Below are 72,089 nucleotides of genomic sequence, written 5' to 3' on the forward strand. Positions count from 1 at the left end.
GTTCACTAAGGATATGACTTTCCTCCTTTCTGTTCTGTTCTGTCTACTGATCCTCTGTGCTTCCCTCACTACCTTATGCCAGGCCAAAAATAGTAAGTGGTGCAGTATTACCCAATAATTATTTAGAATTTTGTAATTTGAAAGGAAATAAGTCTTAATTTTTTTTTTCTTTTTAAATAATGTGCTGTCCTCAGAGTGATTTTGTTTCACTCCTGTCTAAATATTCTAAGCCTCATGACCAGGTAGGTCTCTTAATTCCATAAGAACTATTAACTTAGCTTTGAAAACAGTCTGTGGATATCTGAGTGTTTATACTATCTCAGGTAGGAAATCCTAATGCATCCACAAGTATTTTATTGAACGTAACTGTCTATATCCATATACTTTGATTTTATATATTCTATAAACTTTTAATTAGGAACTTTGACTTCCTTAAATATGTGGAGAAATTCACTGATTATCTTGGAACATTAGGCTGGGTAGAAAACCTGGTGAAAATTTCTCTGGGCAGTGTCATTTTTTAAAATGTTTCCAAGGATATGGGAAGGGCTGGGGTTGTAATTTACCTGTTTATAGCCACCTGGAGTAAACTGATATGCAGTACTCATTCCACAGATATTCTCCTCTTCACCTTCAGCAAGATGGTAAGTGCTTTTAAATAGCTATTCTGTACTGTTTTATTGGTGTTAACAGAACTGTTATGGCTGTTACAGGCCATCTTTATAGACCTTTGCCGCTTCACTTCCACAGCATGCATGTCTGGCTACCAAAAATGTCATTGATCATAGTTTCAAGCATCTTCCTTAGATGATAAAATTGGTGATATCATTGAATGACAGATTCAAAAGTATCATAAAAAGTCTCTCAAACAGATGGCAAATATACCACTGTTTACATTTTTTAAATGAATGTTGCAGATGGTAAGAAATTATTCCACCATGTTTAATAGGAAAATTCCACAGCATTTCTACAATGCACTTTTCTTTTTACTGCAAGGAAATATATTCAGTAATTTAGCTACTGACCATTCTTTTTGACTTCCAAATTGTATATTGGAAGCATATGGGAAAGATGTCTAAAGAGCCAGTATTCATTTTTTCTTTATGTGTCCTTAAATTTACTGAGTAGTAAAAAAGAATTGGGAATGAGAAAGGTGTATGGATGTATTTGTTCTTTAGGAAAAAAATAGTAATTCTTAAAGGCATTTTTAGATAATTTACTCGTTCAATTACAACATGTTTCATGATTAAAATTTTTTGGCTATGAAGAAACATTTAACGTGACAGGAATAATTCAATAGATTAAATAAGCATTTGGAAACATGAAATTAAGTGTTCTGTTTGATTATAAATACAATTATAGTTATAGTGGCAGAGTAGCAGAGATTATTACACTTGACATAAACATTGTCCATACCTTAAAACATTTCATTCTGTTCTCCCAATAGTGTGCACATATTCCTTGGATATTAATGAGGAAATGAGCCCCTCCGTAATCAAACTTGCTTTATGCTGTATATTCTAAAAAGACTAAAATTTAATTCAAACACAAAGGTCGCTTTATAGAACTTCAGTGCATTCTCACCTTCTTTCTTTTGAACAATTACTGTAACTGTTTTCTTTTTCAAGTGTACATTTAACTTTAAAAAAATGTAAACTTGACCTATTTAAAAATATACACTATCAGATTTTACCCTTCAAATAGTCTTTTGAAATATCTCCCACTTGTGAGCATAAGGTTATCCCTTCCTGAAGGGCTGGTGGTAGAGGCGATCTCTGGTTGTATCACATATAAAAAATATCCTGTTGCTATTTATGTGTCATGAAATGAAGTACAGTTGTCCTTGCCTTCTGGCTGTTGTTTGCTCCCATCATTTCTTCTTCATGTAGACCTTTAATAAACAAAAAGCATTGTTAAAATTCAAAGTCTGTATTCTTCTTTTACCAAAACAGTATAAAAATGTAGAGGAATGACAGTTATGCTTAGAAAATAGTATTTTTAGGTCAGAATTTTAACACTACATGGCACAGTTTCTATGTTGTGGCAAGGTGGTGCACAGTGACCTTCTAGAGGCAGAACACAGGCATTGCCTCAGTGTACAAAAACCAAGGTCATATAAGATGTCACTTTTTGAAATTCTTTTATTCATTTCTTTATTGAAGTATAGTTGATATACAATATTATATGTTGGTTTCAGATATACAGCATAGTGATTCAACAATTATCTATATTACTAATTACTCACTATGATTAGTGCAGTGACCATCCGTCAACATATAAAGATAGTATTGTTGACTATATTCCCTATGCTATACTTCCATCCCCATGACTAATTTATTTCATAATTGGAATTTTGTACCTCTTTATCCTCTTCACCTGTTTACCCATCTCCCTCTACCTCTCTCTGGTGGCAATCACCTCTCTTCTCTTCTCTATGTCCATGAGTATATTTCTGTCTTGTTCATTTGTCTTGTTTTTTGGATTCCACATATGAGTGAAATCATACAGTATTCATCTTTCTCTGACTTATTTTATGTAGCATAATACTCTCTAGGTCCATTCATCTTGTCAGAAATAGTAAGATTTCATTCTTTTTTATGGCTGAGTAATATTCCATTGTGTATATGTACCACCTCATCTTTATCCATTCATCTATTTATGGACCTTTTGGCTGCTTCCGTATCTTGGCTATTGTAAATAACATAGCAATGAGCATAGGGATGCATATATCTTTTTTATTCAAATATTTTGTTTTCTTTGGGTAAATTCCTAGAAGTAGAATTACTGGCTTGTATGGTATTTCTATTTTTTGTGTTTTTTTAAGAACCTCCTTGCTACTTTCCGTAGTGGCTGCACCAGTTTACATCCCCATAAGCATATAGGAGGGCTTCCTATTCTCTACATCCTTTCCAACACTTGTTATTTTTTGTCTTTTTAATAGTAGCCTTTCTGACTAATGTGAGGTGATATCTCACTGTGGTTCTGATTTACATTTCCCTAATGATTAGTGATATTGAGCCTCTTTTCATGTGTCTGTTGGCCATCTCTGTGTCTTCTTTGGAAAAATATCTGTTCAGGTCCTCTGCCCATTTTTTAATTGGTTTATATGATTTTTTCTTTGGTTTTAGTTGTATGATGTTAAAAATTCTTTTAAGGTCTTGATCTCTATTCTCTAAATAGTGTTTTCTCAAACATTTCAGAGTCACTTGGAAAGCTTGGTAAAACAAAGATTTCTGTGTCCCAGAGCTAGAATTTTAGACAAGCAAGCTTGAGATAGAGCCCAAAATTTGCATTTTTAGCAAGTTCCTAATTGATTTTGATGTTACTGGTCTGGAGACCACACTTTGAGAACTATTATGTTAGCGTTTAGGCAAAAGGGAAGTGGAGTGAACTGAGATGTTCACTACTAAACAGAATGTTCATGTTCTAAACTCAGTTTTTCCATTAGCTGTGTGCTCTGTGAGCTGGCATTTACTATCTCAGGTTTACTGTTTCAGCTTTCTTTAAATGAAAGTGTTGGTCTAGGTGATCACTCATTTCCTTGTGTTTCACCCAAAAATCTATAAATATAAATCAAAAGCAACAAAAGAGCATATGGTCTCTTTAATTAGGGTGATTCAAAGGTCTTAACAGAAGACAGAGCTCTGATAACACTTTTTAAATTGTTAAATGCAGGAGCTCTAGTTTTAATACCCACTTCCTCTGAACTTGAGGGTAACTAGACTTATCATGGGGATTATTTCCTAATGTATAAAAATACCATATCACTATGATGTACCTGAAACTAACAGGATGTTGTAGTTCAATTATATTTCAATTAAAAGAAGTCTACTTTGAGCTATTCAAAAAAACAAACAGAACTAAAAATATTCTCTAAAGGGTATGTCATTCTACATTCAGTCTCGTCTTTCTCATATTATAAAATTATTGCAGGGAACCCCACAACAATGTTGTCAGGGATTTCTCTGCCTCAGGCTTCTCCTTGGGCACAATGCCATAGAAGCCAGTCTCTTAGTTCTCTATATTGATTTGAAATTCAAGGGTCCCTAGAGTCTTTTGCCCAGCCTCTATGTGGTAGGTTGTTCAATAAATACTATTTTCTGTTAATTGTGATGGTGGATCTTTCCATCCCTGTATTTCAGAAACTGAAAATTCTCTGAGTTAGAATTAAAAAGAATGGCCAGGGCTGGAAAAGCACGAATGTTCTTTCCATGGTTGATGTGACTGGGTTTTACTTTGTTAGGACTTAATGTAGGTCCACTTGACCTTTCATGAATTATATTATTCCATTTCAATAATAGCTGAAACCACTTCAGTCATTAATGAAAAAGATTGGAAAGATGATTAATTATTCAGAGTCAATAAGGAGCATTACAGATTTCATGTTTTGAGTGGGCTACCGAGTGTTAGGAAAATGTTTTTTTCTAATTTGTAGCCATAGCAGTCCCCAAAGTTTTATCAAAGGGGCTGTTAAAGTATTACAGTTTTAAAGAAATCCAACATCATATTCTTAAATTTTATTTGAAGGTTGTTATAAAATTGATCAGGCTGAAAAGTTATCTTCACTGCAGGTTCTTCTTTCCCATTTCCCCTTTAACACTGATCCTTTAGAAAGGCAGATGGCTAACACAAAACTTACATCAGTGCTTTGCCAGAATGACAGATAAAGGAGTGTTTCCACAACTGCTTCAAGCAGGTAATCCATAATCATCTCACAAATTTATTTTCAAGTGAATTTTGCTTTATATAAATAATACTGATTGGAATTTATAATATGTTTCTTTTTTGTTTTAAGTAAACTAATTACTAATAATAATTGTAATAAAGTTAATCTAAAAAATACATAGAGCCTATGACTATAGGAAATTCAATTTTAAAATTGAGTATCTGTAGAAGAGTATGAAAAGATGTTCAGTAGAAGACCTCCAAGTATAAAATAATATTACATTAGGATAAATTAAGGTTACAGAATTGGAGTGAGAATGAAAGTTCAAGGAGACAAAATTAATGGTATAAAATTTCCTATTAAATAATAACTTTTTGTGTGTTTTTAAATGAATGATGTTATCAACTTATTATGGTATTTATGTTCTGTTGGTGTCAATACTCAAATAATGTCATGATTTCAACTATCTATATTTTAGATAAAAAATTTAGATGTCACTTTAAAATTTATGAGTAGAATGATTTTTAACAATTCATTTTGGAGTAACAATAATACCCACACATCTGTGTTTCATTATTGAATAAAGTGTAACACTGGCAGCTCTAATAATAATAATAGTAATTCAAATAATGATAACAACCTAATTTAAAAAGCACTTCTGAAATACAATGAACTGAAATCTTCATATAATGAGGTGGGCATTGTTATATCCTATTTATAGGTGAGGAAATTGACAGCTGGGGTAACGTGGGCAAGTTGTTTGCTCAAAGTGAAAATAATGTGAAAAGCACAGCAAAATTTGATCCAGTGATTCCAGTGTTTGCTCTTTGTGCCTAACTTGTACTTAAATATAAAAGTGATTAAACATAAACATATTAATTTCATTTGTTCATTTATACATCATCACTGGATCTTAAAGAAAACTCTGTAGATCTTTGTGTTTGTGTCTCATCAAAATAGTACCAGTTTATAATTCTTTAACAATTAGTGTATTGTAATATTATGTGTTTCCTGCCTAGAACCCTTATATCTTTCTATTTGTAACTATTCTTCCTCTGTAATTAATTTAGGTCACCCTTCCAGCTTTTGCTACAATACTATTAGTGAGACCCCAGTGGATTCAATGTCATCAAATCCAATGGAGTTAAATTATCACTTGTGACTGTAATTCTCCCTAGCAAATTATCCCTGAATTCATCAGGGAGATTAACACTTATAATCACCTTTTTTTTTTTATAAGCCTAAATTAGTTCAACCAAGAAAAGTGATAAAGTACTTTTTATTTGATTAAAGTGTTGCTATTGGCTGTAATAAAAGAAAACAAGTGCCTGAACTGCCAGGAATACTTTGTTGCTGTCATCTTGCTCTCAAATTTCCTTCTCTTAAAAGGTGTTAGACCCAACTTTCATCTTGATAACTAAAAGCTCAAATCAACATTGGCAGCTAAAAATTTTGCCAATCAGCCTGACTTCAGAGGAAAATCTTGAGCATTGCAAGTACCAGCCACCATTCCACATTTTACCCTCAAGTATCTATTAGAGTATTAACAGTTGTTAATCTAGCATTGTTTGGGAAAGAGATATAACCTACCCTGAGCTCCATCACATCTAATGTAACTAGTGCATTCGTTTCACTGCTTCAAATATATGCCCCTTCTGAGTACCTAAAATTTTCTTTGGGTTACAAGATGGTTATAGTTTGGCTTGTAAGAGGGAAAATAGTTCTTCAATTCACTTCCAGTCATTTCTAATATTTATACATATGGCACACTATATAAACAACTTTTACAATTGGAAAATGTCTCAAGAAGCTTTATCTTGCCATACCAGAAAGGCATGCTTAGAACTTGCTATGTATCTACTGGTTAGAGAAGAAGATTTTTAAAATATCATTCATTAGTAATTTTCCCAATATTAAATAATAATATCTGTGATGAACATCCTTGACCCAACTCTGAAGAACAGCATCATAATGGGGCTTAAGTATAAATGACACATCATCTACATTTAACATCACAGCTGATTAGTGATGGACACTTGCATTTTTGCAGGACACATTCTTATTTGGATCCTTTTTAAAATACAGAATGCTATGTCGGTTATAGGAACTGACTGATATTTTTTTTAAGAAGTTGCACCTTTGTAAACTTATATGTTATCCCTAAAAGATTTGGACAATGTTAATGATAGCCCATGTTAGTGGAAAAAGAATTAGATAAGAATTGAAGAAAGAACACTTATATGAAAGCTTGCCCTTTCTAACTGAACCTGGTGACAGTCATGGATTATGAGATTGAGTTAAGAGAAAACTATTCTCCAGAATGGTTATAGGGCATTTTTTCTCTACTTATTAATCAGAGTAATGCTCATAACATTTCTAAGCTTTGGAAGAGTAGGAATTCATAATAGGTTCAGTCACACCTTTCAATAATTATGCAGTTAGAGGGTGCCAAAATGAAGACATTTTTAAAAATTCAGAATGGACAAAAATCTACTTTCTAAATACTGAATAACTCTTTGAATAGCAAAACAGCCATCTCTAACTTATCAAAATAAAAGCATTTCTACAACAAACTTTACTTGGTAAAACGTGTTTATAAGGACGTTTGTGTGTTTTCATACAAATACAATTCATCTAAAGCTCGTTGTGCTTCTGGTAAGGTTAATTACTTTTTTTCTTGGTCACATGTTATATGGCAGGACGTGTATTGCTGCAACATTTAGGTTTTATAAGCAGGACTGTTTTATAGGAAGCAGTGGTAGTATTTTTTAAAGAGAAGCTATATAATGCATTTTAGAGTCTCTGAGGTGAAGATTTATTGTATTCAGTGGTGCCAAGAAGAGATAGCATGGTCTAGCAATAAACAAACATGTCCCCAGTCATGATACAGTAGTCCAACATTGACATCCTAAATGTCTCTTATTTCAGCCCCTGACATCTCAATGGAGATTGGCAGCTCAATTTCATACTAACTTGTCCAAACATGAGGCAGAGGTCTAAAATATGAGCCCACATATACTAATAAAACTCTAAATATATTTACTAATATATAACTTTTTCCATAGGAATTGCCTAATATTTTGTTTCAGTATGTAAATAGAATTTATTCTCATCATGATTTTAATTTTCAGACTTTTATTGAGCCAGCTAGTTACCATATGCAAAATATTTACTCAAATAGTGTTTTATAATCATCTTGGAATTTCTTATCTACATTAATGTTGATCAGCCTGTTGAAGAACCTTAAGCTTTAATGAGTAATTCACCTCTATTGTCAGAAGTAATTTGGTGAAAGGGCAAAACATGGAAGTTTCCTGATAGAAATATTAATGTTTGCAATGACCATGCTTTTGAGAACCATGAAAAGTAATTTTAAGTATTTTCATAAGTAATTTGTTTGCCTCATTGTATTTTAGAATGACTTTAGAAGTAATCTGACAAATCACAACAGAGAAGGTTGACTATTTCTCACTGCCTTTGCTTAAACAAATGAATATAATTGTGCTTTTAATAAAATGTATAGTTTAGGAGAAAAGTATGTCATTTCCACCCCACTGTATTAAAATGTAATGAGCATGAAGATATTAAGTTATGCATTTGCACATAATTGAATGCTTGTTATAATATGATCCCGTTAAGCAAAGAAAATATGGTAAAAGTATAGAAGCAAGACTACCCCATGAGTCTTAAACAAAACTGAATAAGACACTGTGAAAACTGGAATGGAGATTCCAAGATGCCTTCCATTATTCTGCCTGAATGAGGTATGCTACTTTTATAGAAGGGATACAGACTGAATGAATGAGTGAAGTAAAAAAAACAAACTATCAAACACATAAATTTACAACTTGATTGTACTATTTTTTTAACTGCTGCTGCCATTACAGCTTTGATGTCTACTTTGCCCTTGGACACTTAGTGATTCCCAGTATAGATTCCAATTACCTCACCATTTTTGGTTCTCTACATAGGAAACACCTGTTACCCAATTTCATACAAAAGTTTGCCTCAACTCGAACTTTTGAATTAACGATGTGCTGACACATTAACTGCTGAGTTACGCATTTGAGGTTCTTTTTAATGCAACTTTTATTGATTAACCTATCATCATAATACCAGTTTATGTAGGTTTCAAAACTGAACTATATTGACTAAAAAACAATGAAAGGTAAAGTGATATATTAAGTTTTACTATTTCTGAGGAACAAAAAAGTGACTGTTATTAACCTGGGAAGTATGTCATTTTGAATTTCTAGTTTTTCTTCCCCAATCTATTGATGTTTATTTTAGCCTCTTACTAAATATCTAGCACAGACACAACATACTGGTTATAGTTACCTTCATTGGCAGTATTCTTTTTTCTCAAAAAGGAGCATATGTAATTCAGTATCACATTATTTCTGTTTACTCAGAATAGTGTTATATGTAGGGCATATGCCTGCCTAACAACATGTCAGATATATTTAATGTGATATGGTAAGTCTTTCAAAGTCTAACCAGTTCTGGAGACTGTTAAAAAAGTATAGCATTATTTCCATATGAACTATATGAAAAGAAATGGCACACTTTGGAAGGGAATTTTTTTAGTAAGATCATATCTATAAACTCTTTAATACTGTATCAAGAATGACAAAATAGTTAACAGATTCTAAATATTAAAATTTAATGTATATAGATGCCAAATTATTCTTATGTTTTCATATTAACCAAATTGAAACTGATAACTGAAGGAGATGAGGACTTCTTTAAAAGCTGAAATTTAAAATTTCAGAGCAAATGTAATGAGCAATATTTTATATATAAACTTCTAAATAATAAGAGATTCTAAGGAGAAAATATGGGAACAGAGATATTTGAAAAATATTTAGAGGCAATTAAGGAAGACATTTAGCATAGGAAATATAGTACAAAATTAGTGTTATGGGATCATATTAAAAACAAAAAGAGACAAATTTTTTGGAATTGAGAATCAATTTAGAGAAAAAAAAAAAGCCAGTAAAGGCATATGCAAGAGTCGGTAGAAGGCCCTTGTAGTGTATTGATGGCAAAAAGTGAAAGAAGAGGAAAATTTCAACTAGAACTAAATAAACAACATAGAATTTCAAAAGTGAAATACATTTATATATGTGTAAAATTGGTAATAGAAATTCAATGAATAGGTTTACTCAGCATACTAAACTCAAGTGAAGAAAGTATAAATTAACTCAATAGACATGAATAACTGATTCCGCATGAAGCCAGTCATGGAACACACGAAAATCATTAACACACGTAGAAAGAGAAGTTTCAACCTAGATGTGACTGGAGTTTCAGAAAGACAGGTTTATGTATTGGATTTCACATACTGCTGGTGAATGTGCAAATTGGTAACCATATTGGACACAATTTGGCATTCACTATGAATTTACATACATGTATCACTGGTTTTCAGCAATCCAACTCCTATAACCTAGAGGAATCATTTCACATGTATCAGGGGACCTACAGGAGCATATTCATTACAGAAACAATAACAAAATCAACCCAGATCCTCATCAGTATTATAAATAAAAGATGATGTACACAGCAATAGACTATTTTATAGTATTAGAAATGAATAACTACAAACAGCTACATGGTTTAAAAAGAATGAATTTCAAAAGCATATTAAGCAAAAAAGTAAAGTTTTAGAAAATTGCAGCATTATTCCATTTATGGAAAATAAGTATAGGCAACATTAAATAATGTGTCACTTATGTCCACAGATTTATGTAGCAGATCTATAAAAGGAAAATAAATTGTCATAACATTTGGGATGAGAGTCACCTTTTGGAAGAGAAGAGCCGTGAGGAGGTAGACGTGAATACAGCGGCTTAGATTTGGATGATGCCATATCTGAGGAACACGAAAGTTCTGTCCCTTCGTGGGCAGGGTACCAGCAGTATTCACATTAGTGTTTTTCTTTGAACACTACCTATAGTCTTCGTATACTTTTTCTGTGTGATATATTTCATTATTAAAAAGTTTGAAAATAAGTATCTGTTCAATCAGTATAAATTTTTTTTTGAAAATGTATTCTATTTGCTTGGTAATGCAAAAACTATATAACCACACAAAATATGGACCTGTATCTTAAAAGAAAGAAAAAACTGATCATAAAGTAAGATACAGGTCATGGACTGAATTGCGTTCTCTTCAAAACTGATAGATTGAAGTCCTAACCCCCAATATGGAGTCATTGGAAATGGGGCCTTACAGGAGGTAGTTCAGGTTAAATGAAGTTGTAAGAGTCCAGCGCTCATCTAACAGCACTCGTGTCCTTATTAGAAGAGGAAGAAACACCAGAGAGTTCTCTCCACATGTGAACAGAGAGAAGGCCATCTAAGTCCACCGAGAAGGTGGCAGACTGTAAGTCAGCAGGAGAGTCTCATCAGAAACTAGTTCTGCTGTCACCATGATCTTGGACACCATCTCCAGCACTGTGGGAAAATAAGTTACTGGAATCGCTAGTATTAGAAGCATTATTATTAATAGTCCTTAACTTGCCATTTGTTTTTCAGGAGCAAAATGCCAGTCACCTAGTGGACACTATCTCTGCTATTATTAATGCCAACTAAAATAGCTATTATCACCTAACAGTTTCATTAAAATACCTCCTTATACCTTTTAAGAAGAATACATCTGAGCTAGTCCATGGAAAAAGGAAAGCCAACACTTAGGGTGTGTTTAATTAGTCATGCCAAATAAAACATTATTGAATGATCTCAGTCATTTTTACTTCATTCTCGTTTATATTTATTCAAACTCCACCCTGTACACCTTCTCTCTTCTTATTTTTCCTACCCTAAACCTCTTTTAAATCTTACTTCTTCATAAAGCCCTATCTAGATCAAATAAATCTGTCATTTAAAAAATTACTCTGCAAGACTTCCACTTGCCATAAGGATTAACTGGAGCTGAACTAGCCTTCTCTCATAAAAAACAAGAAAACTGAACAAAATAAATGAAAAATAAACCCTGTTTTCAGGCACTGGACAGGAGGCAGCACAAGACTGTGAGCCCTGAGAGTAAGGAACAAGTGAAGTCAGCCTTGCAACTGTCTAACTTTTTGACTGGAGTAACTTACCACACACAGACAGGAAGGGGAACTCATGCAGAATGCAGTTGAAATAAATTGAGGAGAAGGAGATTAGAATTCAGGTAAACCAAAGGAACTGAATGCAGAACAAACCAGTTGTCAGGAGGAACACACAGAGAAAAGTCGCTGCTATATCTGCATGGACATTCCTTTGAGTAGTCACAGAATCCTGCCATGGGCCTGTGAAGGTTAGACTAAACATGGTCAGGGAAAGAAAACATGAAGACAGATAAAAGACATGACCAGTAATTTATGGATGGAACATTTTCTAGAGCTTGTATATTTAGAGTGTCGGGAGATGTTTAAGACCTAACAAAACAGAGTAGAGAGACCTTGTTAAACACCTGAGACATTTAGTGGAGAATCCCAAAAGGCCCTTTATCTTTTCTTAAAAACGTAGATTAAACTTCTTGGATAAAAGCTACTTTAAGGTAAAGTCATCACCATCATCATCGTCATCAAAATGGTACAGAAGTAATCACTGAAAAATAAGACTGATATGAAACTAAATTAATACCTGCCAGGAAAAGCATGCAAGCAAGCAAACATTCAACACTTTAAAGGCTAATAGAAGGAAGACACTAAACAATGTCCAGCATCCTATAAAAATGATCACACATGCAAGGAAACAGAAATCATGATCCATAATTAGAAGAAAAATCAATAAATAAAAAAGACAAGGACATGTCTGAAAAGAAAAATATTACTGGGCTTAGGACCAGATAGAAAGCTGAAAGTGAAAAGATCAATGAACTTGATGCCAGGTGAATAAAACTCCCAAACTGAAATAAAAAGACTTTTTTAAACCTGAAAACAATTACAGCTTTAGTGTCCTGTACAGTTACATCAGATAGTCTAATATACATGTGATTTGATTACCTAATACTGTGGGCATAACAAATGTATTTGAAGAAATGCCTTAAACCTTCCCAAATTTGTTAAAAACGATGAACTCAGAAATCCAAGCTCAGTGGACCCCAAACAAGAAAAATATTAGGATAATACTGAGGCACATCATAATCAAACTACTGAAGACCAATGATAAATACATAATCTTAAATATAGCCATATAAAAGACATAAAATGTATAGAGTAACAAAGAAAAGAGAACACTGTAGACTTTGCATCATAAATTGTATAAATAAAACAAATGACATTCTTAAAGTGCTGAATGGAAAAAAAAACCCTCAACCTAGAATTCCAAGTCACATATAATTTTTTTTTGAGAGGGTATCTCTCATATTTATTGATCAAGTGGTTGTTAACAACAATAAAATTCTGTATAGGGGACTCAATGCACAATCATTAATCAACCCCAAGCCTAACTCTCAACAGTCTCCAATCTTCTGAAGCATAACTACATGGTGAACAAGTTCTTACATAGTGAATAAGTTCTTACATGGTGAACAGTGCAAGGGCAGTCATATCACAGAAACTTTCGGTTTTGATCACACATCATGAACTATAAACAATCAAGTCAGATATGATTCTCTTGATTTTTATACTTGATTTATATGTGAATCCCACATTTCTCCCTTATTTTTTTTTAAATAAAATGCTGAAGTGGTTGGTAGATGCAAGATAAAGATAGAAAGCATAATTTAGTGCTGTAAGAGGGCAAGTGTAGATGATCAGGTCTGTGCTTATAGACTAAGTATTAATCGAAGCTAGACAAGGGCAACAAAACATCCACGGATGCAGAAGATTTCTCTCAAAACATGGTGAACAGTGCAAGGGCAGTCATATCACAGAAACTTTCAGTTCTAAGCCTCACCTCTGTTGATCCCCAAATTCTCACTTGATGGCCCTCCTGCGACTGTGCCTGTCTTGGGTTGTTCCTCCCTTGAGGAATCTTACCCGTCTCTGGCTAACCAGCCGTCTTCCAGGGCCATACAGGGAAATGTAAAGTTGGTAAGTGAGAGAGAAGCAATATTCTTTGAAAAGGTTAGCTTTTTACTTCTTTGCAGATTTATGCCCTGTGGCTTCTATGCCCAGTATTTGTCTTGAGGTATCTTTATCACTTGGAAGAATTATGATACTCGGTAAATTCGATTTGAGGCACGAATTCTATTTAAGGGTTGTAATTAGGAAGGAAGAAGAAAAGCTATAGAAGTAGCAGACGGAAGAAAACATGGGAAGATTGATTATTTCTTTGACATAACTTCTTGTAGAGTAACATAAGCATGTATAGGTTTTAACAAATTACTAATTAAATTGCGTACACACATTAACAGAATAGGAAAACAGATACGTAACAAAAGCAGACCTACAATTACCAGCCATATCCAGTGAAACCAAGAAAACCAGTTAGGTACCCTAGGCATTTGTGAAAACTTATCAGTGATATGATGGATATTGTCTAACTGAATTTGAATAGTTTGAGAAAAATCAGACAAATTAAAACAACACATTCCTGGGAACTGTTCACATCCCATATGTTCTTTTAACAGTAGATAGTCTATAGTAGCACGATTTTGGAGCACTGCAACTCGCACTTCTCCTAATTCTTGGTTGAGTTCCAACAATATAGAACCAATCAAATTTGTTGTTTTACTGTATGCACAGGCCAGCTTAGATATCTCCTTCTGCATTCCAACAGCAAGTCCAGGAACCGGCGGGATGAATGCAGCTACAACTGCAACAGTGCCAGGCTCTTTGTTGAAGTTTTTTGATGATCATCTTCTGGAATGACTCTTCCAGAGGATGTTGATGATGGAACTTCATCTTCATATCATATCTTAATTCATTTTCTGGGTAGCCAAATTAGGCTTTGATCCTCTGTATAAACACAAACAAACCCTTTACCCACACTTTGATATGACCTTATACCATTGTGTATTATATTGGAGACCACCACACAGGAACTGCTTTTTTTTAAGAGAAAGAAATATTATCAGAAAAATGTACTTCCATGGCTGATCGTCTGACACCCTTCAAAAGATCAAAATTAAGGATATGTAAAGCATGCATTAATCATTGATTTGAAGTTAATTTTCTCCTATCAGGTAGTAATCTGCCCCTTTTTTTGTTATCATTAATCTACAATTACATGAAGAATATTATGTTTACTAGGCTCTCCTCTACTCCAAGTCCCCCCCACAAACCCCATTACAGTCACTGTCAGTCAGCAGAGCAAGATATTGTAGAATCACTACTTGTCTTCTCTGTGTTGCACAGCCCTCCCCTTCCCCCCACCCCCCACATTATACATGCTAACCATAATACCCCCTTTCTTCTTCCCCACCTTTATCCCTCCCTACCCTTCCATTCTTCCCAGTCTCTTGCCTTTGGTAGCTGTTAGTCCATTCTTGGGTTCTGTGATTCTGCTGCTGTTTTGTTCCTTCAGTTTTTCCTTTGTTCTTATACTCCACAGATGAGTGAAATCATTTGGTATTTGCCTTTCTCTGCTTGGCTTATTTCACTGAGCATAATACCCTCTAGCTCCATCCATGTTGTTGCAAATGGTAGGATATGTTTTCTTCATATGGCTGAATAATATTCCATTGTATATATGTACCACATCTTCTTTATCCATTCATCTACTGATGGACACTTAGGTTGCTTCCATTTCTTAGCTACTGTAGATAGTACTGCAATAAACATAGGGGTGCATCTGTCTTTTTCAAACTGGAGTGCTGCATTCTTAGGGTAAATTCCTAGAAGTTGAATTCCTGGGTCAAATGCTAAGTCTATTTTGAGCATTTTGAGGAACCTCCATACTGCTTTCCACAAAGGTTGAACTAATTTACATTCCCACCAGCAGTGTAGGAGGGTTCCCCTTTCTCCAAAACCTTGCCAACATTTGTTGTTGTTTGTCTTTTGGATGGTAGCCATCCTTACTGGTGGGAGGTGATATCTCATTGTGGTTTTAATTTGCATTTCTCTGATGACAAGCGATGTGGAGCATCTTTTCATGTGTCTGTTGGCCATCTGAATTTCTTTTTTGGAGAACTGTGTTCAGTTCCTCTGCCCATTTTTTAATTGGCTTATTTGATTTTTGTTTGTTGAGGTGCATGAGCTCTTTATATATTTTGGATGCCAAGCCTTTATCGGATCTGTCATTTATGAATATATTCTCCCATACTGTAGGGTACCTTTTTGTTCTATTGATGGTGTCCTTTGCTGTACAGAAGCTTTTCAGCTTGATATAGTCCCAATTGTTCATTTTTGCTTTTGTTTTACTTGCCTGGGGAGATATGTTCATGAAGACGTCGCTAATGTTTATGTCCAAGAGATTTTTCCTATGTTTTTTTCTAAGAGTTTTATGGTTTCATGACTTACCTTCAGGTCTTTGATCCATTTTGAATTTACTTTTGTGTATGGGGTTAGACAGCAATCCAGTTTCATTCTCTTACATGTAGCTGTCCAGTTTTGCCAGCACCATCTGTTAAAGAGACTGTCATTTCCCCATTGTATGTCCATGGCTCCTTTATTGAATATTAATTATCCATATATGTTTGGTGTTAAAATCTGGAGTCTCTAATATGTTCCACTGGTCTGTGGCTCTGTTCTTGTGCCAGTACCAAATTGTCTTGATTACTATGGCTTTGTAGTAGAGCTTGAAGTTGGGGAGTGAGATCCCCACCACTTTATTCTTCTTTCTCAGGACTGCTTTGGCTATTCGGGGTCTTTGTTGTTTCCATATGGCTTTTTGAACTATTTGTTCCAGTTCGTTGAAGAATGTTGTTGGTAATTTGATAGGGATTGCATCGAATCTGTATATTGCTTTGGGCAGGATGGCCATTTTGACGATATTAATTCTTCCAAGCCAAGAATATGGGATGACTTTCCATTTGTTAGTGTCCTCTTTAATTTCTCTTAAGAGTGTCTTATAGTTTTCAGGGTATAGGTCTTTCACTTCTTTGGTTAGGTTTATTCCTAGGTATTTTATCCTTTTTGATGCAATTGTGAATGGAATTATTTTCCTGATTTCTCTTTCTATTGGTTCATTGTTAGTGTATAGGAAAGCCACAGATTTCTGTGTGTTACTTTCATATCCTGCAACTTTGCTGTATTCCGATATCAGTTCTAGTAGTTTTGGGGTTTAGTCCTTAGGGTTTTTTTATGTACAATATCTGTCATCTGCAAATAGTGACAGTTTAACTTCTTCTTTACCAATCTGGATTCCTTGTATTTCTTTGTTTTGTCTAATTGCCATTGCTAGGACCTCCAGTACTATGTTAAATAACAGTGGGGAGAGTGGGCATCCCTGTCTTGTTCCCGATCGCAGAGGAAAAGCTTTCAGCTTCTCACTGTTCAGTATGATGTTAGCTGTGGGTTTATCATATATGGCCTTTATTATGTTGAGGTACTTGCCCTCTATACCCATTTTGCTGGGAGTTTTTATCATGAATGGATGTTGAATTTTGTTGAATGCTTTTTCAGCATCTATGGAGATGATCATGTGGTTTTTATCCTTCTTTTTGTTTATGTGGTGAGTGATGTTGATGAATTTTCACATGTTGTACCATCCTTGCATCCCTGGGATGAATCCTTCTTGGTCGTGGTGCATGATCCTTTTGATATATTGTTTTGAGTTCAGTTTGCTAATATTTTATTGAGTATTTTTGCATCTACATTCTTCAGGGATATTGGTCTGTGATTTTCTTTTTTGGTGGGGTCTTTACCTGGTTTTGGTATTAGGGTGATGTTGGCTTCATAGAATGAGTTTGGGAGTATTCCCTCCTCTTCTATTTTGGAAAACTTTAAGGAGAATGGGGATTATGTCTTCTCTGTATGTCTGATAAAATTCTGAGGTAAATCCTTCTGGCCCAGCGGGTTTTATTCTTGGGTAGATTTTTTATTACCGCTTCAATTTCTTTGCTTGTAATTGGTTTGTTTAACTTTTGTGTTTCTTCCTTGGTCAGTCTTGGAAGGTTGTATTTTTCTAAGAAGTTGTCCATTTCTTCTAGGTTTTCCAGTTTGTTAGCATATAGGTTTTCATAGTAGTCTTCAATAATTCTTTGTATTTCTGTGGAGTCTGTCATGATTTTTCCATTCTCATTTCGGATTCTGCTGATGTGTGTTGATTCTCTTTTTCTCTTAATAAGTTTGGCTAGAGGCTTATCTATTTTGTTTATTTTCTCAAGGAACCAGCTCTTGGTTTCATTGATTTTTTCTTTTGTTTTATTCTTCTCAATTTTGTTTATTTCTTCTCTGATCTTTATTATGTCCCTCCTTCTGCTGACTTTAAGCCTCATTTGTTCTTCTTTTTCCAGTTTCGATAATTGTGACATTAGACTATTCATTTGGGATTGTTCTTCCTTCTTTAAATATGCCTGGATTGCTATTTACGTTCCCTTTAAGACTGTTTTCACTGCGTCCTATGGAAGTTGGGGCTTTGTGTTGTTGTTGTCATTTGTTTCCATATATTTCTTGATCTCTATTTTAATTTGTTCATTGATCCATTGATTATTTAGCTGCATGTTGTTAAGCCTCCATGTGTTTGTGAGCCTTTTAATTTTCTTCGTACAATTTATTTCTAGTTTTATATCTTTGTGGTCTGAAAAGTTGGTTGGTAGGATTTCAATCTTTTGGAATTTACTGAGGCTCTTTTTGTGGCCTAGTATGTGGTCTATTCTGGAGAATGTTCCATGTGCACTTGAGAAGAATGTGTATCCTGTTGCTTTTGGATGTAGAGTTCTATAGATGTCTATTAGGTCCATCTGTTCTAGTGTGTTTTTCAGTGCCTCTGTGTCCTTACTTATTTTCTGTCTGGTGGATCTATCCTTTTGGGTGTGTGGTGTGTTGAAGTCTCCTAATATAAATGCATTGCATTCTGTTTCCTCCTTTAGTTCTGTTAGTATTTGTTTCCCTTATGCTGGTGCTCCTGTGTTGGGTGCATATATATTTAGAATGGTTATATCCTCTTGTTGGACTGAGCCCTTTATTATTATGTAATGTCCTTCTTTATCTCTTGTTACTTTCTTTGTTTTGAAGTCTATTCTGTCTGATATTAATACTGCAACACCTGCTTTCTTCTCCGTGTTGTTTGCATAAAATATATTTTTCCATCCCTTGATTTTTAGTCTGTGCATGTCTTTGGGTTTGAGGTGAGTTTCGTGTAAGCAGCATATTGGTGGGTCCTGCGTTTCTATCCATTCTGTTACTCTGTGTCTTTTGATTGGTGCATTCAGTCCATTTACATTTAGGGTGACTATTTAAATATATGTACTTATTGCCATTGCAGGCTTTAGATTCGTGGTTACCAAAGGTTCAAGTTGAGCCTCTTTAGTATCTTACTGCCTAATTTAGCTCGCTTATTGAGCTGTTATAAACACTGTCTGGAGATTCTTTACTTCTTTCCCTTTTTATACCTCCTTCTCCATTCTTTATATGTTGATTGTTTTATTCTGTGCTCTCTTGCGTTTCCTTTAACTGCTTTTTTGTGGGTAGCTGATTTTATTTTTTGCCTTTAGTTAGTATTTGGTTGGTCTGCTTTCCTTGCTGTGATTTTATTTTCCCTGGTGACATCTGTTTAGTCTTAGGAGTGCTCCCATCTAGAACAGTCCCTCTAAAATACCCTGTAGAGGTGGTTTGTGGGAGGCAAATTCCCTCAACTTTTGCTTGTCTGGGAATTGTTTAATCCCTCCATATTTAAATGATAATCATGCTGGATATAGTATTCTTGGATCAAGGCCCTTCTGTTTCATTGCATTAAATATATCATGCAATTCTCTTCTGGCCTGTAAGGTTTCTGTTGAGAAGTCTGATGATTGCCTGATGGGTTTTCCTTTGTAGGTGACCTATTTCCTCTCTCTAGCTGCTTTTAAAACTTTGTCCTTGTCCTTGATCTTTGCCATTTTAATTATTATGTCTCTTTGGGTCCCTTCTGTTGGGAGTTCTGTGTATTTCCATGGTCTGATTGATTATTTCCTCCCCCAGTTTGGGGAAGCTTTCAGCAATTATTTCTTCAAATACACTTTCTATCCCTTCTTCTCTCTCTTCTCCTTCTGGTACCCCTATAATGTGGATATTGTTCCATTTGGATTCGTCACACAGTTCTTTTAATATTGTTTCATTCCTGGAGATCCTTTTATCTCTCTCTGTGTCAGCTTCTATGCATTCCTGTTCTCTGGTTTCTATTCCATCAATGGCCTCTTGCATCTTATCCATTCTGCTTATAAATACTTTCAGAGATTGTTTCACTTCTGTAATCTTCCTCTGGACGTCATCCCTTAGCTCTTTTATATTTCTCTGCAGCTCCATCAGCATGTTTATGATTTATATTTTGAATTCTTTTACAGGAAGATTGGTTAGGTGTATTTCCTTCTCAGGGATTGATTCTATGATCTTTGTCTGCCTCAAATTCTGCCTTTTCATGGTGATAGAGTTAGTTTGCAGAGCTGGCACAAGTGACAGCTAGGAGAACGTCCCTTCTTTTTGGTTTGTGGCCTTCCTCTCCTGGGAGAACAGTGACCTCTTGTGGCTTGTGCTGGGCAGCTGCGCACTGACGGGGCTTCTGATTCTTGCCAGGCCACTGTGCTGTGTAGCTCTGTGGATGTGGCCTGTCTCGGGATGCTTCTCTGATATGGCGGAGCTGCATTGGAGGGGAAATGGCTGGGAGGCTGTTTATCTCCATGAGGGGCCTTCGAGCTGCCCTGCTGCCCAGGGGGTTAGAGCCCCAGAGTTTCCCGGGATTCCCAGCTGCTGGGCTAAGTGTCCCAGGATGCTTCCATCCAGCCATGGGGTCCCTGTCCCTTTAAGACTTTCAAAAATCACTCACTTTTCTTTGTCCCAGGGGTGCCGGCTGTAGGGACCCACTTACAGGTCTTACTGTCCTATTTCCCTAGTTTCCAGCACCCCTTGCACATACTGTGTGCCTGTGCTCTGTTGTGGATGGCTAGGGCTGGGTGTTTAGCATTCCTGGGCTCCCTCTCCCTCCCCACTCCGACTCCTCTCCTCCCACCAGGAGCTGGGCAGTGGTGCGCTCGGGTCCCGCCGGGCTGTGGCTTGTATCTTACCCCCTTCGCGAGGCGCTGGGTTCTCGCAGTTGTGGATGTAGTCTGGCTCTTGTCCTGTGTCTTCTGGTCTCTTAGGAAGAGTTGTCTTTGTTGTATTTTCAAAAATATATGTGGTTTTGGGAGGAGATTTCAGCTGCTCTACTCACGCTGCCATCTTGGCTCCGCCCTCTAAAAATGAAGGTAAAATAATGACACTTTCAACAAAAGATGAAAGAATTTATTGCTATTGATGCTACATAACCTAACATGATGTAGGAAATTTTACAGTGGAAAGAATATCAAGGCAATGCAAGGAAATGAAGTGTCAGAAGATCAGGTTAAGTATAAAATTTAATTCGTATGTAATTTTTCATTTTAATACGTAATGTCTACTTAAAGCAGATATAATATCAGTGTATTCTGGAATTTGTAAAATATATAATGTAAATGTCCCAGAAAAATATCTAAAGTGATCAATTAAAAAGAGAAAAGAGTGTTAACATCTGGAATAAAAGAGTAGACATTATTACAAATACTATAGACATTACAAGGAAAATGAGAATATCACAAACAACTTCAGGACAACAAAGTCTACCTAAATAAAATGGAAACTTCATAAAGGCACATATTGTCTACTGAAACTAGAAAAAAATCCCAGAATATCCTTAGTCCTATCTATATAAATAAATATAATTAATAATTTTAAACATTCATATATCTATATATGAATGTTTTAAATTACTAATTCAATATACATATTGAATTATATATATGTTTTTTAACTCCAGACCCACAAGGTTTCACTAGTGAATTATATTAAATGTCTCATGAAGATAGAATATCAATCTTATGCAAACCATTTTAGGAAGTAACAAGGAGAGAATAAATTTCAACTAATTTTATGAGCCCTGTAATACCCTAATAATCATAATCACAAAAAACAAGCATTATAATAAAATTGCAAAAAATACATCTCATAAATGTAGACACAAAATCCTAATCAAAATATGAAGAAATGGGAACTGGGATCATGTTGAAAGATTCATGACCAAGTGGATTTTATACCAGGAATTCAAGGTTGATTTAACATCTGAAACTCAATTCAGCATAATTCACCACGTTAATAGGAAGGAGGGAATATCATATCATTTTAATATGTAGAGTAAGAACACTTGTAATAATACTCATTCATGACCAAAAAAATTTATCAATATTAAAGAGGAGAATTTTCTCAACCTGATGAAAAGAATTTATGAAAATTCTCAGGGAAATGATTTTCACTTAAAGGCAAGGATGTCTGCTCACACCACTTCTATTTACCTCCTACTGATTTTCTGCTAGTTCAGTAAGGCTTGATAAATAAATAAGGGGCATGCTGATTTAAGGGAATGAAATAAAGCTGCTATTATTAGTAAATGGCATGACTATGTATGTAAAAAATCCTCATTCTACAAAAACAGGTAGGTAATATGTGAAATTAGCAACTGCACAGTATATGAGGTAACTACTTTTTAAATTGCATTTCTACATGCTAGCAAAAACATTTGGAAAATGGATTTTTTAAAATGCCATTTACAAATAGCATCAGAGGACCTTAAATACTCAGGGATAAGTTTTTTATTAAGGTATCATTGATATACACTCTTATGAAGGTTTCCCATGAAAAACAATGTGGTTACTACATTCACCCATATTATCAAGTCACCCGCATACTGCATTGAAGTCACTGTCCATCAGTGCAGTAAGATGCCACAGAGTTACTACTTGTCTTCTCTGTGCTACAGTCTTCACCGTGACCCACCACACACCATGTGTACTAATCATAATACCCCTCAATACCCTTCACCCTCCCTCTCCACCCATCCTCTCCCACTCCTCCCCTCCCCTTTGGTAACCGCTAGTCCCTTCTTGGAGTCTATGAGTCTGCTGCTGTTTTGTTCCTTCAGTTTTGCTTTGTTGTTATACTCCACAAATGAGGGTTATCATGTAGTACTTGTCTTTCTCCACCTGGCTTACTTCACTGAGCATATTACCCTTTAGCTCCATCCATGTTGTTGCAAATGGTAGGATTTGTTTCTTTCTTATGGCTGAATAGTATTCCATTGTGCATATGCACCGCATCTTCTTTATCCATTCATCTACTGATGGACACTTAGGTTGCTTCCATATCTTGGCTATTGTAAATAGTTCTGCAATAAACATAGGGGTGCATATGTCTTTTTGAATCTGAGAACTTTTCTTTTGGTAAATTTCAGGGATAAATTTTTAAAAATATGTACAAGACAAATGAAAATTGCAATGTATTGTGAAAGATATTAAAAGAGTTACATAAATGGGAAAATACACCATGTTAATAAATTGGAAGTCTCAATATTGTTAAGCTGGCAATTCTCCTAAATTGCCCTATAGATTGAACACAATCCTTATGGAAGTTATAGCAGAATTTTTGTAGAAATTGATGCCTGATTCTAAAATATATGGAGAATTTCAAAGGGCCTAGAATAGCCAAAAGAGTCTTCAAAATAGAAGAACAAAGTTGAGAGACTTAAAATCCCATACTTCAAGACTTTTCTAGTTTAAGTAAAAGTTAATATTGAAGTAAAGCTAAAAGATCAGTGAAACAATAGAAATTATGGAAATGCCCCATGCATAAATAGTCAATTGATTTTCAACAAAAGTGTCAAGGTAACTTAATGGAGAAAATTTAGTCTTTTCTAGATTAACCCATACCTCATAATATTCCCTAAAATTATTTACAAAAAATTCTCATAAATCACAGAATTAAGCATAAAACATAAAACTTTAACACTTATTTGAAAATATAAAGGAGAGATTTCCTAACCATGATATAAAAAGCATTAATTATATAAGAATATAAAAATTAGACTGCACTAAAATTCTAAATCTCTGTTTTTCTCAAGAAATATCAATAAAACCATAAAGATACTGAATAGGAGAAAATATTAGCAACATTTGTAAGTGGACAAAGTACTTCTATGAAGATTATAAGAAGAGTGTTTAGTACTCACAGTCCAGTTTACTTGTCAACTAGGTACCCATATAAAAATCTATTTTTTAATTCTGCTACTCACCACATAAAGATACTAATGGTGTCATATTTCTGCCTATCACAGTATAACTATCTTGCATACAACTAAAAGCATGCTGATAGTTTCTCCAGAGTAGGATGTAAAAACCTCACATAATGTTGTCTTTTCCACTGGTATCTGGTAACTTCAGTCTTGTGATATAAAGTTAACTATTACTCATATAGCTTATGTTAAATAATAAAGGAATAAGACATGGAATAAAATATATATATACACACACATATAAACATATAACAAAATAAGGTAGAAATATTCATAATATTTTAGGATTCTCCAGAGAACAGAAAAAAAAGAGTGGAAGGAGAGGGAAAAAGAATGACTGATTGATTGATGGATTTTAAGGAATTTGCTTATGTGACTGTGGAGGCTTGGTAAGTCCCGAATTTGATGAAGTAGGCTGGCCAGCTGGAGATTCCGGTAAGTGTTGGAGTTTGAGGCCCAAAACAGTGTTCTAGATAGATGAATTACTTCTTGCTTGAAAAAGGTCAGTTTTTGTTTTATTAAGGCTTTCAACTGACTAGGTGAGGCCTATCCATATTTGGAGAGTTATCAGCTTTACTGAAAATTCACTAATTTAAATGTTAATCTCATTCAAAAATCACCTTCACTGAACAAAATAGCAGGAGACTCAGAGAAGGGGAGGGGTGTGGGAGGGCAGGTGGGGAGGGACGGAGAAGGGGATTGAGGGGTATTATGTTTAGTACACATGGTGTGGGGGATCACGGGGAGAACAGTACAGCACAGAGAAGGCACATAGTGGATCTGTGGTATCTTGCTGCACTGATGGACAGTCACTGCATTGGGGTATGGGTGGGGACTCGATAATATGAGTGAATGTAGTAACCACATTGTTTTTTCATGTGAAACCTTCATAAGAGTGTATATCAATAATACCTTAATAAAATAATTAAAAAAAACAAATTAACAAAAATCACCTTCACCAAAATATCTATTGTCATTTCTGACCAAATATCTGGGCCCTGTGGTCCAGCCAAGTTGTTATATAAAGTCATTGTATGTAACTATTACTCCTCAGCTTTGTAACTGGTCATGTGATCACACCTGCTATTTGTAACTATCTTCTACTACCCATTCTGTATTCCCTGTGTCTTCAGCAATCACCTCAGATGATTGTAGTTCTTGGTGAGTGACTCAAATCTTCATTTCTGAAGGTTCTGGGCCATTAAAAGCCTGCCTGAATTTAGTTGTTGTAGTTTTCCATTGACTTTACTCAGGACATGGTACTACTGAGAGTTACCTTATGTGACACCTTGTATTCCTGACCTCCTCTTCCTTACTTCCATTGCATGACAGCAACCCAGTTCCCCCTTGGCAGTTGGCACCAATCATCCCAGCCAGTTTAGTAACCCTCTTCTTTACCTATTCATTCAGAGGCATGAGAAGCCAAAGCTGCTAGATGGCAGTCTCAACTTCCAGTTCAGTGGTCATAGTTACGTTTCCTGGTAATAGCAATACTTCTTTGGAATGAGGACCTCTGGACTATCCAATCCAAAGCTGGTAGGACAAGACGCAAAAATTTTGGTAGATCACTAGGGCTAAAAGGGCATGAAGCCACTCCCATAACCACCCCTTGATTCCTGGACCCATGAATCCTAGTTATGGGAGAAATAGAGCACCATTGTGCTGGTTCAGAGCACATACAGTATCCTGGAGGACATTGCCCCAGCCCTGCAAATTATTGCCACCTAGGTGGTGCTGTAAAGGAGGCCATTTCATCAAACCAGCTGCTTCTCTGTAATAGGGAACATGGTAAATCAGTGAATTCCATGAACTTGGGTCCATTGTTACACTTCATTTGCTGTGAAGTGAGTTCTTTGATCAGAAACAATGTGTTGAATTACTGCTATGGTGAATAAGGCATTATGTAAGTCCATAGGTGTTGCTTTTAGCAGAAGCATTGCATGCAGGGAAAGCAGATTCCTATCCAGAGTAAATGTCTGTTCCAGTAACAGTAAAAACAGCATTGCCCTTCCCATGTTGGAAACAGCCCAGCATAATCAATCTGACATTAGCTAGCTGGTTGATCTTTTTGGGTAATGGTGCCGTATCAGGGACTTAGTGCTGGTCTCTCCTGCTGGTAGATTTGATATTCATCTGTGGCCATAAATAGGTGGGCTTTGGTGAATGAAGTCTATGCAACTGTTTCGAGAGAATAAATGTGAATATTACAAGCTTAAGGCTATCATTTTAAATAAATATCTAGATGGGAACTTAAAAGTTTGAATTGTAAAAAGTTACCAAGATTGGATTCAGTTTCATAAAAGGTTACCAAGGTCAGATGCAATTTCATAAGAGTTTGAAAATAAGCCAAAAACAAGGCAGAGGGATATATTTAATTCATTTCTACCCTTGCAAGTACCTATACACTTCTGATAATATGACATTTATCTGTAAAGATACGAATACATGTAACTTATTCTTAACACTGCTTGTTGGGCCAGGACACCAGAGATTCCTATTGTTTGTGAACTCTACTACATACCAACATGGTATAATTGTACATTTTGTTGTGGTTGTGGTAGCTGCTAATTGAATTGTGCAGTGTGAAACAAGGGAACATTTTATTCCTGTCAATTATGCAAGGACTGTATTAAATAGAAGGTATCATATACCTGCCACTCTTATTGGGGGTTAACATTTGTTTATGAAGTAATAGAGGATTTGGATGGCAGAAGGACATCTTTGCAAGTCCTACTTCTAACCATTAAGCTGGATGCCAGAGACCACAGTCCTAATTATTTCTCAGTTGTAACTGCTCTGGTTAGAGTTCTTCAGTATAATTGGCTCAGCTTTGACTTCTGAGGAAAGTTTACCTGCTCGCTACAAATAAGCCTCCATTAATAATGTTTGAATTTCCATCCAAACTGAGGCATATTTCTCAAGTTGTACAAAATAGATTTTTCTTTTCTGTTATATTATATGAATTAGATGCACTTTCTAAATGCCATCAAGCTTTTCTATAGACACACAAGTGCAAAAGAAGAGCAGAACAAATAAAACAAGGTTGTTTTATAGATAATTTGATAAAGGCTCCTATTTTGAAAGGATTTGGGAAAATAATTATTTACCTGGACGTTTAATCTTGAAAAGGAATGGTCCTATATATACAACATAAGTGATGCATGCAAGATCTTTTAAGACTAGAGCACACTTTAATATTAGATATAACCATATGATACTGACATTTTTCTTAAAGGTAAAAACCAGTCAGATACCAGCAATTTCATATAGTACAACCTAAACACTGTGTAGTTTTTATCTTTTTATCATTGTATAAGTTGATCACACTGTTTTGTTTATGACAGTTTCTTACTTAAAGGAGTGGGTTTTTTTTGCAGCCATAAGTATTATATTAAATTCTCATATTTTTTGTTTTAGGGAAGCATGTTACTGAAACATCATTTTTAATGACTGAAGTTTTTCTGTTGTTGGCTCTGATGACTTTCTTGCTGGTCAAAAATCCAAAAATCAGGATACAATACAGGAGTTTCAATTTGTTATAAAAAAGTTTTGGCTGACTAGAACTTGCTGGAACTCTACATTGTTCCTAAGGATATACATGGTGGATATCATGAGACAAGGATGAGACAGACATGCAAACAGTGTCACTTTTCAAGGAGTTTCCAGGAACACAATCTCAGCAGTTTCAAGTTCCATATAAATATTTCAGCTTTTTTCTCACATGAGCTAAGATTGCTATGGCTTTTATACTGCTTAACGAAGAGCTGACACTCAACTTGATATTCAGCTTTGTTTTCCTTTATCTCTTTGAAGATCAATGGATACCCAAGAGAGGGAAAGGAAATAAAACAGAACACATAACTAACAGACGACTCACAGGACAGACATATAAACACGCTCGTGTGACTTCATTTGAGGAGGCGCCCTGCCAAAACAATATACCTACAGTGATGCATTTGCTTTCACCAATGAGGAAGGAGTTTTCAAAGAGACCAAGTGGGAGGGTGGATATCAGTTTCACAAATGATTTTAAGAAAGTCTTACTTTTGTTTTCAACTCACCCTTTTTTTTGTTTTTTGGCTAGTATCAGTTTAAATTAATTACTTTTGCTCGTCCTTGATACTCTCCTATGAAAGTACATAGCGAATAACCTTAAAAAATAATTTATTGGAATGTCTGTTAATATCTGTCTTTACCTTTGTGTGGCAAGCCCTGTCAACATGACATGCAGCAGACATAGTGATGAGCCTGTGCTGAAGCAGCTCACGATGTAGGCTTATTTTGTCCTTTGATCTTTCTATCTGATAGGTCCCTGCTGAACCTGAGTGAGTGAACATGACAGAAGAGCAAGCCAGCACCTCGCATCTCAATGGTAGGTCGGTCGCATGGCACCTCAGTCAAGGAATCTGTGCTGGTGTGAATCTTGATGCAGTGCTGGCACAAGCCTACCACCACATGAGCCTGCCTTTCTTCAATATTGTTTTCAAATTCCTGATTTATCACTTTGACATTTGACAGAGCAAAGGAAAAAAGTAAAAAGCAAAATTCAGTGACAGCTAACAGCTTCTTCCCTCAGAGATTTTGTAAGTTTGCCTGAGGAAAGTTGAATCTCAACTATTTTAATTAGAACTGCTATATGAACACTAGAAAATCAAATCAAATACAGTCTGGTTTATGTCATCTTATGTCTGTGTTTGTAGGGCAAAATCATCAGTTTATCGCAATTAATGAATAAATGCCTCAAGGACTGTGGAAGTGATTCCCCTCAAAGAAGATTTCAAATGTATTCTAATTCCATTTTTTTATATCATACAATAGAATAGTAATATTAAACACATGTGCAGACATGTAAAACTCAGGCTGTCCTTAACAGCCTTCCTTAACTAAAATTGGTTTAGAGAGAATGCCATTTATACTGTAAGTCAAGTTTGGAAATTATAGTCAATATTTGGTTTGCTGACAATAGATAAATACTTGAGTTTGTTGGGTAAGTTAGTATGAGGAGCTTCCCACCCATTTTTGCCCTTTTGTTGAAGAACAGACCATTATGGAGATGGCATTAGCATCTCATTCACATTTTAAACACAGACAACCATCATCCGTAATGCCATGTGAAACCTCACTGGAGATGATTAAGTTATACGGGAAGATAGTTAAAAAGATGATGCATTGTACTACTAGAGACAGACCACACCCCTTATATTTTTCAATGAGAATTTCATCTTATCCAGTTCTTAGCTTAGGAGTTGTGGGTAAAATTGTAACATTTCCAGAATATCTCTCCTGGCTTTAGTATATCTGTATATCAATAGGCGTTCAGAGGTGGAAAGAAGTATGGCTTTAGTGCATTTGCATCTTTCCTCAGAGGTGGAGAAGTTTATCTCCATATCAGTGGGTGATTACCTGGGCAACAGAGGGCTTATCTGTATCTGAGAGGTGAGGTGGAGGGCTGGTGTTGTGGCTCCTGGGGCAGAGAAGAAAGGGCCTGAGACTGCAGTTTTTGAGAAATAAACGGATTTTAAACTTTATTTCTCCCTTTGACTGATTTTGTTTTTTAGAGGTATCTTGCCCGGGATTTCCTTTCCCCAGACCTACAGGAGTAGATGCATATAGTTTTCTTTGCTAATGGTTCATAAAACAGTAAATGTAATTAAAAAAACATCTTCCCTTTTGCCTTGGTTTATTGTTTTATTTTTTTTTAATTTCTCATTATTTCTTCATTTTACTACCTTAATTTCAAATATATGGTCAGGCATAAAGATGTTACCATTTCAGTCATTAATTTATTAGTGCTGATAACTTAGTGTTTGATCACTTAGTGAATAAGGAGGCATTGTGAGGTTCTGTTCTTTGATATGTATATTATTGTTGCTCTCTCTGACTTAGTTGTAAGTTACTTTGTAATTCATCAATATTTTAATTTAACATATATTGTGAATTTTTCTTCTATATGTTTTGTTTTGTTTTTTATTATCTTTATCCCTTTTTTCAGCTTCTTTAATAGTGATGGTCATGATTTAGTAAGACATTTTATTAAGTTCTCTGTACCCCAAGTTTCCTTTCATTCTTTGAATAGTCCTGGGAGGTAGATACCATTATTGTTTGTGTTTGATGGATTAGGCAGGGGGATGAGGCTAGGTCACCTGTACAAGATCACATAGCTAGCAAGTAATAAAACCAGAATTTTGAACCAAGGCCACCAGGTTCTTGACCAATTATACTGCTTTGTTTCCCAGAATATCCTGCCTTTCAGTGCTCTAGGCCTTACAAATTAGTATCCTAACTCAACAGGCTTTTTCTCCAAGAAGGATATGAGAGCTATGATCTGTTTTTCTTGCCTCTTTCTCTAAAAATATTGTCATATGCTACATTCCCTCAGGATCTTTTTTCAAAATTCACTATTAACTAACATAAAATTGTTCATCAAAGCTTACAAGCTAAAGAGGTATGACATTTGCACACACAAGAGCCTCTTGAAAATAATTACTTAGTCTAAATGGATGGCTCTAATGGAAGTAATTCAGGTGGGTCCTTGAAAATAAAGATACTGTTTATGGGAAGCCTTTGAGAAAATAACATATGATGCCAACTACTTAGTTTTATACTGAGAATATACAACATTCATCTCTCTCCATCCCTCTTTATTTAACAAAATATTAACAGAAAAGAATATTCTTCAAGTATTTAGTGACAAATAAAAATACTGATATTCAGAAGGCCAATTTATGCTTTACATAGGTTGTTTGTAGAAGTGAAATATATGTGTGCAAGATGAAGGGAAAAATATGCTAAATAAGGATTATATATTTTTCTGTCTTTTGTTCCCCTTACTCTTCTACCAATTAAATTATTTGTCACTCTGTAGGCTATAACTCTCATATCTGTAGTGTGATGCAGTGATTCCCCATATCAGTATCTCATGTTCTCTCTTGAGCTACGCATTCATTGCTATGGTCTCCAAATATATCAAAATAGATTCTCTCACCTTCCAGCCATTTCCTCTTTTATTCCATTCTCACCTTCTCCTCTGTCCTTGTCTATTGTCATATTTCACCTTAATTCTCCTTATTGACTTTCTGCTTGTAGCCACTCAGACCATTAATCGATTATTAGTCATACTAACTATAAATTACTTTCCAAACCCACAGATGTTATTATGTCACTCATCTTCTCAGAATCAATTTCAGACTCCTTAGAAATTACGCAGAAGTATGCTAGAGACTTGTGCCTGGGAATAACATTTTTATCCCTTAAAAGTCATATAGTGTGTGTGTGAGTGTACGTGTGTATGTGTGTGTGTGTATATATATATATATATTTCTCATGAAAAGTCTTCACAAATATTTGACTGGAAAATGACTGAAATAGCTTCCTTATTTACCATTTTCTTTGTGTGTGTGACATCATAGATTTTCATGAAAATCAGTTCTCTTTTGAAATATGAAACCTGTCACAAAAGAACTTAAAGTGCAAAGGAGGAGCACATATGCAAAATGAGAATGGAAAGAGACTGAGATTCAGGATATGTATTAGACTAGAGGACATATTTTATACATCAGATCTAAGGTCTTTCAAAAACAACTGCAAGTTCTAGTCAGAGTGGAAAGCTGAGCAAACATCTACATTTCTTCCTAAAAAACACATGAAAGATATAGTGTTTAATTTTTTTAAATCATATAAAAACTTCTTCAGTGCTCTTGCCTCCCCTAGCAGCAGAGTAAAAGGTACTGCTATTGTGGCTCCGGGAGTTACTCGAAAGAGCAAGCAGGTTCTGGATGTGGTGGAAGTGACATTTCTACCCATCAGTTCCCAGATGGTCCAAGAGGAGTGGTAAAGGTCTGAATCTGCTGTCAGTGGAAAATAATCATTTTATGATAATTAATTGTGCCTCCTTTTACTTATACATTTAGATTCTTGTATATGTGAGTGTGTGTAAACACACACATTATCTGTTTAATATTGGCTTTTAAAAGTTCCCTACACAAGCATTTATATTAATAAACTAAGCAACTCCCATTTAATGAAATCTGAACAAAGATCCTTTGAAGTTGGTTTTGTTAGTATCCAAATTAGTTATTATAATTAGAGATAAAGAAAACAAAGAGGCACATTAATGTAGTTGAAAGAGAATCTGGAAGGAGATAAAACTTACTGTGAAATTTGCTTACATTCAGTTTTTTAGGCTTTTCTGTTAAGATGAAATTATTAAATTTTCCACACTTCACCATAGCAAAAAGATGAAAATTGCTTCATGTTTCAAATTCAAACCTTTATTTCTTAACTTTTCATTGTCCATTATCTTTACGTATTGATAACAAGCACTTAACAGGATCTTGAGGCTTTGTGTCCTGCCTATTATATTGGTGTCTACATTGTGGGGAAATTGCACTGATACATGCTCAGGACTGAAACACCACAGTGGTAATTTTTTTTCAATACCACTATCTTGCCACTGATAAAGGTGACAGATTTATATTGTCCCCTTACATGTCCAGTCTGTTCTGGACATGCACTTCTTTTCTACACATAGTGAAATAATTGACTCCACAAGTGTATAGAGATACAAAAAAGGATCTAGGAAAACAAGAGTCATCACTATTTATTAAGAAATTTGATTTTAGATTTTAATTATATGTTAAGATAGTATGTTAAAATGATGGTTTTGTATTCAAGGAAAAGTTGGGATCATTTTAGCTGTATTATATATTCAAATTGATCTTTTGAATTTCCCCTGTCCATTTATTAATTGCCAACATTTAGAAATAGTTTACTATTTCATTTTAAGATATTATCTTTGCTTTTAATTGTTTTATATTTTAGCTTTTGAATCTTCTTTAGCCCTAAACTACCCCTCATTTAGTGAAACCATGTTAAGGCAGTCTTGTCAGTTCAGCGCTAGGATCAGTCTACACTTTTTGTACAGGTATTTATCTACCATTAAGCAATATAGATACATGAAACTCTCTATGTAATCAAAAGGTTATTTATCCTATTTACAGAATTCTTTTGCATTTTGGAAATTAATTTGCACAATTTTTTGTGTATTGTGCCATGCTATTGAGTTTAAGAGATTTTATTGCAAATCATTTTTTTCACACTTCCTCAGGAAATTATCCACACTAAATCCTGCAGTGGCTTCTCTAAATGTAGACATTCACTCATTTATTCACACATAATTGTTTTGATGAAGCTCTAAGAATATAATTTTACAAAGTTGATGGGTGCCCTGGTATTTACATTTAATTTGCTAAAGAAAGCTAAAATTTGATTCTGAACTCTTTTTGATCACATTGAAGTTACACATTACATCATATACAAGAACATAGTTGCTCTTAGCAGGTGTTCTAAAAATTATTTGTGACATGTTTTACAGTCAGAGCAGTGAGGAGAAAGCCATTTACCTCTCTCTCAGGCTTGTTTGTGGACTTGTTCTCTTCATTCATTCAACTAGCTTTTCTTTTTTCTTGTCAGGCTTTATATTATAATGTACAGTTATCAGCAATCAATTTAATATGTGTTTATTATATAACAACTATGTCATATGCATAACTAGGGATTTATAAAGATAAGTCTGAATTCAAGGAATTATATAACAGGGTAGATATGTAATTAAAGATCATTATAATACAGCATGATAAAAGCAATAATTACAATATGAATGGAAGGATATTGGAGTATAAAAGGGATTGAGTAATTACTCTGGCTAAAGTTGTTTCAGAAAGCTTTATGGAGAAGATGAACTAGTTCTTGGCATGTAAACAGATTGTTACTCCTGGTTTTTGTTTTTTCACAAAAAACTTTTTTTAGATTTTATTTATTTTAATTGAAATATAGTTGATATACAATATTATATTGATTTCAGGTGTACAACATAGTGATTCAACATCACTAAATACTCACTGTGGTACATGCAGTTGTCATCTGTCAACATACAAAGATACTACAATATTATTGACTATAAATATTTCCTAAGCTGTGACTAATTTCCATCTCTGTGACAAAGTTTATTCTATTCCATTCCATTCCATTCCCATCCCTGTGACTAATTTATTATAATTAGATATTTGTTTCTCTCTATGAATGTTTCTGTTAGGGTAAGATACACATAAAAATTTACCATCTTAACCATTTTTAAGGGTTTTGTTCAATGCTTTTAAATACATTCATAACATTGTGCAGCCATCACCAAGATACATCTCTATCACTCTTTTTCATCTTGTAAAACTGAAATTCTATACTCGTTAAACAATAACCACTTATTCTGCTCCCCACCTCAGCCGCTGGTGCCATCATTCTACTATCTGTCTCTATGATTTTTAACTACTCTAAGCACCTCATATCAGTGAAATCATATATTTATCTTTTTGTGACCGGCTCATTATACTTGGCATAATGTTCTCAAGATTCATCCATGTTATAGCATATGTTACAATCTTCTTCCTCTTTAAAGGCTTAATAATATCCCATTGTATGTGTATATTACATCTTGCCTATCCATCCATCCATCTAGGGACAGTTGGGTTGCGCCCACATTTTAGCTATTGTGAATAATACTACTACAGACTGGATATACGAAAATCTCTTGGAGGTCTTGTTTTCATTTCTTCGGGGTATACCCAAAAATGGAATTGCTGGGTCATATGGTAATTGTGTGTTTAATTTTTTGAGTAACTGCCATACTGTATTTGATAGTAGCTGTATGTTTTTCTATTCCTACTGACAGTGTGCATGTGTTCCAGTTTTTCCATATCCTTGCCAACATTTATTTTCTGTTATTTTTTTTAATAGTACCCATCCTAATAAGTATTAAGAGGCATCCTGCAGTTTTGATTTGTGTTTTTTTTCGTTTTTTATTTGTTTTGGAGTTTTTTCTGGTTAGTTTTCCTTAGACCAGTGGTTCTCAAAGTGTGTTCTAAGAATCACATGTCCAAAATCAACCAGAGTTTATTAACAATGTAATTTCTCATACCCCCAAAGTTTTATTCAGTAGTTGTGGTATTGTATGCAGAATATATAGTTCTAAAACTCCTCAGATGATTTTTTTGGACCAATACATTTTGCCATAGAAACGAGTGAAAATTATTTCCTCTTGCATCAGTTGCTATCATCCTCATGATCATTGTCTACTACAATTGTCTCCAAGTTGTATTAACAAGGATATATATTTATTCAGATTTCACTGAGGCATCACATGTGCAAAAAGGTCTAGTTTTCTTAGAGATAAATTAGAGTCAATGGACCAAGGATCCTTGGATTGGTGGGTACTTTATATACCTTATAGATCAAAGTAGCTTATGCCCCCATTTAATCCTCAGATCCTCTCTGTAACACTCTACGAAGTCACCTGGCCTGTGCCATGTCTTTGAACCTACCAGTCCTTCTACCTGGAGTCTTCACTCTCTGCAGGCTATTTGCTCATGTTTCACATCTAGCCCAGTTGCCTCTTCCATGAAGCCATTCATAAATGACTCCAGCCATGCAGAGCTGAGTTTCCTCCTGTTACACTAGCACCAGACATACCTTTGCTGCCGTGCTTACATTATACTGCAAACTTTGTTGACAAGACTTCTCTAAACTCCTTGAGGATAGAAACATTTAATTATTGGTTTTTGCCTAAGGCAGTGCCCTATACTTGTATTTAAAAATATGCTTTTAAATTTATTTTAGATGGAATTTAATAAATCTTAAAAACTATGTTGACTAAACAGTCATTGATAGATTGATACTGATGATAATTTTATTCACACAAAGGGCTAAAGATTAAAAGTTCCTTGGATTGTTTCAGGTTGAAAAATATTAGAACTTGAATTTTGTGAATAAAACAGAAAAAGTCTAGAGTGATACCGAAAAGATAATTTAACAAGGGTCTAAGAAAAAAAATATTTTTCTCAAAATTCTTTTCAGTGATAGGTAAATTATTTTAATAGGTGGAAAGTAAGACTGTAAAGATATATTTAACTTTTCCCTTTGACATATCATGCAGAATTTTAGTTTCCAAATCAAATAAGGATAATTAAGCATTGAAAAATATCCTGTATGTAAGATACTAACACAGCTGTCTTATAGTGTACAGTGTACAATATGAAGACAAATAATAAAATTATGTGGGTTTTGTTGTAGTGAAAGTTTTTCAGTTAGATAGTACTGATGGAGCTTGTGTGTGAGATGCCATTTGGGGACCATTTTCTAAGTAGTAAAATAGTAAAAATGATTATGGGATACAGTTTTCCCTACATCATCTCACTGATGGCTTTTTTCCTGAGAAAAATCCAATCCTGGAGCCACCAAGTCTCCCACAGGTGACACACACTAAATCCACAAACAACCTAGAACTGCTTTAACATTTATTCCCTCTTGGTCTCTCAGGTAGTTAGCTGTCAGTAAAATCAATAGTTGTTTTCCCAGGGTATGCCATTGCAGTGACAATAAAATAACCCATTTCATTATATTTACTGAAATATTTTCTAATTTGATGTGTTAGTGCAAGGACTAGATAGTCTGAAGGACATGAGTATGAAATAACATCTGCAACAAAAAACATAATCTGTAATGCTCATTAAAAAGTGAAAATTTCTTATACAACTACAGAGAATAAACGATATATTACTGAGCCAATATTAACATTCAGAATACCAGTTGTGTGTTCTAAAGATGTGTAACAATCTGGTGGCAGGCAAATGATTGCAATAAGATAACAATTGACCAGGTACTTCAAAATAGTGAGCCAAGCCTTTTCCTCAGAAGTCTAGGGAAAACAGAGGTCAAGTCTGCCCAGAGATACTGATAATGAGGAAGTGAAATGCCTGTGATGGCAGTAAACTAATCTTCATCTGGTACAAAAATCCCTGTGAGAAACCCCATTAAAAATCAATGCATACTGGCCTTTTACCCAAAAGCCTACCTCCTGAGAAATATCTGAGGGATTTAACATTTGAAATCCAAAAAAAGGAAAGGAAAGGAAAGGAAAAGAAAGCAATGTTCTTTAAAGTAAAAGAAAGTTCTCATAGGTGCTTTTATTTGAAGTTTTAGGACTGCTTTGGTCCATCCCAGAAATATATAATTTTTTGGCATTTTTTTTTTAATTTTTTTTTAATTTTTGAGAGGGCATCTCTCATATTTATTGATCATATGGTTGTTAACAACAATAAAATTCTGTATAGGGGACTCAATGCACAATCATTAATCCACCCCAAGCCTAATTCTCAACAGTCTCCAATCTTCTGAAGCATAACGAACAAGTTCTTACATGGTGAACAAGTTCTTACATGGTGAACAGTGCAAGGGCAGTCATCACAGAAACTTTCGGTTTTGATCATGCATCATGAACTATAAACAATCAGGTCAATTATGATTATTTGTTTGATTTTTATACTTGATTTATATGTGAATCCCACATTTCTCCCTTATTATTATTATTATTATTTTTTTTTTTAATAAAATGCTGAAGTGGTAGGTAGATGCAAAATAAAGGTAGAAAACATAGTTTAGTTCTGTAAGAGGGCAAATGTAGATGATCAGGTGTGTGCCTACAGACTAAGTATTAATCCAAGCCAGACAAGGGCAACAAAACATCCACGGATGCAGAAGATTTCTCTCAGAACAGGGGGGGTGAGGTTCTAAGCCTCACCTCTGTTGATCACCAATTTCTCACCTGATGGCCCCCTTGCGACTGCGCCTGTCTTAGGTTGTTCCTCCCTTGAGGAATCTTACCCGATCCCAGAAATATTTATATTAGTAGCATTCAGAATGTAAACTTTGCTCTTATGTGTACACTGACATTTATCCTATTGTCTTTCTCATCCTCATCATTCCTGAACCTCCACCTAGTACAAGGGGCTTCTGGGGATGCTCCCAGTTTTTTTCCTCTGAGAGCAAGTGAAACTCACAACCTTTATTTTTAAGAGTGATATATAGAAAAAGAAAATAAAATTACTCAACCTTTGCCAATGTATTGAAAAGTGATGGGATAAATTTATCTGTCAGACCATTTAGACGTCAGATGTCAAATTAGCAGGTTTGCGATTCTAAAGCTTCACTTTATTAACTATTTTTTCTGGAAAAGTGCCTGGAAGTTTTGTTCCCTGGGATTAATCCTCTGTCAGGAAGTACCCCCAAATCCCTTTAATCAGCCAAAGTTGTATTGAATGGCCTTCCTTCATAGCCAGCAAGTGAGTGGTGGGTAATTGTCAGTTTTGACCTCTTAAGCATTTTGGTTGTCCTCCCCTCAGTGACATCAGTTGTCTGGCCAAGATTGTGCAACCAAGTCACTCAGAAGTGACTTCTTTTGAGAGATGGACAGGCAGAAGCTGAAGGTAGCTTCTCATCCCCTGTGATTCTGTTGTGTGTTAGAATCAACCTGAAGAGTGTCAGTGGATGAAGGTGAATGCAGAGACATCACCTGCTAGTGTGTCCTTATATAACTCTGCTTTAGTTCGATTGTGTTCCATTTCACTTATTAGCATTAGTTGTTTTAAATTTTTACATGCTTTGACTAGAGTGTAGGAAGCAGCCCCATCTTTGGGGTCCTTCAGTCTTATAGGAACTGAGCACTATAAGACATGGAAAACCAGCCCCATAGGCATTCAGCAGACACCTGTAACTCTGTTTACACAGTGTTAGTGTCTGTCAGAGAATTTTTACTTACCTAAATTCCTTTACAAAAAGATCCACTGATTGATAACCAAGCATAACATGCTTAAATGAGGATAACATGGAGTTTTTTAATTATCATGAGTAATTTTAAGGAAAAGACTAAGTAGAATCTGCTGGTTCTAATTCTGTGTAAAGAAATCTGATGTTTGGAGTCACAGAGGCATAGTGCAAATGGGCTCTGCTCCCACATCTGTGCTTAGCCCCCTCTCACACAAGTTACTGCCCAGAAAGAACTCCATTATAAATTCAAGGCATCATGTAAATTTCTGTCATATTTTGAGGTCTGAAGAAAATACAGCTTTACCTACACAGCCTGGAAGTCACAAGGAGAACAGCAGTGGATGCATAGGGCTCCCCATCTCTCAGTGTCCCATGGGAAGGTGTGCTTGCACACAGAAGAGCTACAAGTACTGGGTTTCAGTACAGTTTTTCCAGGGTGTAGTAGTGAACACTGCTGGAACTCCATCCAAGTCTCCTTAAATATGCTTTACCATTTCAGTGCTCCATGTCCGTAGCTTCAGCGTGCTTTTGTTTCTAATAGCTTCATACAGCTCTCTGCATACTATTTTTCAATAAACACACAGAAGAAAGGGTACCTGAGAGGTTATACTCCCCTACTCCTTAACCCAGTGGCTCTAAGCCAATGACTAACAGCTGTGAGTGTGTGAAAACCTGAAGCTTTTGTCTTTGTGCAGGAAAAATCTAAGGAGTAATTTATACTCTCAAATTCTCCCATGGGACAAAACTAAAGCTCCTCTTCTGTAGAATTTTACTGAAATCACACCTTCCTTGGTTTGTCTTTTTCTCTGTCTTTCCCCCCTCCTTTACATGCTTCCTTAGTAAATCAGGAGGACTTCTTTAGTAAATCACTTACTTGCACAAGATATTCTTTAACCCAGGTCAAGATCTGGTTCCAGACAACTTGACTAAAAACATGGGTCAAATGAAAGCTGTCTTATGCAAAGAGATTTATTTGGTCACCAGGCCATCTGAACTTAGTATCAGCAGCACTCAGTTATGAAACAGGAGCTGTTGAGCACTTGGAAGACTTGGGGAACCCATGAAGGTTAGATAGATGTATTACTTATCTACTATTGGAAGAAATTACCCCAGTGTCTGTGTCCCAGGAATCCTGTCATAACTAAACTGGGTGCTCTTCCAGATCTCTCACAGGCTGTGATCAAAGTATCAGCCAGGTTAAAGTCATCTCGAGGTTTAACTAGGGTAGTGTCCACTTCCAAGAACACACAGTGGCTGTTGGAAGAATTCAGTCCATTGTGTGCTGTTGGATTTATTTCCTTGCACATGTTGGACAGAGGCCCCTTTCAGTTCTTTGCCATATGTGCCTCTCCAGCATGGTATCTTGCTTCAGCAAAGTGAAAAAAAAAAAAGACCAGAGGCAAGAGAAAGAGAGAGAGAGAGAGAGTTCCAGTGAAAGAGAGAGCTAGGAAGATGGGAGTTACAGTCTTTTGTAACCTAATTGTGGAAGTGGTAACTCATTACTTTTGCCATTATTCTCTTGGATACAAACAGGTCACAAGTGTGGCCCACAGTCAGGGAGGAGATTACACAAGGGTGTTCATGTGAACAAGTGGGATGTTGGACCTTCCTCTACAGCCTTCATCCTTCTAGGCAACCTGACAAAAGTATCTGGAGCCATTTTTGCAGATTCTTGCTTATACTCCAATTTCCTTTCATTAAAACTTTATACCTCCATCATACTCAGAAATAAATTCTGTGGAGTTGATTATTTTATATAAAGAAGTGAAGCACATATTTACACATAAATACCACTTAAATGTCAGCATTAGGGGGAAATAATTGTGATAGTTTCATTCTTACAATACCTTACAAAAAAATCAAATGACTAAAATTCCATCATGACACATAATGCAAATTAGAAACTAAAAAATTCTGCTCTAACTCGATTGGCATTTCTATTGACACTTTGTGAAATCAGGCACAGATCATTTGCTACTTTGTTCAATCAGGCTTGACAACTGGAAAGTATTTTATACTGGTCTTCTATGAAAACCCCTGTGTCCACTTCAGTGGCTACAAATGAATCAGCTCAACTCCCATGTATCAATGATTCATTGGATCTTATCTCCCTCATGCTGCCTGCCTTGACTCTCAATTTGCTAATATAATGATTTCTAAATACTAAGTCCAGATGTTCTCCTGGGATAGGCAGCACATGGAGAATACAGGTGTGTTAAAAGACAGAGTTTGTTTTATTATGAGTTTTTAATTTGTAATAATTCTAGTTTCAGCTTATAGTCAGACTGTTCAAACCTTTAATGCCGTGGTATGGACAGTCATTTCTATCTGCATGATTTTGTGTATATCTGTGTGTGTGTTTATTTGTGTGTATATATGCATTTGTGCCCCTGTGTTATATAGGTAATAAATAAGGTCTAGTCAGCAAAGCTGCCAAGACAGTCATTATTTTGAAGTTGACCTTACATCTGTCCAAAGTTTCGGGAAAGATTGAGAAGTCTCTGCCCCATCAGTTAATGAGAAAAACAAGTGGCATTAAATAAAAAGTAGTGATCCTATTCTAGATCAAGTGGCTTTTTATGTTCACTGACCATGGAGTGAACTGTAACTCCTGACAGGAACAGTGACCTTGTTTTAATATAAAGGATGCATGAAGGTTATCTCTTTGGTTTCCAGAAATTTTTATTCAGCACATAATTGATATAAGTTTTAAGAAATACCATTGTGGCAAATTATTGACTATATAAACATATGCATGTATGTATGTATATAGTTTAAATATTTATTTAAATATTAATTTAAGATATATTTGATAGATTTTCTTTTTTAAACTCTCATAGCTAAGAAAAAGGCTTGGTTTATGCCAGAATGTTTAAAAAGCACTAAAATCCCAGGCCAGAAGGCCACTCAGATAGCTGAACAAAATGACAGAGCCATACAATTCATGTAAACACAGACAGATGTGACACTGGAAATCCATTATTTTTCTTGCAGGATACTTTCTGTCTCAACAGTAATAAGATGTATACAATTGTTAAATCAAACAAATGTAGCTTACATTGTGTCTAAAGGCCACCAAATCTGGATTCTGGAAGAATTTGATAAGAAAGAATGCTCTCGTGTCAAAAATGTAAGCTCTGCCTTGGCTTCACAGCCCTTTATGCTACTATGACAGGATAAATAGACGGTGAAAGTCAGATCTTTATCTACAGTTTAAATTTTCCCAAATGAGATGGTGTGTTTGCCAAGCAAGAAGCATGTTAGGCCTCTTACCCCAGTTAAGATATTCTCAGGGCTGCTTGGAGAAGACAGAGATTTTGGTAGTTGGGACACTAAGATACCAAGTGAGCAGACCAAAGCCTTTCAGAAGACCTGGACTATTTTCTAAAATCTAACCAAATGTGCTGCAACAAAATATGTTGATCATGTTTTTAAAAAAATAGTATGAATTCAGAGTTGCGTTAAAAAAACCATAACCATCATTTCTTTTAACACAAATAAAAGCATATGTTTTCATCTATAAATATACATGTGTATATATGCATGTTTATATATACATACACATATATACACATGCTAATTCCTTTTGAAAAACAAAATCAGACTGTACATTTTGTTTGTAAATGGCTTTTTTGACTTTAAAATATATCATGAATACCTTGCAGATTATGGTAGAAATTACCTACAACCTTATCACCTAACATTCATTCCCTTTATTCCTGCTAAAAAGGTATTTATTGTGTGAAACAGCAGTGTATTTGTAAAACCCAAGAGGCTGAATGGGAAATGGTGCAAGCCACCCACAACAATCCTATTCCCTGATGTTACATCTTCCTTAGCACATAGGGGGAACACATGAGGCAGTTCAGACCAGTAAGCTTTAAGAGAAGCAAGATGGAAGGGTTCCAGGAAATTCTGATAATCTGATTAAATAAGATTGATGCAACTGGTTAGATTCTTTCTCCTCCTCTTCCTCTTCCTTTGTCTGACTTGCATGTATGTGTGAAGACTGATGCTATAATAGCCACCTTGGGAGCATGAGAGAAAGGCAAGAAGGATCACAGAGATAATATCCCTGGACATTGGTCAGCAATGCCTACCTCTTGGTTCCTTTGTTTTATGTTTATTAAGAGAAAAATCAACCTAAATTATTGAAGGCACTGTGATTGAGTTTTCTGTTACTTAGAGCCACAGATAGGTCTTTGTTTGTAACATAGCTTAATTCTTTCTTAAATATAGGCTACATCTCTCTGATGTTATGATTACAAAATCTAACTTCATGTGTTTAGGACAAGGTACTAAGTGATGTTAAATCTTATAACAAAACTGTATTCCACTTTCTGTTTTATTTCAGTAATTCTGATCATTCTGATAATATAAAGAAAAGGATGTTAATTAACTTAAATAATGATCTAATTTTTGCTAATCACCCTTTTATAAAATGCCTTAACAGGCTTAACTAGCTCAAAATTAATAATACTGTTTTGAATATTTTCTATCATTTTTTATCTATATTAAGCAATATTGGTTTCTATTTTTGATAAGATAGTGGACTTAAGGAAATATATTAAGACAATATTAATTTAGACAGCACATGTGTATGTCAAAAGTCTTGAATGTGCAATAGTAAATAGCTACAGTTGGGAAAGATCATTCTGCTGTGTCACTTTTAATGGCTGTGTGTTATGCTATCATAAGGTTATACTTAGGTGTAATATTTAGGACATTTAACAACTGGTATGTTGTGGGCAACAACCATCAACCAAAGACCATAAAGCAAATAACAGAAACAGAACCCACCACTAACAACTGGGGTTTGCTGGTGAGCACCAGCTGCTTGTCAGTCCTCATTGTATCAGCAGTGCATGTAATCAATTGACCTCTTAGCATATATTTAAGCTGTGACAAGCTAAAGCCTGGAGCTTTGATATATTTATCTGACAAATAGATGTTTGAATTATTTCCTCATGATAAATGACTGTAAGTTAAATTTTTGGAAACAAGCATATGTACTTTTTAAGCCTTTTCACATGTTTTTGCCTAATTATGCCTAGAATGCTTGTACCAGTTACATTCTCCCAAATATCATAGAAGGTTGGAATGTTTTTAATCATTTTTATACCACTCAAAAAACAGAGGAATGAAAGATAATAAAAATAAACTTAAGTTAATGCATACAATGCACACACACAAAAACGGGCCTGTTTGTTCGTAATAGTCATTTTGTTTTATTCATAAACTATTATGGTAATCTCCCAATTTAATAGAATTGATCAAGCCAATTATTTTTAACTTTCAGCCTATTCTAAATTATAAAACTCATATATGCACTTCCTAACCAGCTAAATTATGTTGAAATATAAAAATAAAACAGTAAGAATCTCATTCTTCCTTCCAAATATGGCTACCTTGAATTTATCTTTGTTACCATAGATGTCCCACACATTTCTTGATGTTTAAATACAAGTGTACTTGTATATGTAGGCATATGTAGGGACTACAATTACTGCTGTCTTAGAAAAATAGGATTTTGCAAATATACAGTGTACTATTTTTTCCTTTAGTATATCATTTATCTCCTTTCATATCAACAGTAAGAGATGTAACTCATTTTTATAGCTGGATGATACTTTATAATGTTAATACTTTGTAATTAATTCAGACATTATCCTATTGTCACACATGCACCTTGTTTCAAGATCTTTTACTATTTAAAAAAAAGTCCCTGTAGATACATGCTGTTCTACTTGCTTTTGTTTGGTTGGTTTTTCTCTATAATAGAGATTCCACTACCACCACCATTGCACACAAACATTCACCAAAATAGGATTTTTAAGTCAGAAGATACATATATTTTAACTCACAGCTATTATAAAATATTTGAAATCACATTTCCCCACAAAATATTTCAGTATGCATATTTCCCCATTAGATACTAGGTATTGTTCTTTTAAAACTTTGCTAATCTTATATAATTTTTCAAAATAGCATTTTACTGTGATTTCTCTACCATGAGGTTGAGAACTTCTTCTTTTTTTCTTTTTGTAACTTTCAGCTCTCTTGATTTTTTTCCTGCTTTATAATTTGTAGAACTTTTGCATGCATACATGTATATATATATGTCTGAGGGATATTAACTTTTGCTTTCAGTAGATGCTTCAAATTCTTTCCTAGACTATTTGTCTTTTAGCTTTCCTTAGTGTATATTTGCCTTTTTATTTACCAATTTTTTTCATGTAACAAAATATGGAATTTAAACAATAGAGTTTTTATTTTTGTGCAAAATGTGTTCGGCATTTAAGTATATTTTCTTTAAGTTGGATAGGTAATCATTCCAGCTCTATTTCTTAAGCAAATTACTGTTTTCCAACTGACTTCAAAGACACTTTTGCCAGTAGTATGCTATAAATGCCAGCTGTTTAAATTTCAGGACTTTTACAAACTGACCATCATTCATTAGTACTTGTGCTCAGAACTTAAATTCTATCATGGATCAACAAATTGGTCCCTCAAGGCCAAAACTGGGAGCTCTGTTGGTCTATAAATGCAGACTTTGCCAAGAGTACAGAGGGTCCCAATGTTCGCATGTGTTTTGCAGAATCTAAGGCACTCTTTTCTAAGCTGAGAGGTTGAACCAGGTAAGTATGGGGACTCCAGAGCCTAGCTGGCTGGGTTCAATTCAGATTCTCCACTATGTTCTCTGGCTTTCCACTCTGCTTCTCTGACATGATCTCTTACCTCTCTCTGGGGCTCCCTGCACTGCAGCCATGCTGGTGCTCTCTTGATACCTTTAATGTGCACCAATCTCGGCCAGACAAACTTCCAACCCAGGAACTTTGAACTTGTTATTTGTTTTTTTCTAGATTTTCTAGAATGTTCTTCCTTGAGATATTCTTAGGATTCACATTGTTCAGGTCTCTATCAGTGGCACCTTCTCTGTGAGGCTTTGAGCACCCTGGGTAAATAATACCCCATAATTTTCTATCCTTTTACCCTTTACCAGTTCTTGATACTTCATTAAAAAAAGAAAGAAAATAAAAATAAGGAAGAGAGTTATTTTCTTGCCTGGGCCTTACTATGTATTCAATAACTATTATTGTTTAATATATATCTGTTGAATGGATAAATAACTCTTAATACTCAATTCCTTCTTCCAATCTCCCCAATCTACAGTTTGAGATAGGGAAAATCAGGCTCAGAGAGTAGAGTCTGAGTTGCTAACTACACAGCACCATGGTTACTTTCTGTTGTTCGTTTATTTGTCCTGGTATCACTTTGCACTGTCGATAGTCTCCTCTTGGTTAAAAGTGTTTCCTCATTTGGCTCCTATGACACTATTTCTTTGAGGATGAATGTATGCCTGGTCTATTCTATCAGTTTATTTTTTTGCATCTGCCCTCTCAATGCTAGTATTCCACTGAACTTCATTTTTAGCAATGACTATCCTCATTCCACCCACTTTTCCTGGTACTCTCATGGTTTTATATATCACATTTGCTGATAATGCCTAACCTTGTCTCTAGTTTCAGAAATGCCACATAACTTTTCTAGACATCATTTCCTGAATATATATCTGAATATATCACAGGCAGCTCAAATTCACTTGGTTTTAACTGAGATAGTTATATTCCCTACTAGTCTTCTCTTCCTCAGGTGTTCTCTAACTCACTTGGTAATGAAAGCAAAATTCCATTCAGACACCCTAGCCAGAAACCTGAAAAACAGATTTTATCATTTCTTCTAAAAAAAAGCAAGGAAGGAAGGGACGGGCAGGGAAGGGGAGAGAGAGAGAGAAAGAGTAGGGAGAGAGGGAACAAAAGGCAGGAAGGTAAGAAGGAAGGGGAGGAGGGAAGGAAAGACACATATAAGCAAAGAACAGATACAGAGAGTTTTAAAAATAATAATGAAATGATCATCTGTGTACTCATAACCCAAGCAAAGATATAGGATATTAACCTTCTTCAGAAGCTTACTCAGAGGTAACCACCCTCCTGGATTCTGTGTGAATCATCTTTTTGCTTTTGGTTATAATCAGCACCTATGCACTTCTTCCAAAATGTAACATATTAGGTTTTGTTTCCACTAATGTATATAAATAAGGTTATATATTATATACTCTTCACTGGCTTTACATTTCCTTTCTATATTATATTTTTAGGACCCATTCATGTAAATGCATATAGCTGTGATTAATTCAGTTTCACTGCTGTATAATATACTGTAAGAATGAACCACAACTTATTTATCAACTATATTGTTAATTAATGTTTAAATTGTTCCCATTCTTTTGTGTGTTTGTTTAGTTTGCTGTTAAGTGAATGGAATAGTGTTGCTTACATTCTTATCTATTTCCCATGATACACATGTGCAAGAGTTTCTTTCCTATGTATATCGAGTAGTGGAGTTGCTGTCTCACAGAACTGGCACATTCGCAACTTTGCTAGGAATTGCCAAAACGATTTCTAAAACATTCTATCAATATACATTTGCATTAGCCAAAGAGGAAAGTTGCTGTTGTTTCAATTTCATGCCTGAAACTAATAAAATCTAACTTTTTGGTTATTGTAAATTTGTTGGATGTGCATTTGTTTCTCACTGTGGATTTAATTTGTCTTTGAGAATTAATTGGCTGGAATATATCTTTATATATGATAAATCTAAATTTGGCTTTCACTATCTTTGTATGTCTTTTTGATGGAGAAAAGTTCTTAATGCAAGCAAATTTATAATCCTTTTTCCTTAAGGTGGAGGATATTTGGGTTGTGTGCAGTTGTTAGTAATTACAAATAATGCCATTTTGTGGTACTTTTTGTGTAAGCACACATTTTCATTTCTGTGGGATGGATACTCAGCAGTGGTATTTCTGGGTCATATGGTAAATACATGTTTTATTTGATCAGAAACTGTTGATAAAATAAACATTTTCTAAAGTGGCTGCACCAGTTTGTTTTACAACCAGCAATGTAAATGAGGGCTCTGGTCCCTGCCTATCCTTTCCACCATTTGGAATTGTCTCTTTGCCTGTTGGTGTTTTATGGATGTGTGTTTAACCATTCTAATAAGTGAATGGTGACAGGTTTTGATTTTAATTTTAGTTCTCCTAATGATTGATGATGTTGAACATCTTTTTATGTGCTTATTTACTATCCCTGTGTGTGTGTGGTCTGTGCAAATTTGTCTCTATTTAACTCTATTCATGCTTCTATCTGGATGCCAGCAGTAGGAAATGAGTGTACGTGTCAAATTCCTACTGTCTCTACCTAGAGTTTTTATTCCTTCTCTCCTCTTCATGCTGTTTCAGTCTCCTTTAGAGCAGAAGCTGATTGGTACTTTCATGGTGGTCTAGCAGATGGTACCGTCCTTGGCTGGCAGATGTTTACACTGCCTTTTTCTCTTATGGAGCCCCTTTCTTGAATGCTTTGAAGACAACTCTTAACCCAGTTATTGTAAATGTCCAAATTTCTTTGATGTCTGTAAATACATCTTGTCCTCCTGATCCCTCTGCATCCCTAGGTATTCTTCTAAGTTGTTGTTTTCTGGCCTTTCCCCTCGAGGCAGTGCTCTTGGACAGGATCTAAAAGTTCCCATAACCAGACTTCACTTTCAGAGCAGCCAGGTAGTCACAGTCACTCATACTTTAGATTTTTCAGGCATGATTCAGACACAAGTTCATTACATATCCCAAGGCCAGGAAATCCAGAATACATTATCCAAGTGGTCTTACTGAGACTTCTTTCTCTAGACTTGAAGAGGGATAAAGTATCTAACTTTTCCCAAATAGGACATGGGAGGTAATGTAAATCCTTGGACCCCAGCATCTCTCTAGAATCATCTTTAAATAGCCACCTCTTCACTCTCACTCTGTAACCAATTGCTGGTCCTTTCTTAGTAGTACAAGTAATTGAAACTATTATCTTGAGAATTGTATCAAAACTGAGACAACCAAACTGCCATTTGGGCATCTTGTTATATTAGTCTTGCCAAGCTCAAGTTGGTCTCAGACTTTATTAGGGTATATATCTATATGTTCATGCATAGTGTTTGATAGTCTAAATAGTAATTCATTCGATCTTTGCCTTTGATGCATGCCAGCATCCACAAACACCTCATTACCAGTTTCCATTAACAGGAACTTTGAGATGCCTTAGCCTTGACAAGAAAAAATCCTTGATTATTTTCCCCTCATTCCTGCTTTGCTTCATTTCAGTGTTTGCTTCACTTCTGACCTCTAGTTCACACTTTATTTAGGGACACACCCTTATCCTTTGTCCTAAAAAGAGATGCTGCTTTTTTTCTTTTACCAGCTATGATGACTCTATTGGCTTTAGCTATCTTTGGGTAATTGCCCTACCCACCTGCATTTGCATGCTAGAACACTAACACTAATTTTGGCTCTGCTTTGGTATTCCCAGACATGCCATAGGCTCATGAAGAAGTACAGATAAAATTGAGTTAGTCGTTTAAAACTTGGCACAATCAAAGGGAGTTTGTTCACTGACCTGAAATGACTTTTATTGATCATTTATTTCAGTTCACAAAGAGGGATTCAGAGAAAAAGCTTTTGGTTAGGTTATAAATTTTGGCAGCGTAAGAATGAGAAAATATAGGGTGCTTTGGTGGAAGTAAATACTATAGAAATAATTGCAGAGATGATTTATCAGGGATAAACAAGGCAGCTTAAAAAATGACATATCTTTGTATCCATATTTCTGATAATGCGATCATATTTATTCTGAAAAGAGAGGCAACTTCTTAACATATGGCTAACCTTCAAGTGCTAATGAACCTACATCAGGCATTTAGTATATATTTACAAGTTGCATGAATTTCTATAATACATCAAAATTATACAAGTTTATCTGTACTATTGATTTCTCCCATCTGTTATCTAATTTTGTTTTAGTTACTGAATAACCAGATGGATCATCTATAAAAGTAAGGTATGATTACTGGGAAAATATTCATAGTACACTCATGGTCCATTAAGATGGTAAATATAAATTTTATAGGCTATGTCAAAGAAAACCAAAAGAGACTTGGAGCCTACAAAATTCTGTATGACTTGATTGGTTCCACTTTTTTGTCTTAGTTTGTCACATGTCATGTAACTAGATTTAGGATGCAGTTAGGTAAATTGTTAATCAAAGAGCATAGAAAACTTCATAAGTCACTTAAGTACTTTTTAGTTTGTAGTATCAAAAGTTTGCAAGCATCTCACTCCCTCAAATATTTAGCAGAATAAGAATTCATTTTATATTTCTTTTCACAAATTAATATTGGAATTTGCTGCAACAGTCCACTCTATTGTCATATGCTAGTCTTACAATTGGTTTGTTAAATGCCAGACAAACATCGTGTTCCTCTCCCTGCACTGGATAGTACTTAAGATTGCACCATAAACTAGTGACCTAATGATGATGTTTATATACACAATGCAGAGAAGCTGCAAAAATCACCTCACTTCTAGTTCATTTGTTTTTTAGAAACAAACCACAGCATGCAACACTTAACTCCAGAGAATTTTAGATTGTCAACTGTTCAGAATTCATCTTACCAACTCAATCACTCAAAATAGGAACCATAACCATTGCTAGCATGCCTAACATAATGATGATGATGAGAATTATTGATTTATATCTATTTATTTAATTGACATTACATTGTACATTGAGACGATGAGATCAGTGACTTGTCTCAAAATACAATCATTGGCCTGTTTTTTCTAGCATCTGTAACTTGCTCATTCAATTAAAATCATCTCATTATTTACATTATATATGTACTTGATTGAAGATAAAACTTAGAAACAAATTAGTCATGGTTTTTACTGAATATATAAGGTGATAATCAGCATAACCAATAGAACTATAGAAATACATTATGAATCACTTTGATTTAATAAGGTGATATAATTGGATTGTGGATACAATGTTGATTAATGTAGATTATTTCTGGTAAAATATTTATTAATTAGAAACAAACTAAACTGAACTCTTAAATAAAATATCTTAGGCCCTCATTATATCACGTTTGGAGAAAGGAACAGAAGGCAAAAATTCCTAAACAAACCAGAAGTGGAAATTTTGGGTTATAGATTGTTCCCAGAAACTAACAGCATTTTTGCTTACCCTGTGCTAAGTTTTACTATAGTTATTTCTAAAATGACAGGCCCTAGGACGAGAATGACAATATGCAAATAAAACTAATGTTTATTGAGTACTTACTATATTCTAGGCACTGTGCTTAACACTTTCAATGTATTATCTAGGGGGAAAAAGATGGCAGAGTAGGAAGGCAAAGAGAAAACCTCCAAAATACACATAAAAGAAGAGAGTCCAGCTAATACAGCTACATCTGAAAACTACAGAACAGACCACCTATACCCAGGGAAGAAGAGAAGACCACACAGAAAAGTATAAAGTGGCAAAGCCAAGATTGAGCGGCACCCAAGCCCTCCCTCAACCACAGCTCACAGGTGAGATAGAGGGGCACAGACAGGAAGGGTATAGGAACCCAGGAATGCTTCATGCCTGGCCCTGGAGATCTGCTCCGGAGAATAAGTCCATATTACATTGGGTTCTGGTGATTAGCAGGGCTGGAAACAGTGACAGGTGGAACATTCTGGGAGGCTGAGACTCCAGCTGCTTGTGGAGGACAGACATGCTCTGCCAGTCCTGAGACACAAAGCAGAGGTGGCACTTTGAAAGACTTGGGAGTCTTTCAAGTGGGTGGGGTATACCACACTGGTATGGCTTGGATGAAGAAAGCTGGTCCCACCCACTGCACGTCAACAGCTGGGGCTCTTGCAAAGTAGAACCAGGCAGTGGACAGTAAAGAGTCTTGAGCTTCTGGGCATCATAGGATGCCTCCTGCATAAAGCTATTACTCTATAGGCCAAGAAGCATAGCAGAGTTATCTAATAAAAAGGAAAAAATGAGGAGGCAGAGGAATATATTCCAAACAAAACTACAGGACAAGACACCAGAAAGAGGGCTAAATGAAATGAATATCACCAGTCTTCTTGATAAAGATTCAAAGTAAAAGTCACAAACGTGCTCACTGATTTACAGACAAGTACCCAAGATCTCAGTGAGGAATTCAACAAAGAGAAAGAAGAGCTGAAAAAGAGCCACTCAGAGCTGAAAAATGCAGTAACTAAAATGAAACATACAATGGAGGGATTAAAGAGATTACTACAAGTACAGGAGACAATGAATGAGATGGAAATTAGAGAACAGGAACACAAAGAAACTGAGGAACTCTAAGAATGAAAGAATAAGAGAGTTATGTGACCAATCCAAACAAAAAAGTATTTGCATAATAGGGGTACCAGAAGGAGAAGAGAGAGACAAAGGGATAGAAAGTCTCTTTGAGGAAGTAATTGTTGAAAACTTCCCCAATCTGGGGAAGGAAATAGACACATAGGTTATGGAAGCAAGAGAGTCCCTAACAAAAGGAACCCAAGGAAGACAACACCAAGACATCTAATAATTAAAATGACAAAGATCAAGAATAAGGAGAGAGTATTGAAAGCAGCCAGAAAAAAAGGTGACTTAAAGGGAAACCCCACTAGGCTATCAGCAGGCTTCTCAACAGAAATTTTACATGCCAGAAGGGAGTGATATGAAATAGTTAATATACTGAAACAGAGAGACCTTCAACCAAGAATCTTCTAATTGACAAGATTATAATTTAAATTTGAAGAAGGGGAGAGGGATTAAAGATGGCAGTGTGAGAAGTGAGACAGAAACCTTCTCCCAAAACCACAATAAAGTGTAACAAATACAACTAATCCTGAAAGAGTGACAGGAAAGAAGATTGCAACAGACTGCCTACATCTGGGGAGAAGAGAGGACCTCATGGAGAAGGGTAAAGTAGCAAAGACATGGTACAGCAGGACCCAAGCCCTCACCTGACCCCAGCTCACCAGCAGAATGAAGAGAAATGGAGTGGGGAAGGGGTGGAGGCCTAGGACTGCTGAACACCCAGCCCTGGGGATCTGCTCTGGGAGCACAAACCTACATTACATGGTGCTCTGGAGATTAGTGGGGTTGAAAAGCTAAGACAGGTGGAATACTCAGAGAGACTGGGTTTCCAACTGCTTGTGGAAAACAGGTACCCACAACTGGCCGCACAGGCAAAAAGAAAGGCAGGCACTTTTAAAGACTTAGAAACAGTGAGAGGGTTGCTAAAGGGGCAAGGATTACACAGAGCTTGCTGCTCAGGAGAAAGGACAGGTGGAAAAAAATCATCCCAGCACACTTAGCTGAGCAGGTTGGGAATTTTAAGGAGCTTCATGCGCTCTATCTCCTTGGCTTGGAATGCAGAACTGAGGCCCCCAGCATGATAGGCAGCCTGCCGCTCCTTCCTCTCAGATGGCACCAGCTCACAAACCTGCTGTGCAGCCCTGCCAATGGTAGCTACAGGGGCATAGTATAGAGGCTCCTCCCTGCATGCTAAGCCCACTGGCCCTGGAAGTGGAGTCAGGCACTGCAGCCAGGAAGCAGGAAAGAGCTCTTTCCTCCCAGCAGGCACCAGCTCTGCTCACATTCAATCCTCGCCATCACACCAGTTGCTGAGCAGCTCCAGGGAGCAGGGCTTCTGGGCACTCATGGGCACTGCCTACACAAAGTTATTATTCAATATTATTCATTACAAATATGAAACATCAAAAAAGAACCTGGTACAGACCAAAATCCCATAAACATCAGAAAGAGGGCCAAGTGAAACTGAAATCACCAATCTCCCTGATAAAGATTTCAAAATGAAAATCATAAAATGCTCATGGAGTTACAGAAAAGTATTTAAGACCTCAGGGAGGACTTCAAGAAACAGATAGGAACTTGGAAAATACAGTATCTGAAATGAAACATACAATGGAGGGATTTAAAAGCAGATTAGATAAGGTAGAGGAGATGGTAAATGGAATAGAGATTAGAGAACAGGAATACAAAGAAGCTGAGACACAGAGAGAAAAAAGGATCTCTAGGAATGAAAGAATCTTAAAAGAACTGTGTGACCAACCCAAATGGAACAATATTTTCACTATAGGGGTACCATAAGGGAAGAAAGAAAAAGGGATAGAAAGTGTCTTTGAAGAAATAATTGCTGAAAATTTTCCCATTCTGGGGAAGGAGATAGTCTCTCAGGCTGTGGAAGTACACAGATCTCCCAACACAAGGGACCCAAGGAAGACCACACCAAGATATATAATAATTAAAATGGCAAAGATGATGGACAAGAACAGAGTATTTAAAGCAGCCAGAGAGAAAAATAAGATCACATACAAAGGAAAACCCATCAGGCTATCATCAGACTTCTCAACAGAAACCTTACAGGCCAGAAGAGAATGGCATGATATATTTAATGCAATGAAACAGAAGGGCCTTGAACCAAGATACTCTACCCGGCCGCATTATCATTTAAATTTGAAGCAGATATTAAACAATTTCCAGATCAGCAGAAGTTGAGGGAATTTACCTCCCACAAACCGTTTCCACAGTGTATTTTAGAGGGACTGTACAGACAGAAGTGTTCCTAAAGCTAAATAGCTCTCATCAGAGAAAATAAAGTCACAGTAAAGGAAGTAGACCAATTAATTACTAAGCAAGTGCAAAACTAAATCAACTACTACCAAAGTTAGTCAAGGGATGCACAAAGAGTACAGAATATGACACCTAATATGTAAAGAATGGTGGAAGAAGAAAGAGAAGGGAGAAAAAAAAAAGAACCATTAGATGCTGCTAGAATTAGCATACTAAATGAGTTAAGTTAGACTGTTAAGTAATAAAGAAGCTACTCTTGAACCTTTGGTAGCCACGAATCCAAAGCCTGCAATGGCAATAAGTACATGTCTATGGATAATCACCTAAATGTAAATGGACTGAATGCACCAATCAAAAGACATAGAGTTACTGAATGGAAAATAAGAAACAAAACAAGACCTGTCTATATGCTACCAACAAGAGACTCACTTCAAACCCAAAGACATACACAGACTCAAAGTGAAGGGATGGAAAAAGATATTTCATGCAAATAGTAGGGAGAAAAAAGCAGGAGTTGCAGTACTTGTATCAGACAAAATTGACTTCAAAACAAAGTAAGTAACAAGAGACAAGGACTTTATGTAATGATAAGTGAGTAAGTCCAACAAGAGGATATAACCATTTTAAATATCTACGCACCCAAAACAGGAGCACCTACATATGTGAAACAAATACTAATGGAATTAAAGGGGAAATAGAATGCAGTGCATTCATTTTAGGAAACTTCAACACACCACTCACTCCAAAGGACAGATCCACCAGACAGAAAATATGTAAGGAGACAGAGGCACTAAACAACACATTAGAACAGATGGACCTAACAGACATCTACAGAACACTCCACCCAAATGTAGTAGGATACACATTCTTCTCAAGTCCACATGCAACATTTTCCAGAATAGATAACACACTAGGCCACAAAAAGAGCCTCAGTAAATTCAGAGGATTGAAATTGTACCAACCAGCTCCTCAGACCACAAAGGCATGAAACTAAAAATATGCAAAAAAAAAAAAAAAGACCACACACACAGGGAGGCTTAACAGCATGTTCCTAAATAATCAATGGATCAATAACCATATAAAAACAGAGATCAAGAACCAAATGGAGACAATTGAAAACAATACCTCAACACTGCAAAATCTGTGGGATGCAGTGAAGGCCATGATAAAAGACAAGTATATTGCAATATAGGTTTAGCCTAGAAAAGATCAATCCCAAATGAACAGTCTAAACTCACAATTAATGAAACTAGAAAAAGAAGAACACATGAGGCCCAAAGTCAGTAAAAGGAGTGACATAATAAAGATCAGAGCAGAAATAAATAAAATTGAGAAGAATAAAACAATAAAATCAATGGAAACAATGCAATGCTATCAAAATACAGCATTTTTCCATAAACTAAATCAATGAAAACAATGCAATGCTATCAAAATATAGCATTTTTTCAATAAACTAGAGCAAAATGCTCTAAAATTCATATGGAACCACAAAAGACCCCAAATAGCCAAAGTAATCCTGAAAAAGAAGAACAAATCTGTGGGGATTATACTACCTCACTTCAAGCTCTACTACAAAGCTACAGTAATCAAAACAGTTTGGTACTGGCACAAGAACAGACTCATAGCTCAAAATAACAGAACAGAGAGCCAAGATATAAACCCATGAATATATCAATTAATATATGATAAAGGAGCCATGAATATACAAAGAGGGAAAAGACAGCCTCTTCAACAACTAGTGTTGGGAAAATTGGACAGCTACATGTATAATAATGAAACTGGATTATTGTCTAACTCCATACACAAAAGTAATCTCAAAATAGATACAAGACCTGAATGTAAGACATGAAACTGTAAAACTCTTGGATGAAAACATAGGCAAAATCTCTTAAACATAAGTATGAGCATTTTTTTTCCTGGACACATCTTCTTGGGCAAGGGAAACAAAATAAAAAATGAACAAATGGGACTAAATCAAACTCAAAAGCTTCTGTACAACAAAGGACATCCTCAGCAGAACAAAAAGTCATCCTACAGTATGGGAGAATATGTTTGTATATGATTTATACAATAAGAGATTAATATCCAAAATATATAAAGAATCGATACATCTCAACATGCAAGAAACAATCTGATTAAAAAATGGGCAGAGGATTGGAACAGACATTTCTCCAAAGAAGAAATACAGATGGCAGGAACGTGAAAAAATGCTAATCATCAGGGAAATTCAAATCAAAACCACAATGAGATATCACCTCACCAGTTAGAATGGCCACTATCCAAAAGACAAGAAATAACAAATGTTGATGAGGATGCAGTGAAATGGGAACCTCTACACCATTGGTGGGAATGTAAATTGGTGTAACTGCTGTGGAAAGCATTATGGAGGGTCGTCAAACCACTAAAAATAGAAGTACCATTTGATCCAGTAATTCCATTTCTAGGAATTTACCTGAAGAAAACAAAATCCCTGATTCAAAAAGATATATGCACCCCTATGTTTATCAAAGCACTATTTACAATAGCCAAGATATGGAAGCAACCTAAGTGTCCATCAATAGATGAATGGACAAAGAAGAGGTGGTACATATACACAATGGAATATTTTTCAGCCATAAATAGAAAAGATATCCAGCATTTGCCACAACATGGATGGATCTAGAGGGTATTATGCTCAGTGAGATAAGCCAGGTGGAGAAAGACAAATTCCATATGATTTCAGTTATTTGTGAAATGTCAAAACAAAGCAAAACAGAAGGAACAAAACAGCAGCAGACTCACAGATACTGAAAAGTGACAAGGCACAGTAATTTGTAATCACAACATAATTTCTTTGTGGGGATGGCAGTACAGCACTGAGAATATAGTCAATGATTCTGTAACATCTTTCTACTTTGATAGATAGTAACTGTACTAGTGGGGCTGAGGATTTAATATGTGTCTATTGAACCACTGTGTTATACATTTGAAACCACTATGAGATTGTATATGAACCATACTTCAACAACAACAAAAATTATCTGGGAGAATACAGGAACAAAGGTAGAACACGTAGGGAAATAAGCAAATTTTCCAAGGGTGTCCATTGGTAAATTTTGGAGTGAATTAACACTACCTGATATTGAACCTGCATTCTGAATGACTTTGTAATACCACAGTTTTCAGGGAATATATAACCATTATAATCTTCACACTAAGACAAAAATAGATGTCTACTTTAGATATACATTTAACTAGGGATAATTATCATGCCAAGTAAGCAATTAGACAAGCTTCTCACCAAAATATGATGGCTAAATGTGTATTTTAAATTTACCATTATCTTTTATGTTAAAAAGCAAGTCTACTATGGTACTGGTAATTGTGGGTATGAACATTAATTAAACATTCCAGTTAATAGCAGTGTCTTCCTGGAATCCTCTCTTAGAGGTTTGTGTTCATAGTGACTATTTGCTGAACTTAGAAAGTGACTATGCAACAGTGAAAAGGAAGGAAGCAAAAACAATTGATAACAGGAAGCAAAATAAAGCCCTGGGTAAATGATATTTAATGCTGTGTCTAAGGCCCATTAAATGGGAAAAATAATTGGACTGGAAATGGTGTCAGAACAACCAAAGGAGAACTCTGAAATATGAGAAGTGAGTTGTTTTGGGACCCCAGTACTGGAACAGCAGAGCAGCAGGATGCCTTGTATATGACCACCCACCGTAGCAGGGCCATTCAGACCTGACATTTTCTAACTCTATCTGATCAACAGAAGATGGCTCAAGTAGGATCATTACTCCCATGGATCAAAAGGGTCCCTCTGATGATATCAGGAGAGCCAAGAACCACTATCAAGAGGGATCAGTTAAATGTGCCAGTGAAAATAAACATCCAAGTGTTTTCCATCCCTGCCAGACCTGAGACTTCACTGAGGGATACTGAGGCAGGCAGGCAGACCAACAAGAGGGACTCATTCATGGCAAGTGTCCCAGGCTGAATACTTTTCTCTCTAAGTCTGTCCTACTCTGCCACGGACAGTGGGGCAGGTATGGGATGGAATGGAACTGGCAGAAAAGACAGTGGATAAGCACTTGTGAACATACAGGCTGAAATCAGGATGATATGCCTAGAAGCCAAGGACTGCCAACATTAGGAAAAAGGCATGAAATAAATTCTCCCTCATGTCTGTCACAAAGAACCAACTCTGTGACACTTTGATATTGAACTTTTAGCCTCCAATATTCTGAAACAATAAATTTCTGTTGTTTAAGTCACCCAGTTCATGGTACCTTGTTACACCTACCTTAGCAAACTAATATACTGTCTGATACTCAAGACAATGATATTTAAACTGAAAATGTAAAAAGATTTAAGTGAAAGTGAGTTTTCCACACATCATTCAAAATTATTGACTATTATAATATCCCAAACAACCACTAAAAATACTGTACAAAGAGATACATACACTCAAACACACTATGTAAAGATCAATATGGAATCTTATGAAATATTTAGGTAGCCCCATGCTAAAAAAGGGAAAAGAAAAAAGAGAGACAAGAATCAAAGGGAAGCAAATTGAAAACAAATAATAAAATAGAAGACTTACTCACAAACATACCAATACTTTTCCTAAATATTAATGATCTAAATATAACAATTGAAAGACAAAAATAGTCAATTTAAGAAAAGACTCAGCTATATGCTGCTTACAAAAACCTCATTTCAAATTCAGTTATATAATAGAGTTGAAAATAAAGTATGACAGTTATGCCATGCAAATACCAATAGAAATAATAAAAATTGATTGACTACATTAATATTTGATAAAGTAAACTTCAGAGAAGAGAAAATTACTAGAGTCAAAAAGGACATTACATAATGATAAAAGAATCAGTCCATCGGGAAGATGTAATAAACCTAATGTGTATACAGCAATAACAAAGTCTCAGAGTCACATGTACTAAAACTGTTAGAGGCAAAATAAGAAATAGATAAACCCACACTTACAGTTACATACTTTATACCTCCCTCCATGAATTGTGGTAAATACTAATTTGTAGACCTTATTTAATAGGGATCTTTTAAAAATAGAAAATGCAAAAAATGAATTGCTTATGTACCATTAAAAACGAGGGCATTTTTTCACCATTCTGGGATAAAGTTGCTCAAAATCCAGGTATAAAAGACCTAAGTGCATGAGTGACTGTTTAAATATTTTTTTGTGTGTGAAGTTGAGACAATGAAATGACACTCAATGATCATATATTTCCCTCTGTAGAATATACATATGATAGGCCACATTCTAGACACTTATAAATTATGAAGACTTGCCAACAGGGCACTACTATCACACATGTTCATCACATCAACAGATGATTCTCAGTTAGACACCACCAGTTACTAACATGGGACAACATATTTTTCTGGCAATAACTTTTTTCAAATATAATTCAACCTTTTAATATAAATGCAGAGTGGTTTGAATATTTGACCATAAGTGGCAAAAAATATTTTAAGAAATCAACCAGTCATCTGACAAAATGATGTTGTTTATATTTATTCACTATTAAATATTAAATATTTACATTTACAAACTATTAAACAGAGATATAACCAGTCAATAAATACATGGATAGTATCACCCTCATCTAAATGTATAGATTGTTATTTCTCTAAGTATTTTCATGGAAGTAGTATAAAATAGTGTATATTTCTTTTGATATTTTTATTATTATTTATTAAACATAATGTATAGATTTAAGCAAATCAAAGAGGAGAGAATCACTTTGAAGTAAATAATAGTTTACTTGGACTTTTGTGATTTGTGCAGATACTAGCTTAGCAAATTATTGATGTTGGGTGTATAGATTGGTGCCATTCTTTATGGCTATGAAACTTTCTTAATGGCACTCCTGTATTTTAACAGACGCCTCCAGGCACTCAATAAATACTTATTGACTGGTGAAGTCACTGTTCCTCATTCAGTCTCCTATTGGAGTATATTTGGTTCTTTTTCCCATCTTACTGGGATCTTTTAATACAGTCATTCTGAGTGCCCCATTATTCTTCCTAAAACAATCGAATGTAGGCTTACCATACACAAATACAAATCCTTAAAAGGCTTACAGAAGACTAATAAAGAATGGTATTTTTGACTAAATTGTTGAAATAATTTCATTACCAAGATTCTGTCATTAATACACCAACAAAACAGATATAGAATTGGAACATTCTATTTAGATTCCATCTCTTTCTGATTTTTAATTTTTTCAATATACTTTATAGGTGGTGCTTTTTTTCCAAAAAAAGCTAGCATTATGTATATACTTTTTAAAAATGAACCTTCTCACCTTAGCAAAACAATGAAATTCAAAGGCCCACACTTGTCCTCTGCTTGCATAAAGGCTTTATGATACTTAATCAAGGATATAATATGATATTCAACATAACTATTTAGAAAACAAGTCCTTAGATATGCAGGAATTGATGATTCAGTGGACATAAGATATTACACTATTGGACTTCCCACTTCGGAGAAGGGGCAGAAGATGGCGGCGTGAGTAGAGCAGCGGAAATCTCCTCCCAAAACAACATATATCTATGAAAATATAACAAAGACAACCCTTCCTAGAATAAAGACCAGAGGACACAGGACAATATCCAGACCACATCCGCACCTGAGAGAACCCAGCGCCTCGCGAAGGGGGTAAGATACAAGCCCCGGCCCCGCGGGAGCCGAGCGCCCCTCCCCCCAGCTCCCGGCGGGAGAAGAGCAGGCAGAGCGGGAGGGAGACGGAGCCAAGGACTGCCGAACACCCAGCCCCCGCCATCCGGGCCAGAGTGCAGGGCGCTCGATACTAGGAAAACAGGGCAGCAAGAACAGTGAGCAGGCACTGGAGGCTGGGCGACAGAGGACATAAGAAAAGCGCGCGACCATTTTTTTTTTTGCTTTTTTGCTGTTTTGTTTTGGCGAGCGCTTTTTGGAAGTCTTAAAGGGATAGGGACCCCAATACTATGGAAACAGGGCAGAAAGACCGGTGAGCAGAGGCCTGAGGCTGGCACCACAGAATAAAGAAAAACGAACGACCACGTTTTTTTTTTTTTTTTTTAATTAAAAACTTTTTTTTTTTTTTAATTAAAAAAAATTTTTTTTTTTTTTTTTTGGTGGTCGTTGTTTTGTTTTGGCGGGTGCTTTTTGGAAGTCTTAAAGGGGCAGGGCGGGTCACCTAATCCAGAGGTAGGGAATCCGGGATCTCTGGGCACCCTAACCCCTGGGCTGCAGGGAACAGGGAGGCACCTTACGGAGATAAATAGCCTCCCAGCCGCTCCTGCTCCAACGCGACTCCACCATTTTGGAGTAGCTGCCCGAGCCAGGCCATGCCCACAGCAACAGCGGAGATTAACTCCATAGCAGCCAGGCAGGAAGCAGAAACCCTGTCTGTGCGCAGCTGCGCAGCACAAGCCACTAGAGGCCGCTGTTCTCCCAGGAGAGGAGGGCCACAAACCAACAAGAAAGGAAGTCCTTCCAGCCGTCACTCGTCCCAGTTCTGCAGACTATTCCTATCACCATGAAAAGGCAAAGCTACAGGCAGACAAAGATCACAGAGACAACACCAGAGAAGGAGACAGACCTAACCAGTCTCCCTGAAAAAGAATTCAAAATAAGAATCATAAACATGCTGACAGAGATACAGAGAAATATGCAAGAGAAATGGGATGAAGTCCGGAGGGAGATCACAGATGCCAGAAAGGAGATCGCAGAAATGAAACAAACTCTGGAAGGGTTTATAAGCAGAATGGATAGAATGCAAGAGGCCATTGATGGAATTGAAATCAGAGAACAGGAACGCATAGAAGCTAACATAGAGAGAGACAAAAGGATCTCCAGGAATGAAACAATATTAAGAGAACTGTGTGACCAATCCAAAAGGAGCAATATCCGCATTATAGGGGTCCCAGAAGAAGAAGAGAGAGGAAAAGAGATGGAAAGTATCTTAGAAGAAATAATTGCTGAAAACTTCCCCACACTGGGGGAGGAAGTAATCGAACAGACCACGGATATACACAGAACCCCCAACAGAAAGGATCCAAGAAGGGCAACACCAAGACACATAATAATTAAAATGGCAAAGATCAAGGACAAGGAAAGAGTGTTAAAGGCAGCTAGAGAGAAAAAGGTCACCTATAAAGGGAAACCCATCAGGCTAACGTCAGATTTCTCAACAGAAACCCTACAGGCCAGAAGAGAATGGCATGATATATTTAATACAATGAAACAGAAGGGCCTTGAACCAAGGATACTGTATCCAGCACGACTATCATTCAAATATGACGGTGGGATTAAACAATTCCCAGACAAACAAAAGCTGAGGGAATTTGCTTTCCACAAACCACCTCTACAGAACATCTTACAGGGACTGCTCTAGATGGGAGCACTCCTAGAAAGAGCACAGCACAAAACACCCAACATATGAAGAATCGAGGAGGAGGAACAAGAAGGGAGAGAAGAGAAGAATCTCCAGATAGTGTATATAACAGCTCAATAAGCGAGCTAAGTTAGGCAGTAAGATACTAAAGAGGCTAACCTTGAACCTTTGGTAACCACGAATTTAAAGCCTGCAATGGCAATAAGTACATATCTTTCAATAGTCACCCTAAATGTTAATGGGTTGAATGCACCAATCAAAAGACACAGAGTAACAGAATGGATAAAAAAGCAAGACCCATCTATATGCTGCTTACAAGAATCTCACCTCAAACCCAAAGACATGTACAGACTAAAAGTCAAGGGATGGAAAAACATATTTCAAGCAAACAACAGTGAGAAGAAAGCAGGGGTTGCAGTACTAATATCAGACAAAATAGACTTCAAAACAAAGAAAGTAACAAGAGATAAAGAAGGACACTACATAATGATAAAGGGCTTAGTCAAACAAGAGGACATAACCATTCTAAATATATATGCACCCAACACAGGAGCACCAGCATATGTGAAACAAATACTAACAGAACTAAAGGGGGAAATAGACTGCAATGCATTCATTTTAGGAGACTTCAACACGCCACTCACCCCAAAGGATAGATCCACTGGGCAGAAAATAAGTAAGGACATGGAGGCACTGAACAACACAGTAGAGCAGATGGACCTAATATACATCTATAGAACTCTACATCCAAAAGCAACAGGATATACATTCTTCTCAAGTGCACATGGAACATTCTCCAGAATAGACCACATACTAGCCCACAAAAAGAGCCTCAGTAATTTCCAAAATATTGAAATTCTACCAACCAACTTTTCAGACCACAAAGGTACAAAACTAGAAATAAATGGTACAAAGAAAGCAAAAAGGCTAACAAACACATGGAGGTTTAACAACATGCTCCTAAATAATCAATGGATCAACGACCAAATTAAAATAGAGATCAAGGAATTTTTGGAAACAAATGACAACAACAACAGAAAGCCCCAACTTCTGTGGGACGCAGCAAAAGCAGTCTTAAGAGGAAAGTATATAGTGATCCAGGCACTCTTGAAGAAGGAAGAACAATCCCAAATGAATAGTCTAACATCACAATTATCGAAACTGGAAAAAGAAGAACAAATGAGGCTTAAAGTCAGCAGAAGGAGGGACATAATAAGGATCAGAGAAGAAATAAACAAATTTGAGAAGAATAAAACAATAGCAAAAATCAATGAAACCAAGAGCTGGTTCTTTGAGAAAATAAACAAAATAGATAAGCCTCTAGCCAGACTTATTAAGAAGAAAAGAGAGTCAACACAAATCAACAGTATCAGAAACGAGAAAGGAAAAATCACGATGGACCCCACGGAAATGCAAAGAATTATTGGAGAATACTATGAAAACCTATATGCTAACAAGCTGGGAAACCTAGAAGAAATGGACAACTTCCTAGAAAAATATAACCTTCCAAGATTGACCCAGGAAGAAACAGAAAATCTAAACAGACCAATTACCAGCAACGAAATTGAAGCGGTAATCAAAAAACTACCAAAGAACAAAACCCCCGGGCCAGATGGATTTACCTCGGAATTTTATCAGACATACAGGGAAGACATAATACCCATTCTCCTTAAAGTTTTCCAAACAATAGAGGAGGAGGGGATACTCCCAAACTCATTCTATGAAGCTAACATCACCCTAATACCAAAACCAGGCAAAGACCCCACCAAAAAAGAAAACTACAGACCAATATCACTGATGAACGTAGATGCAAAAATACTCAAAAAATATTAGCAAACCGAATTCAAAAATACATCAAAAGGATCATACACCATGACCAAGTGGGATTCATCCCAGGGATGCAAGGATGGTACAACATTCGAAAGTCCATCAACATCATCCAAAACATCAACAAAAAGAAAGACAAAAACCACATGATCATCTCCATAGATGCTGGAAAAGCATTTGACAAAGTTCAACATCCATTCATGTTAAAAACTCTCAGCAAAATGGGAATAGAGGGCAAGTACCTCAACATAATAAAGGCCATCTATGATAAACCCACAGCCAACATTATATTGAACAGCGAGAAGCTGAAAGCATTTCCTCTGAGATCGGGAACTAGACAGGGATGCCCACTCTCTCCACTGTTATTTAACATAGTACTGGAGGTCCTAGCCACGGCAATCAGACAAAATAAAGAAATACAAGGAATCCAGATTGGTAAAGAAGAAGTTAAACTGTCACTATTTGCAGATGACATGATACTGTACATAAAAAACCCTAAAGACTCCACCCCAAAACTACTAGAACTGATATCGGAATACAGCAAAGTTGCAGGATACAAAATCAACACACAGAAATCTGTGGCTTTCCTGTATACTAACAATGAACCAACAGAAAGAGAAATCAGGAAAACAACTCCATTCACAATTACATCAAAAAAAATAAAATACCTAGGAATAAACCTAACCAAAGAAGTGAAAGACTTATACTCTGAAAACTACAAGTCACTCTTAAGAGAAATTAAAGGGGACACTAACAGATGGAAACTCATCCCATGCTCGTGGCTAGGAAGAATTAATATGGTCAAAATGGCCATCCTGCCCAAAGCAATATACAGATTTGATGCAATCCCTATGAAACTACCAGCAACATTCTTCAATGAACTGGAACAAATAATTCAAAAATTCATATGGAAACACAAAAGACCCCGAATAGCCAAAGCAATCCTGAGAAAGAAGAATAAAGTAGGGGGGATCTCACTCCCCAACTTCAAGCTCTACTATAAAGCCATAGTAATCAAGACAATTTGGTACTGGCACAAGAGCAGAGCCACAGACCAATGGAACAGACTAGAGAATCCAGACATTAACCCAGACATATATGGTCAATTAATATTTGATAAAGGAGCCATGGACATACAATGGCGAAATGACAGTCTCTTCAACAGATGGTGCTGGCAAAACTGGACAGCTACATGTAGGAGAATGAAACTGGACCATTGTCTAACCCCATATACAAAAGTAAACTCAAAATGGATCAAAGACCTGAATGTAAGCCATGAAACCATTAAACTCTTGGAAGAAAACATAGGCGAAAACCTCTTAGACATAAACATGAGTGACCTCTTCTTGAACATATCTCCCCGGGCAAGGAAAACAACAGCAAAAATGAGTAAGTGGGACTATATTAAGCTGAAAAGCTTCTGTACAGCAAAAGACACCATCAATAGAACAAGAAGGATCCCTACAGTATGGGAGAATATATTTGAAAATGACACATCCGATAAAGGCTTGACGTCCAGAATATATAAGGAGCTCACATGCCTCAACAAACAAAAAACAAATAACCCAATTAAAAAATGGGCAGAGGAACTGAACAGACAGTTCTCCAAAAAAGAAATACAGATGGCCAACAGACACATGAAAAGATGCTCCACATCGCTAATTATCAGAGAAATGCAAATTAAAAGTACAATGAGGTATCACCTCACACCAGTAAGGATGGCTGCCATCCAAAAGACAAACAACAACAAATGTTGGCGAGGCTGTGGAGAAAGAGGAACCCTCCTACACTGCTGGTGGGAATGTAAAATAGTTCAACCATTGTGGAAAGCAGTATGGAGGTATATCAAAATGCTCAAAACAGACTTACCATTTGACCCAGGAATTGCACTCCTAGGAATTTACCCTAAGAACGCAGCAATCAAGTTTGAGAAAGACAGATGCACCCCTATGTTTATTGCAGCACTATTTACAATAGCCAAGAATTGGAAGCAACCTCAATGTCCATCAATAGATGAATGGATAAAGAAGATGTGGTACATATACACAATGGAATACTACTCAGCCATAAGAAAAGGGCAAATCCAATCATTTGCAGCAACATGGATGGAGCTGGAGGGTATTATGCTCAGTGAAACAAGCCAAGCGGAGAAAGAGAAATACCAAATGATTTCACTCATCTGTGGAATATAAGAACAAAGGAAAAACTGAAGGAACAAAACAGCAGCAGAATCACAGAACTAATGAATGGACTAACAGGTACCAAAGGGGAAGGGACTGGGGAGGATGGGTGGGTAGGGAGGGATAAGGGGGGGAGAAGTAGGGGGGTATTAAGATTAACATACATGGGGGGGTAGGAGAAAAGGGAGGGCTGTACAACACAGAGAAGGCAAGTAGTGATTCTACAACATTTTGCTATGCTGATGGACAGTGACTGTAAAGGGGTTTATAGGGGAGACCTGGTATAGGGGAGAGCCTAGTAAACATAATATTCGTCATGTAAGTGTAGATTAGTGATACCAAAAACAAAGCAAAAAAAAAAAAAAAAAGGGCAGTTCCTGTGTGGTAACCTCCAACGAGTTCTACACAAGGGTATAAAGGGCATATAAAAGTGTAGGCAAAGGGTCTGTTTGTGTTTATACAGAGGATCAAAGCCTAATTGGGCTACGCCGAAAATGAACTAAGATACGATATGAAAAAGAACTTCCAACATCAGCACTCTCTGGAAGACTCATGCCAGAAGATGATCATCAAAAAACCCCAACAAAGATCCACGCACTGCTACAGCTGTAGATGCACTCATCCCACCAGTTCCTGGACTTGCCATGGGAATGAGGAAGGAGATATCTAAACTGGCCTCTGCATACAGTAAAACAACAAATTTGACTGGATCTATACTGTTGGAACTCAACCAAGAATTTGGAGAAGTGCAAATTGTAGCGCTCCAAACTCTTACAACTACAGACTATTTACTGTTAAAAGAACATATGGCATGTGAACAGTCCCCAGGAATGGGTTGTTTTAATTTGTCTGATTTCTCTCAGACTGTTCAAGTTCAGTTGGACAATATCCACCATATCATAGATAAGTTTTCACAAATGCCTAAGGTGCCTTAATGGTTTTCTTGGTTTCACTGGAGATGGCTGGTAATTACAGGTATGCTTTGGTTATGTAACTATACTCCTATTATGTTAATGTGTGTGCGCAATTTAAGTAGTAGCTTAAAACCTATATATGCTGAAGTTACTCTACAAGAAGATATGTCAAAGAAATAATCAATCTTCCCATGTTTTCTTCCGTCTGCAACTTCTATAGCTTTTCTTCTTCCTTCCTAATTACAACCCTTAAATAGAATTCGTGCCTCATATCAAATTTACCGAGTATCATAACTCCTCCAAGTGGTAAAGATACCTCAAGACAAATGCTGGGCATAGAAGCCACAGGGCATAAATATGCAAAGAAGTAAAAAGCTAACCTTTTCAAACAATAAGGCTTTCCTCTCACTTACCAACTTCACATTTCCCTGTATGGCCCCGGAAGATGACTGGTTAGCCAGAGACGGTAAGATTCCTCAAGGGAGGAACAACCTAAGACAGGCACAGTCGCAGGGGGGCCATCAGGTGAGAAATTGGGGATCAACAGAGGTGAGGCTTAGAACCTCACCCCCCCCTATTCTGAGAGAAATCTTCTGCATACGTGGATGTTTTATTGCCCTTGTCTAGCTTGGATTAACACATAGTCTACAGGCACACACCTGATCATCTACATTTGCTCTCTTACAACACTAAACTATGTTTTCTACCTTTATCTTGTATCTACCTACCACTTCAGCATTTTATTAAAAATAATAATAAAGAGAGAAATGTGGTATCCACATATAAATCAAGTATAAAAACCAAATGAGTATTCATATTTGAACTGACTGTTTAGAGTTCATAATGCATGAGCAAAACCGAAAGTTTCTGTGATGACTGCCCTTGTACTGTTCACTATGTAACTTATTCATTTTGTAAGAATTTGTTCTACATGTAAGAACTTGTTTGTTATGCCTCAGAAGAGTGGAGACTGACGAAAATTAGGCTTGGGGTGGATTAATGTTTGTGCATTGAGCATTGACTCCCCTATACAGAATTTTATTGTCGTTAACAACCATTTGATCAATAAATATGAGAGATGCCCTCACAAAAAAAAAAAAAAAAGAAGGACAGACTTCCAATGGTAAAATAAATAAGTAACCGGGATGTAATGTATAGCATAAGGAATATAGTCAAGATATTGTAACAGCTTGGTAGGGTGATAGCTGGAACCTAGAATTATGTATATAAATGTTCTACCACTGTGTTGTACACTTGAAACTAATGTAATGTAATACTGTGCGTCAACTACCCTTCAATAAAAAATAATTATTTAAAAAAAAAAAAAAAGATATTACACTATTGGTCTCATAGAGTTTTATTTACTTACCAACTCAGTGTGAAGTTTTCCTGTCTTAATATAAAGTCACTTCAATAATTATCAGTGTTTTTTAACCAATTTTGAGGTACATAAACTAGTTTTCAGAGAAGAGCAACCCAAAAGCACAAAATCTAGTCTTCTTGGGCCAAAAAAGGATTGTTTTTTGATTCTAGGTATTTAACAGATTTATAAGTCATATGAAGACCATCAGTCTTTCTCTCCTTTGGTAGAAATTCCTTGGGCCTAAATAGAGAGACTGAGTGTGTTATCTAAGAAGAAGACTAGAAAGTGAGGAACAGAGTAGTTTCTGGACAAGATTATCAGTTTGCATAGACTGCTGTGAGGCCTTTCTCAAAGTTGTAGAATTGGGAGACATTGCAAAATTCCACCCATCTCTTTAGATTTCCAGTAAGCTACAGATCACTCTGACATCATTCATGATAAGAAGTAATATCTAAAATGCCCATGGACATGAAGGTAGCATTGAAGATACAGATTCTGCTAGCGAATGCTTTCTCCTGAAGAACACTGAATTTTGTTTTCAGCCAACAATTTTATAGACTTAACTCTAAACTCCCTGTCACTGTCAACAGCCAAAACCTCTCTTCTTTCAAATATCTACCTGTTGCTTTTCCCTGGATACCTTGGATTCTTCCTTGCACATGCACAGTTCTGTAATCACCCAAAGATGAGGAAAGAATTGATACATAGATTTTTGAGCTTCCCCTCTGTCCCCTCCCCTCTTCCTAGGATTTACCCCTTCACTTTCCAAACGCTCTGGAAGACTTTGTCACAAAATTCCCACTTCTTAAACCTGTAAAATGGTGGATTACAGTTAAGTTCCAGTTTCCTATGAATGAAAAACCTTTGAACTCCATTTTTCCCCCATGTCATTTTCCTTCTTTCATGCATTGAACTTCATCCATTTTGTCAATGCATTGTTTAAGGTTTATAATTTTTATATGTGTAAGGGCTAGTCTTGTTTGGGTGCTCTATCATTATATTTTGATATCCTTGTAATCTGCTGCTAAAAGATACTAAACTTCACCAGTTGTGAGTTTTGGTCATAGCAAACACTTAGTTTTCAGTGTTTGATAAATTGTTTATTCATTGATATATTTTAATTGTCTTTCTTTTAACTTCATTGTTTTATTTGTAAATTCTTGGAAACTGAATTCCTGGGAAATATTTATCTGGTAATGGACATTGTATACTTCAAAACTGTTCCTGAATAAAATCTCCATTCCCCACTTCTAGTCATATATTATTTCTACAGTGGCTTTCTGATCCAAGTGGCATTACAAAACAATGGGTATTTCAAAGCTTTACTAACAAAAACGTGGTCTGTGGATCAATTTTTTGTTTGTTTTTTTGACTTTTAAAAAATATTTTAGGCTTACAACAAAATTGAGAGGAAAATACAGAGATCTCCCATATAAACTCTGCCCTTCATATGCATAGCCTCCCCCAATATCAACATCCTATATCACAATGGTACATTTGTTTCAATTGATGAACCTACTTTGATACATCATAATCACCCAAAGCCCATACTTTAGAGTTCACTCTTGATGGTGTAAATTCTGTGGTTTTGCAAAAATGTATAATGACATGTATCTACCATTGTAGTATCATACAGAATAGTTTCACTACCCTAAAAATCATCTGTGTTCCATCTGTTCCTCCATCGCTCTCCCCACAACCCCTGCCATCTACTGATTTTTTACTGTCTCCATAATTGCCTTTTCCAGAATATACAAACATACCTTGTTTTATTGTGCTTCACAAATAGTGCATTTTGTAGAAATTGAGGGTTTATGTCAGTCCTGTGTTGAGCAAGTCTATTGGTTCCATTTTTTACAGCATTTGCTCACTTTATGTCTTGTTGTCACATTTTGGTAATTCTCACAATATTTAAAACTTTGTCATTGTATTTGTTATGGTGGTCTGGTGATCAGTTATTTTTAATGTTGCTATTGTAATTAATCATTGTGGGACATCACAAACCATGCCCATATAAGATAATGTACTTAATCGATAAATGTTTGTGTTCTGACTGCTCCACTTACTGGTCATTTCCTCCCTCCTTTGCCCTCATTTCTCTTCCTCTCTTCAAGTCTCCCTATTCTCCAAGACACAACAATATTGAAATTAAGCCAATTAACAACTCTACAATGGTCTCTAAGTATTTGAGTGATAGGTGCAATTGCATGTCTCTCACTCAAAATCACTTTAATTTAGAAATTATTAAGCTTAGTGAGGAAGGCATGTTGACACAAAGCCAAGACAGACCAAAGTCTAGGCCTCTTGCACCAAAAAGTTAGCCAAGTTGTAAATGCAAAGGAAAAGTTCTTGAAGAAAATTAAAAGTGCTATTTCTGTAAACAGAAATTTTCACAAAAGGAAACATCCTTAATGCTGATAGGGAGAAAGTTTTAGTAGTCTGGATAGAAGATCAAAACTGCTGCAATATTCCCTTAAACCAAGGGCTAATCCAGAGCAGGGCCCTAACTCTCTTCAGTTCTGTGAAGGCTAAGAGAGGTGAGGAGGCTGCAGAAGGAAAGTTTGAAGCTAACAGAAGTTGGTTCATGAAGCTTAAGGGAAGGAGCAGTATCTGTAACATAGAAGTGAAAGGTGAAGCAGCAAGTGGTGATACAGAAACTGCAAGTTATACAGATGATACAGTCACTATAATTACTGAAGGTGGCTACACTAAACAAAGGATTTTGGACGGAGGCAAAACAACCTTACATTGTAAGAAGAGGCCATCTAGGACTTTCATAGCTAGAGAGAAGTCCTAGTGGCTGGCTTCAAAGCTTCAAAGGACAGGCTGACCCTTTTTTTAAGGGTTAATGCAGCTGGTGACTTTAGGTTGAAGCCAATGCTTATTTACCATTCTGAAAATCCTAGAGTTCCTAAAAATTACACTATACCTATTCTGCCTATAGTACAGTGCTCTATAATTGGAACAATAAAGGCTGGATGACAGCCCATGTGTTTACAATATGGTTTACTGAGTATTTTAAACCAACTGCTGAGACCTACTGCTCAGAAAAAAAGATTTTTTTCAAAGTAAGACAGCTCACTGACAATGTACCTAGTTACCCGAGAGCTCTGAAGATGTACAATGAGATTAATGTTTTCATGCTTGCTAACACAGTATCCATTCTGTGGTTCATGAGTCAAGAAGTTATTTCAAATTTCAAGTCTTATTATTTAAGACATTCATTTCATAAGGCTGTAGCTGCTAGAGATAGTGATTCCTCTGATAGATATGGCAAAATAAATTGAAAAAATTCTGGTAAAGATTCACTGTTCTATATGCCATGAAGAACATTTGTGATTCATAGGAAGAAATCAGCATATCAACATTGACAGGAGTTT

Source organism: Manis pentadactyla, chromosome 7 (assembly GCF_030020395.1).
Source record: "Manis pentadactyla isolate mManPen7 chromosome 7, mManPen7.hap1, whole genome shotgun sequence".
Classification (NCBI taxonomy): Eukaryota; Metazoa; Chordata; class Mammalia; order Pholidota; family Manidae; genus Manis; species Manis pentadactyla.